This window comes from Coptis chinensis, chromosome 7 (genome assembly GCF_015680905.1).
Source record: "Coptis chinensis isolate HL-2020 chromosome 7, ASM1568090v1, whole genome shotgun sequence".
NCBI classification, from domain to species: Eukaryota; Viridiplantae; Streptophyta; class Magnoliopsida; order Ranunculales; family Ranunculaceae; genus Coptis; species Coptis chinensis.
The window spans coordinates 48904776-48976864 of NC_141462.1; the positions used below are offsets into that span (position 1 = coordinate 48904776).

At 36.5% G+C, this 72089-nt stretch overlaps 2 protein-coding genes and 1 long non-coding RNA gene across 3 annotated transcripts; all 3 read left to right on the forward strand.

Annotated features, from left to right (window-relative positions):
• The first annotated feature begins 26914 nt into the window (after positions 1–26914).
• LOC147487787 (uncharacterized) lies at positions 26915–27844 on the forward strand. The gene has a single exon (XM_086574142.1). It carries the CDS (start codon positions 26915–26917, stop codon positions 27842–27844), a length of 930 nt encoding a protein of 309 aa, XP_086430268.1.
• A 19434-nt stretch (positions 27845–47278) lies between these two features.
• LOC147487788 (uncharacterized) lies at positions 47279–48454 on the forward strand. The gene has a single exon (XM_086574143.1). It carries the CDS (start codon positions 47279–47281, stop codon positions 48452–48454), a length of 1176 nt encoding a protein of 391 aa, XP_086430269.1.
• Positions 48455–52523: 4069 nt separating this feature from the next.
• Positions 52524–53429, forward strand: LOC147487789 (uncharacterized). The gene is made up of 4 exons (XR_015201001.1): positions 52524–52638; positions 52710–52904; positions 53048–53119; positions 53198–53429. It is a non-coding gene; the product is annotated as an uncharacterized LOC147487789 (long non-coding RNA).
• Positions 53430–72089: the final 18660 nt, after the last annotated feature.

The following is a 72089-nucleotide window of genomic DNA, read 5'->3' on the forward strand; positions in this document are numbered from 1 at the left end:
AAAATTTTAAGGCAATTGCCAGAAACAAAATATTTCTAAAACCTAAAACGAAAACAACCCAAATTCATTATTCCAAAACCAACCTAATATCTTTTAAATTGAATTTAGAATAGCAACTTCCTAACTCATTGAAATTTTATCCTACCACAATATTTAATCATAGCCACACCAATAATGGCAACATTTTCAACCAACTCATTGCAAAATTACTTCTAAAATGGTGGATCAGATAAAAGCAATGCTAAAAATAATAATACCACCCCCAAACAATTCGGGAAGGTGGGATTTACGCAAAAATCATTGCATGCTTAGACAAAACCCAAGTTAAATTCAAATAGAAATTCAAATAACAATTAACTTTAGAATTCAAATTTAACAACTTAACATCCAATCTACTAAAAACAATAAAAACAACATCAAAACAACAAATTTATAGAACAGAGTTTAGGATGGAAATACCAACACCCCACCCCCAAACAAATTTTATAGAACAGAGTTGAGAAAATTTGTTTTAAACGTGGGTCTTTTAAAGTCAGATTCCCGAGACTTCATCTCTAACATATGTATATAATGAATATGCAGTTTACCATATATCAACAACCGAAATAGTTGTGTCTCTTACCATAAATAATTAACATGGAATGCACCCCCAAACAGAGTCAAGCACCAAGTTTTTCTACGACTCAACTTAGTGAAATGAAAGCGAAGACTGATAGACCTAAAACGTAATCGAGCATACACCTTCTTCTTCATCTTTGAACAAAAGGGTGTCCAAGTGAATGATCGTGAGAAAATGGATGTTTGTGGAAGATATGTTGGATATGTATAGGTTTTAGAAGGAAAGAATGGAAAGAATGGGAATGTGGGTTTAGCACAAAACTCATTCATGGTGTAGGTAGGAACTGTCTCAATTCTGAAAATGAAGGTGTCAAGTGCCTTTTCCTTGGGAATTATTTCCATATTAGGAGGATTTAGAAAATCATGAAGCACAGGAGAAACAAGAGGGTCAAGTGCAAACTCAAGGTTCCTTTCAAAAGGTGGAAGGTGGGGAAAATTGGTGATGGAAGATGAATGAGTGACAGGATGATGTGAGGTGGATGAATGGGGCTCGGCTAGAGCTCTCATGTCTAGATCATCAGATGCCTTGAGATATGCACGACATTCCTCAATAGGTGGGTCAAAAGAATCACTGGGATAGAGGGTGAAAAATTCATCTTCCGTCATAGTGTCAAGAGATGAATGGATGTTGACATGGAGGGACTCGCGAGGTGGCAAGGAAGAGTTGCAAAAGAGTCAAAGGAAATCTTCCTCGACTTCCAGGGAGTTCTCATCGAAGTTGTAACTTCCAAAGGAAAGGAATTTGTGCATCTGATTATCAGGAAATGTGGTTTTGAAATAATCTTGAGCTAAGCTCTCGATCATGCTAACCTCTCCATCCGAAGTCATATCTGGGAACTATTTTGTCATTTTAAAAACATTTACATTAACAGAAAGATGGCCAAAAGACATGGACATCGAACCATCAAGGCAGTTTATGAGCATGTTGGCAGTAACCAAGAAAAGACGCCCTAAAATGATCGGAACAGAGTCGTTAGCGACTTCTGTATCATGATAACAAAATCAACAAGATAGTAGAAATCCTAAACCTTAACAAGTATGTTTTCAATCACACCCTTAGGATACTTAATAAACGGATCAGCTAATTGCAACGTCATTTTAGTAGGTTGCATCTCCTGTAGACCTATCTGTTTATATAAATAATAAGAGAGTAAGTTAACACTTGCCCCCAAGTATAATAAAGCGGTCGTCGTGTGGGAATCTCCTAAGGTGCATTGTACAGTAGGACGACTAGGGTCCTTGTACTTAACGATTCCATTATGTTCGAATAAGGTTGGAAACTGTTCAGTTAAAAAGGCATCTTTAGGAATATTTGTCTTACGCTTAGTAATGCACAACTCTTTAAGAAACTTAGCATGATGAGGTAACTTTTTAATCGCTTTAAGAAAGGGAAGGTTTATCATTAGATTTTTGAAAACTTCCAAAATCTCATCGAAATTTGTATCCTTGGTTAACATGGCTAATCTCGGGAGAAACGTTGGTTTCTCTCTATATTTAGCATATGGATCAATAGGATGTCTAACTTTGGCTATTTGTTTCTTAGGTTGTGGTTTAACTAGTACCTCTACAGGGGTAGGATATTCAGTTTCTATTTCGGTATCTAGTATAATATCCGATGTAGGGACTACTGGTAGGGTAACTACAGGCATCATTACGACGTTATCAACCACTCTACCAGAACAAAGAGTGGTGATGGCCTTTAGCTCACCTACATTTCCATTTTCATTACTGGTATTACCGTTTACTTCAAAGGTTGTGTTTGTTGTTTTAGGATTAGGTATCGCTTGACCGGGAAACACACCTTTTGGTTGTACTTTCTCTTAGGCTAACTGTTGTAAGGAAAGTTGGATGGACTGTAAAATCTGTTATTGGATTTCCATAAAGGCGTCGAAATGATCCGGTTGTGGAGGAGTGTTTGTTACAGGTTGTGTGACAGGAACTATGTCACGTTGATTATTAACAGGTGGGTTGTTATAATTATGATTAACCGGAACAATATCTCTATTAGCATTATAATTATTATTGTTATAATTATTATAATTCCCTTGTCCTTGTCCTTGTCCTTGTCCTTGTTGTGGTGGAGCTTGGTTGTAATTGTTTGCTAGCCTAACATTTTGATTATTAAACCCTCGAGCTGTAACTTGTTGATTATTTTTCCAACTGAAGTTGGGATGTTGTCTCCAAGGGTGTTAGGAATAGGATAGCTATTAATAGAGCAAACATTATCATGTTGTGATGTTTGTTGTTCATATGCGAGAGGACAATAGGAGTCGGGATGCTTAGGACTCAAACAGAAATTACATGGATTAGAGTTGACATTCATGACGGGGATAGGCTTTTGTTGAACAGAAATAGCTTCTACCTTTCTAGTGAGAGATTTGATTAAAGTTTTAAGCTCAGGATCGGGTTTAATCTCAAACATACCGGCAGCCTTAACTGTTGAAGAAGAACTAGCGGAGCGGGGAATATCGTCACTACCCCCCCCCCCCCTCAGTTATTATTACGCTTTGTTTGATCTTCTAAAAACTTATAAGCCTCTGAGGCTCCTTTACTGAGGAAACTACCCCCATTCATTATATCTAGGACCTCTTTATGGTGGTGTAAAAGTCCCTTGAAAAAGGCACAAACTAACGTGTCTTTCGCAAGGTTATGATGTGCACACTCTATAAGAAGGTCAGTGAAACGATTCCAAGCCTCTGAAAAGGATTCATGAGGATTCTGTCGGAAAAAATGAATCTTGGAAAGTATTTCATCTATCTCCAGTGGTAGGTAAAAATGTTCCATAAATAATTGAACAAGTTTGGCCCATGAGTCCACAGAATTAGGTGCTTGGGCAATTAACCAAGACGCCGCCTTGTCGGCTAGGGTGAAAGGAAACACCCTCAGTTTAATTTGTTCCACACCAACCGTAGGATGATGTAATGGGGTAAGGACTTGTTCAATCCTACGCATATATTGATAAGGTTTTCCATGGTCTAACCCATGAAAAACGGGTAACAAATTAAATATATTTGGGGGGATTCAGAAATCCCCCACTGGGTCTACAAGAATAATGCAAGATTTTGGGCTATCGTTCAAGGCTTTGTAAAAGTCAGAGAGAGGAGACTCTCTTTCTTCAGCCATTATTTTAGGTGTAGTGTGTGGTATACTAGATAGGTGTGTGTGCTAACGTTCACGATAGATTACGTTAGTCGTTTTTTCTCTACCTGACCTTAATCTCATGCAAGGCTAAGTCCGATATTGAAAAAATACGACAACTGTCAAAACAACCCTGATATGCTAGTATAAATCCTCTAACAGGGGATGCGAGGAGTGGAAGAAAGAAGTACCTGAATACCTCCTTGCTTCGCTTATGAATAACGTCTTGTATACACGAGCTCAGTGTATTTAACAAGTTAGAAACACTGAATAACTTGAAGAAATAGAAGTTTGAACTGACATGTGAAAATCAGGCTGCTCCAGAAGAGGGCGTGGGTCGCGCTCAGAAATAGCCTAGATAGGGCTCGGGTCGCGCTCAAGTCCAACTCGAGTTCCAGGTGCTTCAGCGCAGGGGGCGCTCGAAATTTTCCTTGATAGGGCACGGGTCGCGCTCGTGCCATAGACTGGGTTCCAAGCGCTTCATCGCTAGGTGCGCTCCGGAGTAGCCTATATAGGGCACGGGGTGCGCTCAAGTTATTTCTGCAAAATATTTTTTGTTTCTGAACCAAATGATCATAGTTAGAACCAAACAAAGGTGCGTAGGTTTAATGGGACTTTGGGAATACTAACAATACTAATGTAAACAATTCTAAATAGAACTAAGATGGCAACGGCGCCATTTGATAAAAGGTAAAATGATAGTTTTACCTACGCATACAATTACGAAAACGTAAGTAAAACTAAAGCTGGTTTACACTTAATATATCAAAGTTTTCTACACTCTCGATGCTATTGCACTAAGTAGAGTAGAGAATTCATTCCTCCTAGTCCTTTAGAATTAATGTTAACGACGATTATCAGTTTTATCAAAGTTAATGAAATTACGAATTATGTAATTTTGCTAATAATGAGGGAAATAACGTAATCAAAATGTTCTAAATACTAAGATGGCAATTCAAATACTGAGGTTCGAATCTAGATAAAGAATTAGGGAAATTTGATTCCACCTTAACTCGACCTAATTTACTAACGAAGATTTGTCGTAATCCGAATTGAAATGCTTTCACATAACAATTGGATCTTTCTAATCCCTAATTGCTCATGGTAATCTCTACCAACTAACAACTAGCATGTGAAGCAATCAAACCCATTCTCATGGTGAACTAATTACTTTTTAGAATGGAATTGATTACTACGACCCTTTCTATGCTAATCGAAATCAAGTTTCATCAAAGCTTCCTCAAACCCCTCTAATGGAGGTATTAGCCTTGAATCATTATACTATCATTAATATATAAATAATAACAAGACATGATAAAAAAATTATAAATTTAATATATTGATCTAATCAAGGATTCAGAACTGAATTCACAATTAAGTAATGATTAATAACCAACTAACTTTATTGATCTAATGAATAATAATCTAATGATTCGAAATGGATTACAGCTGAAATTAAAACTAATCTAGAACTAAGATGATGATTAACTAATTATCAAATTAAGACAACCTAATTATGAATTCAAGACAACTAAAACTAAATAAGAATTGAATCAATAAACTAAATTGAAATGAAAAACTAATAATTTATTATAAAACTAAATCTGATTCTAAATAATATATATTCTTTGTTCTAACACTAATTTTATTCTAATGGCAACTAATTCTATTGAATGTAAAAAAAACTAGCTCCAAAACTAAGTTATTGGATTCTTGCTAAGTAAAAAACTAGATGCTTAAGAGCTAAGTCTTTGTCTCCCATATGGAGGAGACAAGATCCACAAAATCGTGTATGGGCTGAGGAACTTGTTTTGGGCCGGAAAATCGAGCCCAAAACCTCAGTACTTCAATCCACAAAGGGCTTTTCAGCTAGATTTGACTTCAATAGTCTTTTCATCCACTTCTGATCCTTTTCTTGGGTCAAGGTTAGGACCATTGGAAATCTCTTTCCAAGCCGGTCGTTTTGACATAAGGTAGGCTCAATTCCGAGATCTGAGTCCAAAGATACGGCCTCCGGAAGTTCTGTTGACTATTGCGCGTTGTTTCTGCCCGCGTTAACTTTGACTTTTCAGCTTTGATCGGGCTTTAAAAAGGCTTTTTCTCCTTAAATCGTGCCTTTTTATCATAGAACTTCTTAGCAACCAACCCTTGCTCTTTTATCTCGCAAAAGGGACGCATTTCTGCACATATTCGACTACAATGCATGAAATACACAAGAACACGATAACAGTACTAACTCTTACTTGTTAATCACATAATTGGTCAAAAGCGATATTGTTAAAAGGGGTTAAAACTACAGTTTTAGGCTTTTATCAGGAGTGCATTCTTAAGGTAACCAGACCACTCCACTTGGAGTGTGTGGTTGTAAGTGCTAGAACCTTAGTCCACAGTATATCTCGCATATTCTTTGTAAAACATTTTTTACTCATTGTTTGAGTAAGTGTGATCCTATGGAGCGAGTATACAATTTTCTTTTTCTTTCTTTTACATTTCTTTTCCAAAATAGTTATTTTTCTCCGTTCTCATTATAAAAGATTTTAGATACAGCAATAGTTATGTGATTTTTCAAAAACGGACAATGGATTCCATATAGACCAACCCTTAGAAGTATGCAATCTCCATTCTTCTAAGGGTGGTTTGAGGATCAGCTATGTGTTACTAAGGGTCGCCCATATCACCATGCACTTTTTGTCTCAGCTTAAACCATATAGATACCAATTGTCCCTTGCTCAACAACATATTATCACTTCAACTAAAAGAAGTCTGTGCGTTCAATATACCAAATGCACCATGGAGGCAACACCCTAATTTCACAAATCCAACCACCTCCAGGGTTTTTTAAACCACTAAATACATTCAAACAAGGACAAGGTACCTACAATAATCAAAACAGAGCATTGGTACCACCCCATTTTAACCAGAACTACCAAAATCCACCAAAGAGACCTAATTCCACCATCCACTAGTCTCCAATTAGATAAACCTTCCCATTACATCTTGTACAGTAAATCCCCCAACACACACATAATTGAAGCCACAATCTGACTGGATTGGGTTCAATAAAGAGCCAACACGAAAGTTGCTTGAGATCACCAGTTATGGTTTGTTTTCAAAAATTAGCGTTTAGAATCACGAGTTTTGAGAACGAGTCTCTTTATAACATCTCTACATAGTTTTCAAAACCTGAAGATAAATTAAAATTATACGCCCCTAGAGTAACCAAAATGATATCGGATCAACGTATAATTTTATCTTCTTGTCAAAACCTCTATATGGTTAGAGATACCTTTAGATTGAGAAAAACAAGTTCAAAAAGAAAAAAAAACAAAAGACAAAAAACAAACCACACACACATTTCATATGTGTATGTATAGATAGTTGTTTACGGACTTTACATTTCACTTTTTATTTTTTCACTTGCTATTGTAATCATAATCATGCATGCATGTTAGTTTTATACATTTCATATATGTTTTCAAAAATATGAAAACCCAAAAAGATTTTATAGTAGAATAAAGGGCTTTTTAGACTTTGGTCTTACGCATAGTTGGTTTATTAGACTTTGGTGCAAAAAAGCTTGAATATTAGACTTTAGTCCTAGTTCTATTTGTTCACCGTTAGTCAACGTGGTCAATCTGCGTACATACGACTGAGTTGACTAATGGTGAACAAACAGAACTAGGACTAAAGTCTAATATTTAAGCTTTTATGGACCAGAGTCTGATAAACCAACTATGCGTAGGACCAAAGTCTAAAAACCCCTAGAATAAATATCCCTAGTATAATAAACCATGTATTTTCATCATGAAGAACAGAATACAGGTGTATCGCCATTTTTGCTCATGTTTCTATGGTAATCTCTTTCCTTATCTCTTCATACTTTGAGGATAAGCATAGTTCTATCATAGAGGTTGTATAGTAACATTTTGCAAAAACTAGGCATTTTCTATATAGTATATATAATAGTATACTTCTTCCTTTCTATAAAAAAAAAATCGAAAAAAACCAAAAATATTTTTCCATTTAGTATTAAAAAGTTTTGTTTCCTTTTTCTATGATGAATAAAAAGTTTAGAAGTCTCATTATAGCAATAGAGTAAGGACTTGTTCTTTGTGCTTAGACTAATATACATACAATAGTTTCTACATCTCTTCATGAATGGCATGCATCAACATTTGTTTGTATATAGCAGTGAGTTTTTGAAGCCAAGGTTAAAATAATTAAGTTCCATATCCTATGAGAATCTAGCCAAAAGCCTCATCTGATTGATTATTAAGTGATGACACAAAGGATGTCCAAATAGAAAGACCACAAGTCCACTTGCTTTATCACCACGCCATATCCTATGAGGGAATTTAGGCCCTTTTTGGATCAATATAGCCAAATAAATATTAAAAACACAAAAATATAGTTTTCCTATAGTTATCCCTCTTGAGCCTTCACCCTTTCTAAAAGCCTTTTTATTATTCACCAATAATTACTAACCCATCACAACACATAATAAAAACTTTACCCAGCTGATGAGTTGAGAACTGGATGGATAACAGAAAAAGAGAAGAGAAGACCTTATACAAAAATAGAATAGTTATTTGCTTCAAAAAGAAAAAGGAAAGAAAAGAAAGACCCATCTAAAACCAAAATTCCAAAAATCCAAAGGAGTCAAAAATCGAATCTCCCAAAATTTCAAAATCAAAAGGAGACAATATCAAAAATAAAAATAATCAAAAGCAAAGTTAGAACTCCAAAAATTCAAAATCATATGGAGTCATAAAGCCAAAGGGCTAAAAGAATGTTTCACAATTTGGAAGCAAAAGAACAAAACGAGGTTTTTCTCTGGTTACAAGTATCTTGAAGACCCAGTTTCTCATCTTATCAGATTTTGTTTTTCTTTTCATTTTTCTTTCTAAACCATCACCCTAGTCCTGTAACTCCTAATAAAAGACCTCTAGCTCAATTAGGAATATGATAGTGTGATAGTAAGTGGCAAGTGTGATCAATCAACCCCAGTTCTTTTAGACGTCATTTGAGTATGCGAGGAATATATGTGCCCGCTGCACTTGAGAGAATGAACCTTGAGTTAATCTATCAGAGAGTTGTGATTGCAACACACCCCTGTGAGAACCCACCATAAGGAAGCTCTCCAAAAGCCTAGGAAATAACTCTGCTTTTGCATTTCATTGCTCATGTTTTATACAGTTATCTTTAGATGCTTAAATTACTGTACATATGTTATTCTGAGTTCAAAGGAGCTTGTCCTTATTCACCGCTAATTAGATGTATGAACTTTTGAGAATAAATAAGAAAACAAGACCCTTTTGTACTAAATAGAAGAAGTTTGTGAGAACCTTCACTAGAAAACTCTCATGAGGCTTAAAGCTCGTCCATTAGGGAAGTCCTAGTTGTTAAAGGCCTTGTTGCATATAGTTAATGCAATCGTACTCTGCGAAACGAGATTAGTGTAACGTATAATAAATAACTCATTTGTGATCTTAGTTTTTTCTCTCACCTTTTCTTGAGGACAAGCAAGATGCTATTTGGAGGTGGTGATTAGCTCCCAAATGTGCATTTTATTACCCGTATATTGCTGCATTACAGTCTCTCTTACGCTTAATGAAAAGACAACTCATAGCTTTTACTACATTTTTCAGGTTAAGGAGTATTTCAGACCACTTATCATAAAAGCTGCATCTTAGCACCAAAAGGAGTATTAATCACGCTTATTAGGAAGACCAGTAGCTGCTATAGTGCTGAAAAAGTCAAGTCAACCGGTCAAATGACTCAAATCAGAAAACCAAAGACCAAAGATGGAGGCCCTTATTTCAAATTATGAAGACATATCCCTAAACCTATCTTTGTCAAGAAGGCACCAAAAAGCAAAAGCAAGAGTGAAAAGGGTGAGGTGTCTAGTTTAGAATGGATGAGGGCAAATCTATAAATGACAAAAGTAGGGGTATATAATCAAAAAGCAAAGGAGAGAGAACTCATCCATTGTCTTAGGATCCAAACCATTTGGTTTGTTTATTTTCTTGTCTTGTTTTTCAATTCATATTTTTAATTTCTTGTTGTTTTATTTTATTTTAATCAACTTGTTATTTTATTTCCTTTATTTCAATCAACTTATTACTTGTTCTTTGTTTCAATCTTCATCTTGTTCGCTTGTTTCCAGAAAAGGACGCCCTAAAATGATAGGAATGGACTCACAAGTAACTTCTGTATCCAGAATGACAAAATCGACGGGATAGTAAAAGTCTTGGACTTTTATGAGAACATTTTCCACAATGCCTTTGGGATACTTAATGGAACAATCGGTTAACTACAGAGTCATGTTAGTAGGTTTAAGCTCATGAAGACCTAGCTGTTTGAACAGGTAATATGGAAGTAAGTTCACACTAGCTCCTAAGTCTAGTAGTGCAGTAGCAGTATATTTGTCTCCTAAGAATCTCACTCACGATGAATCTGGGGGAGGGGAGTGAGAAAGGTAGTTTGTCCACCGGAATCTGGTAACTGATTACTCTAAATCCTCGTATCTATATTTTTGTTCTTTTATGGGGGAGCGTGACTACTTTGGGATCTAGTTGATTGATTTTAATTCATTTTTTTGGTCTAAGGCTTCAAGAATCAAGCATCATCCAATTTACCTACATTGGGGAATGACTTTCCAATAGTTGTTATGTGGCTCCGGTTCAGCCTTATGTGTGAATGTAAATTACAATGCGAAAATTAAATTTCAAACAATCACGTAAGCATGCTTGAACACACAAGATATCCTTTTACATGGGCTTCGAGGAGATTTAGAATTTATCTCTCAATCCATCCTTACACGCTGCTTGAGGACAAGGCGACATTGGTAGGTGCGTGATCTGAGAATCAGGCCCAACCGTTTGAGTTTTTCCCAATTTTAAATTATAATAAAAGTCCACTTAAAAAAAGCCCACAAATTGGGTTTTTGATAATTAAACAACTTTGCCTTCAAGGGCCCAAAACATAAAACTAAACTAATACTACTCTAATCTAATAGATTAACTAGTTTTGAATGATTATCTATATTGACTAGAGTTAAATGGACTTAGAGTGTTGATTACCAACAAGTTGATTCAAAGTGTGCGAGCATTGATTCACGACTTGCCTCGCACACTTGAACTTCCCAAGGCAATGAAACCTTTAATCTCTTGGTAAGTTTACAACTTCAACCAAGTTTTAACTCCTGTTCATCTACAAAAATCAATCAAAAACCATTTTTCCTTTTTTTTTTTTTTTTTTTTTTTTATCTCCAACTATTACAAACAAGTTCCACTGATTTATCCTACTTTATTACAAAATTTGAGTCTAGATTTCAAATAAACATCTCAAAACAACTTAAACTGGAAAAACTGGACGCTGGTGTGGTGACGTGGCCTCACGGTCACCCGCATTGTCGCCCATCGGATTCCAGCCAAGTTGTGTCGGTTTTCAGCTACAGCTTTAGCTCCTCTCCAGTATGTTGATCTTGAACCTGGATTTGCATAAAAGTAAGTCAGTAATGAAAAATAACAAAATAAATCAACAAAAATAAAAAACAATAAGTGAAAAGGATGAAAAAGATGATTCCCTTCTTAGATGCTCAACCACTCATCTTTGCTCCTTCAATCCATGATGGCGGCGCCATTTGAAGTTGGAATATTTGTGGTAGTCTTCAAAAGATTGGAAGTGAGGTTCACCGTAGATTGTTTGGAATTAAATGATTGGGAGTTTTATAAGAAAAGAAAGTAGTTTCTTTTTAGGACTAGTTTAGTTTCAAGTTGAATAAAGAACATAAAAAACTTGTTGAATGAAAGATGTAAACATAAACATCGATGTAATGGAAGATTGATTGAAAGAAATAACAACAAAAATGAAGATTGATTGATTGAATAGCGAAGCAAAATAACAAAATTGAAATGAAGAACAATAAAGTAAAAATGACTTGAATGTAAAAATACTAGAAAAATAAGTCCTACATGACACTAGATTAAGTCTAGGTGCATTCTCTCTCCCTAACTTTTGGTTTATATACCCCTACTTTATGTTTTTTGATGATTTGCCCTTCTCCATTACATTTGAGACATCTCAACCTTCACTTTATGCTTTAGTTTTTTGCTTTTGCTTTTTGATTTCTTCTTGATCAAGATAGGTTTTGAAGAATGCCATATTTAGTGCTAAGGACCTCCATCTCTAGTTTTCAGAGTTGAGGGCTTTGACTTTTAACCTTGACTTTTGACTTTGACTTTTTTAGCACTTTTTCATTACAGCTTCTGGTCTTCATAATGAACATGATTAATGCTCCTTTTGGTGCTAAGACACAGCTTTTATGATAAGTGATCTGAATTTCATTGTAATCTGAAAAAGGCAATAAAAGCTATGAGATATCTTTTCATTAAACGTAAATAGGGCTGTAATGTAGTAATATAAGGGTAATAAAACACACATTTAATAGCTGATCACCACCCCCAAATAGCTTCTTGCTTGTCATCAAGCAAGGATGAGAGAAAAAAAACTAAGATCACAAATGAGTGATTTATTATAAGTTACACTAATCTCCTTTCACAGAGTGTGATTATATTGACCATATGCAACAAGGCCTTAGACCACTAGGAATTCCCTAGTGAACGAGCATTAAGCGTCCTGAGAGTTTTCCAGTGAAGGTACTCACAAACTTTTTTTATTTAGTACAAAGGGTATTTTTTCCTTATTTATTCTCAGAAGTCCATTCATCTCATTAGTGGGGAATAAGGACAAGCTCTTTTGAACATAGAATAACATATGTACAGTAATTTAATCATCTAAAGATAAGTGTGTAAAACATGAGCAATGAAATGCAAAAGCAGAGTCATTTCCGAGACTTTTGGAGATCGTCCTTCAAGTGGGTTCTCACAGGGGTGTGTTGTAATCATAACTCTCTGATAGATTCACTCAAGGTTCATTCTTTCAAGTGCAGTGGGCACTTATATTGATCACGCTTGCTACTTACTATCACACCATCCTATTCCTAATTGAGTTAGAGGTCTTTTAATAAGAGTTACAGGGCTAGGGTGATGGTTTAGAAAGAAAATTAAAAGGAAAAACAAAATCTGACAAGTTGAGAACTGGGTCTTCAAGATACTTGTAACCAGAGAAGAACCTCGTTTTGTTATTTTGCTTCCGAATTGTGATACATTCTTTTAGCCATTTGGCTTTGTGACTCCATATGATATTGAATTTTTGGGAGTTCTAACTTTTCTTTTGTTTCTTTTTATCTTTGTTTCTGATATCGTCTCCTTTTAATTTTGAACTTTTAGGAGATTCAATTTTTTACTCCTTTGATTTTTTTGGAGTTTTGGTTTTTGATGGGTCTTTCTTTTCTTCTCTTTATTTTTCTTTTCGAAACAACTAACTGATATGTTTCTGTACAAGGTCTTCTCTTCTATTTTTCTGATATCCATCCAATTCTCAACTCGTCAGCTGGGTAAGCTTTTTATTGTGTATTGTAACGGGTTAGAAATTTTTGGTGAAGAATAAAAAGCCTTTTTTGAAAATGGTGAAGGCTCAAGGGGGTTAACTATAGGAAAAACTATCTTTTTGGGTTTTTAACGTTTGTTTGGCTATATCGATCCAAATAGGGCCTAAATTCTCTCCTAAGATATGGCGTGGTGATTAAGCAAGTGGACGTGTGGTCTTCCTATCTGGACATCCTTTGTGTCATCACTCAATAATTGCTCAGATGAGACTTTTTGGCTAGATTCTCACAGGATATGGAACTTATCTGTTCTAACCTTGGCTTCGGAAACTCACTGCTATATACAAATAAATGCTGATGCATGTCATTCATGAAAAGATGTAGAAAATATTGTATGTATATTAGTCTAAGTACGAAAAATGAATCCTTACTCTATTGCTATAATGAGACTTCTAAACTTTTTATTCATCATAGAAAAGAAAATAAGACTTTTTAATACTAAACGGAAAAATATATTTGGTCTTTTTTGAAAAAAAAATTAGAAAGGAAGAAATATACTATTATATCTACTATGTAGAAAATGCCTAGTTTTTGCAAAATATTATTATACCACCCCCAAATAGAACTATGCTTTGTCCTCAAAGTATGAAAAGATAAGGAAAGAGATTACCATAGAAACATGAGCAAAAATGGCGATACACCTGTATTATGTTCTTCATGATGAATATACGCCACCCCCAAATAAGTTTGGGGCGTGGGTTGTTTGATATAGAACGAGAAATACATGGTTTATTATACTAGGGATATTTATTCTACTATGAAATCTTTTTAAGTTTTTTGTATTTTTGTATTTTTGAAAACATATATGAAATGCATGAAAGAAAAATATAAAATTTTTGCATGATGTATCCGTATTACCTTCTACTCATATACCAAATTCCATAATAAAACAAATAAAACAAGCATATATAATATTAAACATATAATTAAACATCATAATAAAGAAAAATAAACAACAACTAAAGATAATAAACTATCTATACGAACACTAGGGCGCTGCCTAGTCAAAATCCATGCGTGACTCATCACGACGTCGAGAAGATCTTTCTCCTTGATGACGTTAGGTCCTAGCATGTCTATCACTACATGGGAACACGTCTCTAATGCTCTGCAGTGTTCTAGTGACACTATGCTAAAAACATTGTTGCTTCTACTGGAAGGACCGCTGCTCCTCTCTTAGGGTCTACTGTTCCGCTATGATGACTCCTTGTGTTTGCCTGAGCTGGTAGAGGTACGAATGCAGAATCCTCTGTTCTCCATGGAGGAAGTGAATTATGTCCATAGACTAAGTAAATTGTCGACTGGCATCTTCAGCGAAGTAATCCAATTTCTCAGTAGGGAGTGCTTGTTTGGCGGCTCTGGCGATAGGTGGATGCCAAAAAATTTGGACACAATGGGCATAGATAGGACATGTGGTAGCGTTCTTGACCTCCACTATAGTGCCTGTGGCCTTGAACCCCCATTGCTGCATGATCCTGGTGACAAGCACTGGTATAGGAGTTATGGACTTCTTGGGTTTACAGAGTTGCTCCATAAGATATGAAGCATCGCCTTACCAATATCAGAAGGCTTGCCTGAGCCTAGCAGGTTATAGGGTGTCCACTAAAATACTGGCAACTGATTCCTTCACAGCGAACTCTGAAACGCGAAATGAGACTTGGGGTTTTTGTAAGTGTCTCTACCGTCATCACATAGATGGTCTTATTGTCTGCGCAAACGATGCAAAGTATGCTCAAGAAATCAAAATTCATTTTTGTAAGTATGGAGTTTTGAAAACTTTGCTTTGGTCTACAATTTACTATGTCGTGTTCAAGGGAACAATTGGGCGCAAGACTAGGATGGCTCTACTACACGTCTCAGAAGAGTAGGCAGTCACTTCACCAAGTGGTGTGCTACCAAGAATCTCACTCATGATGAATCTAGGGGAGGGGAGTGAGGAAGGTAGTTGGTCCACCGAAATCTGATAACTGATTACTCTAAATCCTCGTGGCTATATTTTTGTCCTTTTCTGGAGGAGCATGACTACTTTGGGCTCTAGTTGATTGATTTTAATTCATTTTTTGGTCTAGGGCTTCAAGAATCAAGCATCATCCAATTTACCTACATTGGGGAATGACTTCCCAATGGTTGTTATGTGGCTCGGGTTCAGCCTTATGCGTGAATGTAAATTGCAGTGCAGAAATTAAATTTCAAACAATCACGTAAGCCTTATGAGGGGTTTGGTCTTTTTGTTTGGTTGTGAGGGCATCTATCTTTCTTGGGAGGGTTTCGATTAAAGTTTTGATTTATGCGTCTGATTTCACCTTTAAAATACCACTAGCCTTAGATTTACTTGGTTAGGCTATTCTAGAATTGTTTATGTCGCCATAATGGGTACTCTTTTCAACTTGGTTTTCAAGAAAGGTTAAGGCTTCGGTTGCACCTTTATCGAAAAAATTACCATTACTCATGATGTCGAGGGTGACTTTGTGCTCTTGGAGAAGACCTTTTGAAGAAACATTGGACAAGAGTGGATTTTTCTAGTTTATGGTGAGGAAATGAATGGATTAGGTCAGAGAATCTATCACATGCTTTAGAAAATGTCTTACTTGGACTCTGTCTGAAGAATAGTATCTTACTTCTAATCCCTTCTATTTTCTTCGGCGGAAAGTACTTCTTCATGAAGGAGAACACAACATTTTCCCATGTATCGAAAGAATCGGGCTTCTGAGAAAGAAGCCAAACGTGACTCTTACTACCTAGAGTGAAAGGAAACACTCGTAGCTTAACCTGATCGTCGATGACGCCCGGATGGTGGAAAGTATTGCATACTTCATGTATCCGGCGTAGATGTTCGTACGGTAACTCGTGTTCTAACCCGTGAAAGATGGGTAGAAGATTAAACACGTTCGGTGGAATGCAAAAAATCGCTCGTGAGCAGTGTGAGTCATATACAAGATGGATGCCCATCTTGCAAAGGTGTGTAAAAGTTGGAGAGAGGCTCTTCATCTTGCACTACTTCGTCAATGATCTTAGTAGATGGAGGCTTAGAAATAGGAGATCGTCTAGGATGATGTGCTCTCCTACGTGAGTAAGTTTTATTCTTGCTAATACTTGTAGTGCCTGAACATAGTATCAAGCACTTTTAGCAAGACCATAAAACTATCCTGACATGTGCAAACGATGCAAAGTATGCTCAAGAAATTGAAATTCATTTTAGCAAGTATGGAGTTTTAAAAACTTTGCTTTGGTTTACAATTTAATATGCCCTGTTCAAGGGAACAATTTGGCCCAAGACTAGGATGGCTCTACTACATGTCTCAAAAAGTACACAGTCACTTCACCAAGTGGTATGCTACCAAGAAACTCACAACAATGAATTTGGGGGAGGAGAGTAAGGAAGGTAGTTGGTCCACCAGAATCTGGTAACTGATTACTCTAAATCTTTTTGGCTATATTTTTGTCCTTTTTCTGGAAGAGCGTGACTACTTTGGTCTCTAGTTGATTGATTTTAACTCATTTTTTTAGTCTAGGGCTTCAAGAATCAAGCATCATCCAATTTACCTACATTGGGGAATGACTTCCCAATGGTTGTTATGTGGCTCGAGTTCAACCTTATGCGTGAATATAAATTGGAGTGTGGAAATTAAATTTCAAAAAATCACGTAAGCATGCTTGAACACACAAGGTATCCTCTTACATGGGCTTCGAGGAGGTTTAGAATTTACCTCTCAAGCCATGCTTACACGCTGCTTGAGGAGAAGGCGACGTTGGTGGGCACGTGATTTGAAAATTAGGCCCAACCGTTCAAGCTTTTTCCCTATTTTAAATTACAATAAAAGTTCACTTAAAAAAGCCCACAAGTTAGGTTTTTGATAATTAAACAATTTTGCCTTCAAGGGCCCAAAACGTAAAACTAAACTAATACTACTCTAATCTAATAGATTAACTAGTTTAGATTGATTATCTTGATTAACTAGAGTTAAATGGACTTAGAGTGTTGATTACCAAGTTGATTCAAAGTGTGCGAGCGATGATTCATGACTTGCCTCGCACACTTAAACTTCCCAAGGCAATGAAAACTCTAATCTATTGGTAAGTTTACAACTTCAACCAAGTTTCAACTCATGTTCATCCACAAAAATCAATCAAAAACCATTTTTCCTATTTTTTTTTTATTTTTCTTTTTATCTCTAACTATTACAAACAAGTTCCATTGATTTATCCTACTTTATTACAAAATTCAGGTCTGGAGTTCAAATAAACATCTTAAAACAACTGGAACTAGAAAAAAAAATGAACGCCGCGTGTCTTTGGCGCATTCCTCATCATCGCCGGGTCAAATTCGCCCAAGTTGTGTCGGTTTTCAGCTACAGCTTCAGTTCCACTCCAGTATGTTGATCTTGAACCTGGATTTGCAGAAAAGTAAGTCAGTAATTAAAAATAATGAAATAAATCAACAAAAATAAAAATAAAAAAAACAATAAGTGAAGAAAGATGTTTCCTTCTTAGATGCTCAACCACTCATCTTTGCTCCATCAATCCATGACGGCGGAGCCATTTGAAGTTGCAATATTTGCGGTAGTCTTCAAAAGATTGGAAGTGAGGTTCACCATAGATTGTTTGGAGTTAAATTATTGGGAGTTTTAGAAGAAATGAAGGTAGTTTCTTTTTAGGACTTGTTTAGTTTGTAGTTGAATGAAGAACATGAAGAACAAAAAAAACTTGTTGAATAAAAGATGTAAACATAAACATTGATGTAATGAAAGATTGATTGAAAGAAATAACAATAAAAAAGAAGATTGATTAATTGAATAACAAAGCAAAATAACAAAATTGAAATGAAGAACAATAAAGTAAAAATAACTTGAATGAAAAAATACTAGAAAAATAAATCCTACATGACACTAGATTAAGTCTAGGTGCATTCTCTCTTCCTAACTTTTGGGTTATATACCCCTACTTTATGCTTTTTACTGATTTGCCCTTCTCTATTACATTTGAGAAACCTTACGCTTCACTTTATGCTTTTGCTTTTTGCTTTTGCTTTTAATTTCTTCTTGATCAAGATAGGTTTTGGAGAATACCATATTTAGTGCTAAGGACCTCCATCTCTGGTCTACTAAGTTGAGGGCTTTAACCTTTGACCATGACCTTTGACTTTGACTTTTTCAGCACTTTTTCATAACATTTTCTGATCTTCATAATAAGCGTGACTAATGCTCCTATTGGTGCTAAGACGCAACTTTTATGATAAGAGGTCTGAATTTCTATGTAACCTGAAAAAGACAATAAAAGTTATGTGTTGTCTTTTCATTAAATGTAAGAAGGGATGTAATGAAGTAATATAAAGGTAATAAAATGCACATTTGGGAGATGATCATATAACAAGGGACAATAAGTATTAGGATGGTCAGGACTTAGATAAAGAATACATGGTGAGATGTTAACGTTCATGACTTGTTTTGGTTTTTGATCATTCACTTGAACTGCGAGGGCATCTACTTTTTTAGTCAGGGATTCTATCAGGTTTTTTAATTCGGGATTAGGTTTTACCTCAAAGACAGATGTAGCTTTTGTAATTGTGTCCTTAGATGATCTAGAAGAATTAGTGTTACCCCAATGGCTACCTCTCGTTGGCTGTTTTCAAGAAAATTGTATGCCTCAGTAGCTCCTTTGTCCATGAAGCAACCGTCGTTCATTATATCAAGGGTTTCTTTTTGATGATCGGAAAGTCTGTTAAAGAATGAATGAACAAGGACAGCGGTATCGAGTTGATGATAGGGACATTCTAAAAGAAGATCGGTAAAACGACTCTATGCTTCCATATAGGATTCATGAGGATGTTGGCAAGAGAATTGGATCTTATGAAGCATTTCTGTAGTTTTCTTCTGTGTAAAATTTGACCATGAAAGATTGCACAAGTTTGTTCCATGTGTCAATTGATTGTGGTTGTTGACCTGTTAGCCAAAGTGAAGCTTTATCTCCTACGGTGAAAGGAAACAATCTTAGCAAAACTTGTTCGTTAGAAAAGGATGGATGTTGAAATGTGGTGGCTACTTGCTAAATCCTACGAAGGTGATTGTACGGTTTCTCATGGTCTAAACCATGATAAACAGGTAACAATCCAAAAATGTTGGGTGGGATTCGAAAATCACCCGCAATTTCCTTGAGTTTGATGCAGAAATAAGGTCTTTCTTGTAAGGCAGTATAGAAGTTCGAAAGGGGTTTCTCAGCTGGTGGAGTTTCGTCAGCTATAACAAATGGTGTTAATGGCGACAAAGAATTTTGATGATTTTTATTAACAAATAAAGAACTTTGTTGAGGCACGAACTTACGTAATTGCCTTTCATATTTTCTCCTATGATAAATATGTTCAAATTCTTTATTATTACCAGACCTTAATCTCATGCAAGCATAAAATTAGATCTGATGCACAAAAGGAACTTATTATTACATGAATTTTATTATTTTCTTAAGCATTAGAAGTGAACAACGTAGGCCTAAGCTTCTGCTAACGTAAGCAAGCAGTGAAGCTAGGAATACGTGTGCATAAACCAACAGCCAAGTCACATGAAAGATATGAGGGAGGTTTTCCGTGCAAGCACAATCCTAATTAAGGAACCTCAATCTTTCAAGTTTCTTAGACACCGTTAGAATATGTTTATGATTTATGAGATTTTTTATTTTATTTTTTTTTAGGTTTATATTTATTTACAATTTATGCTAACAATAAAGGCACAAGACATGAAATTATTGTTTTAATTACTAACTATTTTTTTTTTTTAAAGTTATTTAAAATTTATGCATAGGATAAAGGCACAAAATATTTATTATTATTATTATTATTATTATTATTATTATTAGATTTTTTTTTTTTAAGAAATGTTTAAGTTACTAAATAGGCATATAAAATCTAATCATGCAACATAATCCACTCAGATGTAGCTATAGACGTTAGCATGTGAAGATATTCTACTCATATATATATATATATATATATATATATATACTAATACGCAAAGATGTATCATCTATATATATATTTCTATACGAACAGGCAAATATACCTCAGTAATACGTATATGGATGCTAATAGGCAAATATATATTACGTATATGTATATTTATGCTAACAGGCAAATCGAAACTATTCATACGTATCTAGATATGTTAGCAGGCGAAGATATTCTACATACGTCTATATATATACTGATAGACAAGGACGTAACACATACGTAAAAACAAAACAGGCAACGTATTATATATAGAATAATATACTACTCTAAACTACCCGTGTTTTGCATAATAATTTGATTTCGTCAATACTCAGTGAGATTTTGAATGTCATATAGAGAGCAGCTTCACCCCGAAGGGCTTAGAAACAACTTACCCAACTCAGATTTTAACCCTCGTTGGAATATTCACCTCTTTCATGACAAAATCAAATTATTGAACAAGACAATTCACTCATATGTAAATAGATACTAATCATGCAACAACGTCCACTGATACGTATATATATGCTAAACATGCAAACAAATTCCACTCATACGTATATATACATGAACATGTGTATATACGACATTCATCCATACATCTATCCTAACATGCAATTAATAATCCATATAGAAAAGTGAATTATCCAAATATTATATTAAAAATTAGAACCTGTAAGCGTCCCGCAACTCCGCCTTAGAACCGAAACCGTCGTTTCACCCACGTGAACGTGTCGAACTCGTGAAGGTACTGGAAGAATTCAATACAGCTGCAAAGAACTTAGAACAGCACTAAAGTGCTATAGAACAGGAGGTTCTGTTGTTAAAAATTGATTGGAATCCAGAGCATAAACCCAGCGCACGCGAATGAAACAAAGGCGCGTGAGTCGTATGACTTGCATGGGCGACTTATTAGCTAGTGCATGCGATCCAACAAATCTAAAGTCGTCTGAAATTTCAACATTAATCTTAGATATTGGTGTAGATTCTATTCCAGGTCTGAGTTTGTGGTACATGTGAGCACAAAAAAATTACAAGAGATAGATCAGTAGCGAAAACGTGAAGAAAAAAAAACGAAAACTACAAAAAACAAGACAAATGAAAGGGTAGGAGAGGGGGGGTTCCCATTGGAGCTATTCTGGCTTGTAATGTATGGTCCTTGCGTCTTTAGGATGGCAGCGTCACCATTTGATGTTAGCACTTTGATGGTTTTATATGTATGAAAGTTTCACAACCATTAATGTACCAATATTCAAGATTTCCTTACTCACTTTTTTCATGTGTATGGTTAGAGTAAGGGTTTCGTTCCAACGTTAATACTAGGATGATGTTACAACTGAAATTTTAGCACCTTAGAGAACTATGTGAGTAAGGTGTTGATCTTTTTGTTTTAACTTCCTAAGACAACTTAATATACAAGTTAAGGTAATTGATAAAACTTTATGAGAAAACTAAGAAAGAGAGAAAGATAAAGGATTAATCCTACTTATGCAAAGTCTAACTATGTATTTTTTTAGAAAAATGATCACTACCATCTCTAATCCATTTTGGGTTCATAGACAAACCCGAAAATGGACTCGAGTATCGATCCCTAGCAAGATGTACTCATCTCTAAGTCTATCATATCTTACTAACATGAGGAGTTGAACTGATATTTCATCTCTGAAATACCATCTTAACTCCTAGTTTCTTCCTACATCAACCTATCAAATAGAGGAGTCTGAAATCAACAATGGCTTGCACATGCGACTAGGCCTAGTGTCACCTGGGTCGCGCACGCGAGTTTATCTTGAGCTCCAGGCTTTGAATTTGGCTGAACACTGCCATTTTGGGGTAGGATGTCAATGAGTCCTAAGTTCCTAAGCAGTGATTCTGGAATCTAAGAAGACGTAGCCTGATCCTCACATGAGCATCATTAACCCTCCACCTTGGAGGGTTTTAGCTCATGATCATGGGAGTAAATGATTATGCAAATGGGTTATGCTAAGTTAAGATAAAAATATAAGAAGAAGAATGAAAGACCTGATTTTTACTTGAAGGACAAAAGCTTTTATTTGATGAACAAAGGTTACTCCATTAACATTATTACAAGAAAACTTAAAGCTTAGATAGAAAATGAAACTTGCATGAATGGGAATGAATCCTACCAATTCCAAATTCAATACATATGAGAGCATTCTCTCATTTCCCACATGAACCACCTCCCACCAATTACTCACATTTATTACAATCTTATCTTCAAATCTAATCATGCCAAAATTATCACTATTTTGCCACAAAAAGTCTAGCCAAGGTAATTAATACATACAAGGTGTCAATTTGTGCCAATAATTTGGCACTTTTGTCTTGACTTGCTCTATGATTGATGACTCATCTCTTCTTATGGGCCCACATAGTGGGTCCACGTACTGTGTCCATTGGTGGGTCCACAAGTCGATTTCTACAAAATTTGGTCTGAGGTAGAGCTTGTCATACTGATCGTCTGGGCACCTTACTCGCCGAAATTGGAGTCTAGGTTCAAGAGATATAAGCTTCGGAAGTTTGATGTTTTTATGCACGTAATCCCGTTCTGACTTGATTATGTCATGTTTGAGTCCTGGGCTTTAGTCCAGCTTTGTTGAGCTTCACATGGGCTGAATAGGAAAACTTCAGATATATACACTATTCCCATGCTTTAATACAGGTTTAACCATTATTTTCACGTTAACTGCAAAAACCTACAAAAGTACGAAAATCTAATTATTTCATGCTTATTAAACACATAATTAACCAAATTGCTATGTCTCTAAGGGGTTTAATATTACAGTTTTGGGTGCTTATCACATATCAATATGAAATTCTTCATTCACCTCATTGTTTTGAGCATTCAAAGTAGGGCTAGCCTCTTCCTCATCCCCGCTAAGCTCCTCGTCGCTCAATGTACTATCAGGATCTTCTTCTCGCAAGTAGTTCTGCAAACCACAACATGTAAGGATCACTTTTGTGTGTATGTTGACATTATGGAATTTGGGGTGCCTTAGATATGCAAATCTTTTCTTCAAAATACCAATTTTTCTTTCTACAACACTACGTAAATACGAATGATGGAAATTAAACTGTTCCACTACACCATAATAGAATATTTGCAACATGCACCTTTTTTTATTTGCAACAGTTATTGACTGTTAGCAAGTTACCAACGTTAAATAAGTGTTGGCAATGTTGTAAAGCGTTGCTTTATTTGGGTGAATTTTTCAGAATTAATTGTTAACACTTAAAAAGCGTTGGAGAAGTGTTACAAACTAAAAACTTGAAAATTTCGCGAAAGAGGGAAACAAAAAAAATCACGCTCTATTATTTTGGTCGAAATATAAAACATAACTTTCTTTCTCTCTCACTGCCGCATTTCAAGAACCCTAAAATTGAAATCTTTTTCCTCAAAATCATCATCTCAATCCAATCCAGTTTTATATTATCATCTCGATCTAATTATCATCTAGATCCAATCCTATTTACAGACCAATCTAGAGAAAAGCACGAGGTACGTACATTATTGTAAAATTTTATTTGATGATACCTGATTATCCGCGGAAAAAATGGTTAAAAGGTGATGTTGAAAATTTTATTTAGAAGTGTTATTACACGCTGACCACCGCATCACGCCCCATTATTTTCTCCCCACTTCGAAAATAAAAACCCAGAAGGTCAAATGAACCAACGATAATTTCAATAAAAGAAGAATCTGTATTTCGACACATTTCTAGCTTCTGCAATTGCAGTTGGGAAGAAGTCGAAACACGTGGTCTGATTTGGAAGCACTATTTCTTTTCACACATAGAGAGAGGAGTTGAGCTGGAGTAACATATCATGGAAGAGTAGCGTCAAATTTTCGGCGAAATATCGTCAGATTTCGGAGAAATTGCATAACATATAGAAAGGTTTGATTTTGCATGTATAAATATTGAAACTTTAGTTACTGAAATGTAAATTTGAGTTTGCATGATTTGTTATATTATGTTGGAAATTGTTTTGATTCGTTTTATAAAGTAGTTTGAGGTGTTTGATCAGTTATGGGTTTGTTAATTATTTATGCTTAAGATATTTCAGTCTGAATGAATTTTTTGAAACTCTTATTAGAAGTCAGTTTGAGTTTGATGGTGTTTTTACTAACTCTAAACTTTCTAATTTTGAATTTTATGTTTGCATGTTGATTAGTACTTTAAATTTGAGGTGTTTGTGAAATTCTTGAGTTGAAATTAGCATCCTTAAAAGTGGAAAATACTGCATGTGAGAAATGGTTATGTTTTTTTTTTTAAGAATTTGGACATTTGTGTCAGTGATGTCGAATGGTGTCTCTTGATCGCGTCACGACAAAGAGTTGTTAATATTGTTGTTATACCGTTACTTAGTAGAGAGTTTGGTTGTCTGTTTCGAAGTTTGTGACCATTTTGAGAACAGGAAGTTTTTTGACACATTAAAAGGTGACGTTGGAGAACTTTTCAGACATAACCCTCGAGAAAGCACTGTTTAGGGAATTTCGAAACATACAAAGAGTTTAGGTGAGGTCAGAGTTCTTGTAAGAAATTCAGCTTTTAATAATTTAGATTACAACCTTATTCATGGTGTTCCTGTGTTAGACATAAATGATTATAATTTATAACCAAATCCTAAATCTAACGAACTATAACTATCAGTTTGTACATTCGATTATAACCTTATTCATGGACTTCTGCCAACAATTCTTTCTCTGTTACTTTCATCCCCATATCTTCAACCAATCCAACTTCTTTTTCTGCTGCAATATCCTTCTTTGGCATTCCAGTATGGAAAGCTAGTGGGGACTTCGGCATTGTCGATTCTTCAGCTCATTTTGAACTCCAACTTAGTGGGACCTTCGTTTAACTAACGATTCAAGTAGCCTCGTTTGGGAATCTAGAACGTCAAATAAAGGCATTTCTAATGGAACACTTGATGGCTCAGGTAACTTGTCTTTGAGAAATGAGTCAGTCACCATTTGGTCTAGTTTTGATAATCCAACTGATACCATTTTACCCGGACAGAATTTCACTACTTCGAAAAGTTTGCAATCCGGGTGGTGGTTTTGGTTCGGTTTAGAAATTGGTCGACAAAAAAAATGTATTGTTGTGATGATTAGTTTTGAGGACTTGTTTTCTTGGTTAATGAACACTTGGTGTTGGTGTTCATTAGTTCATATTCTAATTTTAAATGATATTTAGATGTTATTTAGATTTTTATGAGTACCCATATGTTTAAAAGTGTGAACTGACTTTGATTAGGTGGAAAACTTGTTTAGCAGACGACTAAGAAGAGGGCTAGTGGACCTAAGTGCCCTGTTACTGGAAAGAGAATCCAAGGGGTATGTTTTGTTGTTTAAAAGTTATTATGTCTTTGATTTATAAAGAATATATATGCATATGGGTTATTGTTTGATTTGATCAACTTTTCATTGAAATTGATAAGATATATTGCATTTCATAAAGCTTGATTAGGATGGCTAAGTTAAATAGTACTGACTGCATTATGCCGTGTTTGCTTTGTTTAGAATTTACATACTGGGAAATGTGTATATGGTTTGTGTAGAGAGTATATATTTTCATTGAAAGCTATTTGATGCATCAAGGTCTCTTTTTTCAATAAAAGTGTCATGTAGTCATGTAGGGGAAGAAAATTTATTTTTAGATTATCTACATAACAAGTGAGAAACAGGTGAAGTAATTGTATATGTAGCATTGTTGTTAGAAAATGAAGCATGCTAGATTTTTGTGTAAATAGGTTTGTTGCGGGGTTCCATAATGAAATCTCCTTGCTTAAACGATGGTGTAAACAAATTATGCCATCACAAGAGGCCACCATATCTAGAGTAGCAATATCGCCATTGTCATCCTCACAATGGTCGATGTACTTGTCACTACTATCACAATAGCATGGTAAATCTAAATTTACGGACTCCTCAAGTTTTTCATCGGTACATAATTTGACGTCGATTGAGTATTGATAGCTGCTGTTGCTTGAAGTTTTCTTATGTTCAGTGGTGAAACAGTGATGAAGTATATATGGTTGCTTAGATAAAGATATGTCGATTGAGAGTTTGACAGCGGATGCCTGCCTAAGGTGGTAGTATAGCCCAATGTTACGGCAAATTAAATCAATTTTTCTTTGTTAGTATTCTTTGTAAATGGTGTGCTACTGGTAAGCTTTCGTATAATTTGCTAAGGTGAAGTAAAGTATTCTCATGCATGGTAAACTAAAAGATCTGTATTCTACATGTTTAATATTACTACTTGAATTCACTTTGTGCTACTTGCTTTAATTAAAGGAGAACTAGGATTGTGGATCAATGTATACTTGTTCTATGTATCCCTAGGAGTTAATTGGTAGTGCACACACCAATTAAGTAGTTAGTTAATTCTATTTATAGCTATTCCTTTAATATCATAGACTTAGCTAGAATTTCGAGAATACTAGTGTTGCTTGCTACCTAGGCCAGCTGCGCTGGACCGACTTAGAGCTTACTTTTGATGTAGTTGGAGTCAAGTTTAGGATTCAATGACTTACACAAAAGCCTTAGTGCTCTGTGTCTATATTCAAGGTTTGATTGTGTATTAAGTTGTATCAAATTGATAGATTACACAATGTGCTTGTTCAACCCCCCACATGTCTAATTTTGCAGAATGTCTCGGCCAATTCAGAAAGAGTGGATGAATGAATTGGACAGATTTGGAGATGTGTACAAACAAGGGGTGCCTGATTTCATTCAATTTGCGACTGTGAACAACCGCGGCTCGACCACGTGTCATTGTCCTTGTAGAGAATGTCGAAATGGAAAAGGCTTTGTGTTTGGTACAATCTTTAGACATTTGATTAGGTACAGGATGGATAAGAATTATCGTGTATGGGTTTTACATTGTGAGAACCCATGTACGGATCCGGTGGTGGAGCCAGTGATTGAAGAAGAAAACACCGAGGCTGAAAGGCTTGGGATGGGAAATTTTGTTGATGCTTCTTATGGAGTGCATGAAGTAGTTGAAGGTGATTTGAATGAGGATGAAGAAAATCATATGGGGGATTTTGAACCACCACATGTTCTTGAACCTGATTTGGGGAAGAGGTACAACGAATACAAGAAAATGGAAGAACAAAAGCTATACCCTTCATGTGAGGCTCTCGTTACTACACTTTTGGCAATTGTTGACCTTAATAACTTGAAGAAGAAATATGGTTGGTCGGGAATTAGTGTGTCTACACTTTTGTCCCTTTTGAGGATATGGTTCCCAGAAGGAATCACTTTGCCATCAAAGTACCCTGTAATGAAAGTAATGCTGAAAGATCTAGGAATGAAAGCCACAAGTATCGATGCATGTGAGAACAATTATATGTTATACTGGAAAGATGATGCTAATTTAACAAAATGTCGTCAGTGTAAAGCACCCAGATACAAAGTGAAAGAAGGAAAGATGGGTAAGAAAGAAACAAAAGAACCGAAGAAAGTTTTGAGACATTTTCCCTTGATTCCAAGGCTCAAGAGGTTGTACACTATCCCATGGATAGCGAATGAAATGACATGGCACAACCGAGCTACACCTTCTTGGGATCATATATGACATCCCATCGACTCAATCCAGTGGAAAACATGTAAAAAGAGTTGGCCTGATTTTGCTCAGGAAGGGCGTAATGTTTGGCTTGGAATTGCAACTGATGGTTTCAATCCCTGTGGAATACAATCCACTAGCTACAGTTGTTGGCCTGTTTACTTGGTACCTTATAATCTCCCCCCTTCTTTATGTATGAAACCAGAGTTCCAAATGATGTGTTTGCTGATACCTGGGCGGAAGGCACCGGGTCAAGATATCGACGTTTTTCTTCAGCCATTGTATGAGGAGTTGGAACAATTGTGGTAGGAAGGGGTGCTAGCTTATGACATGCATAAAAAACAGCATTTTACCTTGAGAGCTATGCTACTGTGGGGTATTCATGATTTTCCTGCTTTGGGAAACTTAGCGGGCTGCATAACACATGGTTACAAAGCATGTCCGATTTGTTCAAATAACACTCAATCGATATATCTTGAGCATGCAAAGAAGATTGTTTATACAAACTATCGCCCCTTTCTTCCGTTGGGTCACCCATTTCAGTCAGGCAAATACTTGGGACTTAAGACTAAAAGTTGAACATTGCTCCACTAAGGTTAAGTGGAGAAAAAGTTATGCAGCAGGTGAGTCATATGAAGTATAAGCCGGGTAAAATCCCAACAGGTAGCAAAAGAAGCACATCTGATGTGAATTTGGATGATAGTGTAGATGATGAAGATGTTCAAGTTACAGAGGCTTGGTATAAAAGGTCTATTTTTTGGGATATGCCCTATTGGCCCACTCATAAATCCCGACATATTGTTGATGTGATGCATACTGAGAAAAATGTTACAGAACATCTACTAAATTACATCCTAGACAAGAAAGACAAGTCAAAGGATACAGTAGGTGCGCGAAAAGATATGAGAAAGATGCAAATTCATAGTGGTCAATGGATGCAATCAGACCCAGTCACGGGGAAACCAATAAAACCGAAGGCTCCATTTGTCTTCACTAAAGACGAGAAGTTAAACTTCTACAAAATTTTGAAGGACTTGAAGCTTCCTTCTGGTTTCTCATCAAATCTGAGCAACATTGTCACTTTAAATCCACCTAGTTTGCTCGTAATGAAATCACATGACTATCATGTCATTATGTGTTATTTGCTACCTGTATTGCTTCAACATGTTTTTCCTAAACATCGTGACCTGCGAAGAGTTATTCATCAGATAAGCTTATTCTTCAACTTGTTGTGCTCTAAAGTCTTAGTCCGGCAACATATCCAAAAAGCCAAGTACATGGTTGCATAAGCATTGTGCGTGCTTGAAAAATATTTTCCACCATCGTTTTTTGATATCAGCATCCACCTCATGGTGCATTTGGTTGATGAAGCACTACTTTGTGGAACTGTGCATCAAAGGTGGATGTTTCCATTTGAACGGTATGTAAATTACTTTTACCTTAATATCTTCTCTAGCTTTTTCTATAATTGGATTTTAAAAATTGAAAGTGTATACTTAAATTTCTTATTCTAATAGGGCGATGAAAGAGTGTAAAAATATTCCCAAAGAATAAACGATATGTTGAAGGGGTCCATTCTTGAGTTGTATATTGTTTTCGAAATCGATTTAGGTATGCTATGGAGTATATGCCCAATTCGCGGGATGGAAATCATAAATCGAAATGTGTGGCCTTTCTGGATGAAGATGGTGAGTATAGTGATGAAAGGCCTTTGCTCGATGGTAAGACTGTGACCCTAAGTGTTAAACAATGGATTCAAATACGTAGATGGGTCCTGTTTCGACTAGACGTCGAAAAGCTTGATGATTACTACAGGTGTGTTTTTTTTGACACATTTGGTTTCTAAACCCACTCTAGTACTCCACATGAAAATACTCATGCATAATTGCATGAACGATTTGTAGTGAATACCGCTCCTTACAATCTCATGGTAGAGGAAAAGTGGTTGCAAAGTCAGAAGTACATATACAAACAGATTTCATTGTCTGGTTATATAACAAGGTATTGTTTAATTCATCTATTAGTTAAATAGGAAATCTGAAGTTAGTAATATTAGCTTTCTAACTATTGTCTTTTTACAGTTATTGGCTGCAAACGACACCAAGAGTGACTTATGGCGATTAGTTGAAGGACCATTGCACCAAGCTAAAACGTATAGAAAGTACCGCATCAATGGTTTTGTCTTTTCTACTAGGTCGCATGATGAAACAGTTGCCACACAAGATAGTGGTGTTTGTATGGGGGCAATCACTTCGTTTACGTCAAGTAGGAAAGACAAATATCCAGTAGATTCATCGACGAAGTGGTATGGGGTTATTGAACAAATATTAGAGCTGGACTATACAGACTTTCAACAAGTAGTCTTTTATTGTAACTGGGTGAGGGTGGAGGACAAGACCAATGGCTGCAAGCTCTGTCCAGACTCTAATTTGGTGTTGGTCAATCTTAATAAGATGAAAAGTGTTGATCAGTATTTTGATGAGCTGGTCATTCTCGCTTCCAAAGCTAGTCAAGTGTTTTACTCGAAGGACTTGAAAAATCCTAATTGGTCGGTAGTCATCCATTCACCGAGGCGATTGACGTGTGGAGTTGACTCACTAGATGTACCAACTGTTTTCCAATCTACCCTTGAGGACCAACCTAATTTGAAGCCTTTGATGAACTGTTTAACCTGATTGTAATTGTTGTAGTTTCCAAACTATGATACAATTTTTTGCTTTAAAGTTTCCAGTTTTAATGTGTATGCTATTGTGTATATTATTATTATTATTCATTTTGTTTGTTATGTATCTCTCTGGGGTTTATTAAATTGGTGGTATGTATGATAAGGTAATGAAATACTTTTGTTTGGATTGAATTGTGTATATACTTTTATCTATTCTTCTTTCTCACCTTTCATGATTATATCTTTCAATGCCAGACTACTAATAGACTATTTTGCAATATATGTTAGGATTTCATTTGAAATGGTATCAGGTCAACCACAGCCTAGTGCATCTCAACCTTCTGGTTCTGCCTCACATGCATCACAGCCTTCTACTTCAGTTTCACATGCATCTCAGCCTTCAAACGATGTGCAAGAATCAGAAAATGTTAGGAAGTTACCTGATAACCGTAAAAATAGTAGAATCCTAAATATTAATGTTAACAACACTAATACGTAATCCTACCGTTCTTACGTTTAAATCAATTCTTCTTACTCTCAAAACATAATCATGCAATATAATGAGTAAGGATTCATTCTACTCTTAACTGTCTAGACTTAAATTGAATTCAACTAATCAAACCAAAAGGAACAATGGTGAGAGTAATGATTTGATGTGAAATTTCTATACTAACATTCCTAACACAAGAACAATAATAAGAACATGTCATTATGGAATAAGTAATTAACTTTATAAATCTAATAGAACAATAAGAACAAGATATGATTGAATGAATAACAACTACTTATTAATCTAATGAACAATAAAAACAATGATTCAATACTCAAGAAATAAACTAATTAATTAATGTAAAACTAAATAATGCAAAACAAGATCTGGATCTAAGGTTTAATGGCTACTTTTCTTATCCTAACCTAATTTATTTTCTAACCTAACTATCTACCATTAACAAAGAGCTAAGTTTTTGTTTTTATATGTTCAGATCCAAAAATCGTGCATGGGCTTGGAGCCATGTTTTGGGCCGGAAAATCGGCCCAAAACCTAATTTCTTTAGTCCAAAATGGGCTCTTCAGCTGCAGTTGGCTTCGACAGACTTTTTATCCATTTCTGCTCATCTGATTGGGCCAAGGCTTAGACTATTGGAAAGCTCTTTTCGAGCCGGTCATTTTGACATAAGGTAGACCCAATTCCGAGGTCTGAGTCCAAAGATACGGCCTTCAGAAGTTCTGTTGACTTTGTGTGTTGTTTCTGCCCGCGTTGACTTTGACTTTTCAGCTTTGACCGGGCTTTAGAATGGCTTTGTCTTCTTGAATCTTGGCCTTTAATCACAAAACTCCTTAGCAACCAACCATTGCTCCTTTATCTCATCAAAGTGGCACATTTTTGCACATAATTGACTTTGAAGCCTGAAATGCATAAAAACACGTAATCAGTATTAACTCTTAATTATTACTCACATAATTGGTCTAAAAGTATGATGGTTAAGGGGTTAAAACTACAGTTTTGGGCTCTTATCAAACCACCCCCAAACAGCATTTTGCTTGTCCTCAAGCAAATATGAGAAATTAGAATAATTGACCAAAAATGGAGTTCTATCTACTCTGCGTTTATTTGAGTCGCGATTGCATTGACCATATGCAACAAGGCCTTAAACCACTAAGAATTCCCTAGTGGACGAGTTATAGCCTCGTGAGAGTTTTCCAGTGAAGGTACTCACAAACTTCATCTATACTACAACGACTAAGAAATAAAACTATTGTTTCCTTATTTATGTCTCAATTATCTATACATCTCACTAGCAATGAACACAGAATAATCATGTCGAAACCTAAGCTAATATATGCATAATAATCAATCGTCTACGAATAAACATATATAAAATGAGTAATGCTATGAAATGCAGTAACAGGTCCATTTCTGAAACTTTGGAATAGCGTCCTTAAGTAGGTTCTCACATAAAAGTCAAGACAAAAATCACTCTGATTTTTCCACTCAAGTTTTGCTACTCCAGTTAATGCGGTGGGCATACTTTACCTTACAATCTCAATGACACACAAGGAAGCCGAAGTTGATCAAACACATCTGCCACTTACTATCCCACTAACCTATTCCTAATTGAGTTAGAGGTCTTTATTAGGTGTTGCGGGGATTAGGAGATGGTTTAAGAATGAAGAAAATGGATATTCAAAAAGGACAAGTCTGAGATAATAGAGTCTTCATATTATGTAACTAGAAAACCTTGTTATTTACTTTTGCTTCTACACTTTGTTTCCATCCTTAGCCATATTTTTTTTTCTTTTTTTTTTGGCTTTTGACTCCTTTTATTCTATTTTTTTGGAGTTTTTATTTTATTTTTATTTTTATTTTTCTTTTTTTGGATGGAAACTTCTTTTCTTTATTTTCTGAAGCAATTAACTAACTTTTGTTTACACAGGTTTTTCTCTTCTTCTTTCTTCCTCATTCTATTCTCAGACTTATCTAAATTGGGTAGGTTGAATTTTTTATTTTGTTTTGTTTTGTAACAGGGTAAAGGATTTGTGGTTTATGAAAGGCTAATGAAAGGCTCAGTGGGGCAACTAGCGGAAAATATACTTAGGTCAGAATTTCTAGCTATATCGATCCAAAAAGGGCCTAAATTCTCTCTTAGGACATGGTATAGTGGTCAAGCAAGTGGACGTGTGATTTCTCTATTCGGAATATACTTCTCCCTTGTGTCATTTCTCAAATGTTTCACTCATATAAGGCTTTAGGCTATATTCTCACAGGATTTGTAGAATAAGTACTCTAGCCTAGATTTCAGAAATTTACTACCAAACAATCATAGATACTCATGTAATATATTTATAGATAGATGCAAAGATTATTACCTACATATTAACCTAAGTTTCTAAAAACTATTCTAATGCAAAAGCTACGTGAGACTTCTAGATTATTAAGAGCATAGAGAAAGAAACAATACCAATATTCCTAAGTGTATAACATAAACTTTTTATTTTTATTTTTATTTTTATTTTTATTTTTATTATTTTTAAGACAAATAATACGTAATATACAACCTAATATGTGCTTAACATTTACATCGTGTTTCTATACCACCCCCAAACAATTTGAGAGAAGGGGGTTCATGAAACAATTCAATAGCACAATTAAATTATGTAACTAACTAATTTTTATAATTTTTAACATTTTATAAATAAAAGTGCGTAATTTACATCCTAAAAGTGTCTAATTTTTGCAAATGTTCCTATCCCACCCCCAAACAATCGAACGCTTTGTCCTCAAAGTGTAAAGAGATAAGGAAAGAATTTACCATAGAAACGTGGCAAAAATTGGCAATACTTGTAACAGAAATATTGTAAAGATGATATGATAATATGAAGCACAATTAAACTGGTACGTACTAACTAACACAAACTCTACTGGAATAAACATGACAGGCTTAGGGTGGCAACATGATTTGAAATGAATACCAAAATACGCCACCCCCAAACAAAATTGGAAAACTCTTTTTAAGTTTGAAAATTTTGTTTGGCCTATACTCCAGAAAGTTGGTATTGTACGAAAACTTGGGTCTTTTAAAGTCAGATTCTCGAGACTTTATCTAATATATATGTATTAAAATGCAGTTTACCATATATCAACAATCGAAAAAGTTGTAGGTCTTTTCACAAATAATTAACATGGAATGCACCATCAAATAGAATTAAGCACCAAGATTTCCTATGACGTAGCTTAGTGGAATGAGAGCAAAGCCTTATAGATCTAAAACCTAATCGAGCATACACTTTCTTCTTTGTCCTCCTACGAAGGGGATGCCAAGTAAATGAACGTGAGAAAATTGATGGTTGTGGAAGATACATAGGATATGGATAATTTTGAGAAGGAAAAAATGGAAAAAATGAAAAAGTGTCAGGTGGCTTGTCCTTGGGTGTTACTTCTTCACCAGTTGGTTTAGATAGTTATGAAGCATAGGAGAAACGCCAAGGTCAAGTACAAACTCAATGGTTCTTTGAAAAGGTAGAGGGCGAGGAACATTCGTGATGGAAGGTGAATGAGTGACATGAGGATGTGAGGTGGGTGAATGGTGTTCAACTAGTGTTCTTAGGTCTATATCATCAGAGGCCTTGAGATATGCAAGACATTCCTCAATAGGTGGGTAAGAAGAATCAACTGGGATAGAGGGCTTAAAAATTCTTCTTCCGTCATGGCGTCAAGAGATGAATGGATGTCAATAGGAGAGAACTTCATGAGGCAAAAGAAAGGGTTGCAAAAGAGTCGAAGGAAATCCTCCTTGATGTTATCTACGTCTAGGGAGTAGAAATTGTGATCCTTGTCTTCTTCCATAAGAGGGGTATCTACTAGTGTGGGGACTAAAGTGTCAGCCGCACTAATGTGAGGTACAAAACTCTCAATGGACTTCACTTCCCCTTCTACAAGCAAACCTAGTTGTCCCTGTTTTTGTCTAAACATATTAACTTCTACAGAAAGATTTCCAAAAGAAAGAGTCATTGAGCCATCCCGACAATTGATTTGGGCATTGGCAATTGCCAAGAAAGGACGCCCTAAGATGATGGGAATCGAATCATGAGCAACTTCTGTATCAAGAATAACAAAGTCGGCTGGATAGTAAAAATCCTGAACTTTAACGAGAATATTTTCAACTACACCCTTGGGATACTTAATAGAACGATCGGCTAACTGCAAAGTCATTTTAGTTGGTTGAAGTTTTGTTAGACCTAATTGTTTATATAAATAAAAAGGGAGTGAGTTAACACTCGCCCCCAGGTCTAATAAAGCAGTTGTTATGAAGGTATCACCTAAGGTGCATTGTACAGTAGTACGACCAGGGTCCTTGTACTTAACAATTCCGTTATGTTCAGATAAAGAGGGATATTGTTAAGTTAAGAATGCTTCGTGGGGTATGTTGGTTTTCCTCTTCTTGGTGCACAACTCTTTTAGAAACTTAAGCGTGTCAGGGTAGACTTTTATAGCTTCTAGAAAAGGTAGGTTTATAGTCAAATTTTTAAACACTTCCCTAATCTCATCAAAATTCTCGTCATTTTTAAACACAACTAGTCTTTGGGGATATGGTGCTTTATCGCTATTTTTAGTAGAAGGGATAAAAGTATTATTAGTCTTTGCTTTATCTCTATCCGTTTTCCATCTAGGTATCCATATTGGAACCTCTACAGGTGCAGGGTCTTCACTTTCTATTATTGGGTCTTGTAATGTTTTCCTTTTTGGTTGTGGTTTAACTGGTACTTCTACAGGGTCTTGGTTTTCTTATTATAGTATTTGGTATGATATCATTTTTAGTTTCTTGGGTAATCTTTAGGCATAGTCACTTGGTTATCAACTACTCGCCCTTAACGAAGGGTAGTAGTGATCTTTGTAGTCCCCTTTGGTTTATATTACCATTACAATAAATATTGTTTATTTCAAAGGCAGTGTTTGTTGACTTAGGATTAGGCAATTGCTTGACTTGGAAACACGCCGCCGGTTTGTTTTATTTTGGTTAGAAGACATGTCAATAACCTTTTGACACAAAGACTGCATCATTTGCATCGTTTGTTTCATCATATTAGAGTTTTGATCATGCTGATCTTTCATCAAGTTGGAGTTTTGTTGCATAATTTGATTTTGTTTCTCCAACAAGGTCACTACTACTTTGTCTGTAGATGGTTGTATTGGAATTAAAGCTTGTTGAACGTTCATGTCTTGATGTTGATAGTTCTGGGTTATGGGTACTAAACCTTTATTCTGGTCACCTAAGTTCCCTTGTCCTTAATGTTGAGTTAACTGGTTGAAGTGTGATGTTTGTGGTGGTGTTTGTGCATAGACAAGAGGACAATAGAAGTCAGAATGCTCAAGACTACAACAGACATTACAACGAGTAGAGTTAATGTTCATGACTAGAGTGGGTTGTTGTTGAATAGAGATGGCATCTACCTTTTTAGTGAGGGCATCGATAAGAGTTTTAAGCTCGGGATCATATTTAACCTCAAGAGAAGAAGGAGAGGAGCCGGGAGGAATCGTTACCTCCCAATTGTTGTTCTTCTTAGATTGATCTTCTAAGAATTTATAAGCCTCCAAGGCTCCTTTACTAAGAAAACTACCCCCGTCATGATATCTAGAACCTCCTTATGATAATGTGAAAGCCCGCTTGAAGAAAGCACGAACAAAGCGTGTCTTTCGCAAGATTATGATCTTGGGCATTCAATGAGAAGATCGATGAAACGATTCCGGCCTCTAAAAAGGATTCATGAGGATTACGGCTAAAGAAATGAATCTTGTGAAGCATTTCATCCGTCTTCAAGATGGTGGGTAAAACTGTTCCATGAACAATTGAACAAGTTGAGCCCATGAGTCCACGTAGCTTGGCGTTTGGGCGCTTAACCAAGACGCCACCTTATCGGCTAAGGTGAAAGGGAATACCCTCAGTTTAATTTGTTCCGCACCAACCGTGGGATGGTGGAATGTTGTTAGGACTTGTTCAATCCTACGATATCTTTGATAAGGTTTTTCATGGTCTAAACCATGAAAAACGGGTAACAAATTAAAAATATTTGGGGGGATTCAGAAATCCTCCACTGGGTCTGCTAGAACGATGCAAGATTTGGGGCTATCGCTCAAGGCTTTATAGAAGTTAGAGAGAGGAGTCTCTCTTTCTTCAGCCATTAAATCAGGTGGTGTGTGTGAAATTCTTAGATACGCGTGTGGTATTTATGTCTACGAAAAACAAGCCTGATTATACTAGAATTAAAACTCCTCTGACAAAAGAAATGAGGAGTGGAAGAAGGGAATACCTGATTGCGTCCTTGCTTTGCTTATAAATAGCGTCTTGTTCATGCGTGTTCAGTGTATATAACAAGTTAGAACACTGAAAAACTTGAAAATTGAAAATTTGAATCAAACCTGCGGAAATATGACAAAATCAATGAGAAAAGTCGCTCAGTGCAAATTCGAGTTCCAGTGTTTTGAGCGCGGGTCGCACTTGGTATAGGCACAGGTCGCGCTCAACTTCCAATGTTTTGAGCGTAAGTGTGCTTGCTTAGGGCGCAGGTCGCGCTCAGGGTTTTCGAATGTCCAGTGTTTGAGCGCGGGTCGCGCTCAATTTGGGCAAGGGTCGTGCTTCAGGGTTTTCCAGTTTTAGGCCTTTTATCGTACTCCAAAAAACTTGAAATTTTTACAGTAATTTGCTAAGATGTCTATCAAGTAGCCTGTAAAATTTCAGATCAATCGAAGCTATGAAAGTCCCTCTACTGACCTGCAAAGTTTGCAAAATAGTTTTTGGACACAATACAAACAACCGAATGGTTAACCCATCAAACCAAAGCCAAAATTTTCCAAATTTTTATTGGAGACTCCTGACAGATCCTACTTGTTCTTGTAAACACTTTAGAGCAATTGGAGTTCTACAACCTCTCCTTATCGGCTGGTGTTCCAGATATTAAGTGTTTGCAATACTGCAGAAACACACTGAAAACACTCTACTATTTAGGAGGTCAAAACAAATCAAAAACTCGTCAAATTTTTACTACAAACTCCAGACTTAAGATAGATACTCCTGTAAAACTTATAGAATTTTTAGAACTCCCTAAGTAACCTTACTCGTCTGTTTTTCAAGAACATATGGTGTGAAAACTAAAATGCAGCACTATAAATATCGTATTTTTTTCACAAGGTAAACCAACTTTGAAAAATCTGAAAATATTCCAGTAAATCAACAACACATTAAATATTATGTCTGAAAATTTTCAGAAGTTTTGAAAATTTAGAAATACCTTCACCGCAGTGTTTTTCTCTGTGAATCCGCAGCCCCTATGCCTAAAACAATGAACAGTTCCGAAAATTCAAAGAAATAAGAATGAAAAATTAAAAGGGCGGGTGGGTAAATAATGGGGGATTGCCCTTTGGATTCAAGCAATTAAATTCTTGTCTTGAACGAGATTAAGATGGCAGCGGCGCCATTTGATAACCATAGAAATATAGTATAATCCTAAATATTAATGTTAACAACACTAATACGTAATCCTACCGTTCTTACGTTTAAATCAATTATTCTTACTCTCAAAACATAATCATGCAATATAATGAGTAAGGATTCGTTCCACTCTTAACTGTCTAGACTTAAATTGAATTCAACTAATCAAACCAAAAGGAACAATGGTGAGAGTAATGATTTGATGTGAAATTTCTATACTACCATTCCTAACACAAGAATAATAATAATAACATGTCATTATGGAATAAGTAATTAACTTTATAAATCTAATAGAACAATAAGAACAAGATATGATTGAATGAATAACAACTACTTATTAATCTAATGAACAATAAAAACAATGATTCAATACTCAAGAAATAAACTAATTAATTAACGTAAAACTAAATAATGTAAAACTAGATCTGGATCTAAGGTTTAATGGCTACTTTTCTAATCCTAATCTAATTTATTTTCTAACCTAACTATCTACCATTAACAAAGAGCTAAGCTTTTGTTTTTATATGTTCAGATCCAAAAATCGTGCATGGGCTTGGAGCCATGTTTTGGGCCGGAAAATCGGGCCCAAAACCCAATTTCTTTAGTCCAAAATGGGCTCTTCAGCTGCAGTTGGCTTCGACAGACTTTTCGTCCACTTCTGCTCCTCTGATTGGGCCAAGGCTTGGACCATTGGAAAGCTCTTTCCGAGTCGGTCGTTTTGACATAAGGTAAACCCAATTCCGAGGTCTGAGTCCAAAGATACAGCCTTCGGAAGTTCTGCTGACTTTGTGTGTTGTTTCTGCCCGCGTTGACTTTGACTTTTCAGCTTTGACCGGGCTTTAGAAAGGCTTTGTCTTCTTGAATCTTGGCCTTTAATCACAGAACTCCTTAGCAACCAACCATTGCTCCTTTATCTCATCAAAGTGGCACATTTCTGCACATAATTAACTTTGAAGCCTAAAATACATAAAAACACGTAATCAGTATTAACTCTTAATTATTACTCACATAATTGGTCTAAAAGTATGATGGTTAAGAACTACATTTTTTGGCTCTTATCATTACCTGTATTGATTGATATTGATGATGTTGTCGTTGGTGATAATGCCTCCAGATGGAATACTCGTGCTGGTAGTCTCATTCGAGCTCATATCCCAGTTAGTTACACTGATTGGAGGCTTATACATCCTGAATTCAAGGATAAGGTTTGGAATGCCTTAATGGTAAGGTTTACCTCTGATTTTTTTGTAATGCATACTAGACATTTTGAGTTCTAGCTTCATTCACATTACTATATAACTTGTGTTTTACAGCGTGAATTTGAAGTTACAAATGTCGACCAAGCACTAGCTCGTTCACATGCAGAAAAAAACTTTTCTACTAAGTTTAGATATGGAAAATGGGTCTTGAGAAAAGATATATTGGGTAAGTTTGAGACCTTGGAAGAACAAATCACCGCATGCCCAGCTGGCATTGATCCAAATCATTGGGAACAGTTTGTAATATATGAGAACACTTCTGAAGTGATGGCAAGAAATGCGAAGAATGGTGAGAATATAAAACTGAATGATTCTCGACACACACTTGGGCGGGATACGTATGCCAACATGTTGCATAAAGTGGTAGGTGTCTTTCCATAAAATTTTAAATTTTGATCACGATATGCTAACAATTGTTTACCAATGTACATGTAGAATAAGCAAAATCCTGACAAGATACACGGACGGGTAGACAGCTGGAAAGCAGGACATGAACGTCGTAATGGAACTGTTTTGGAGAGCGCTCGATCCCGTTATGTGAGTTTGCATTTCACTTGAGTTCCAACTATAATTTTGTTAAGTCTTTGGCAAAGTATTTCCCTTTGTAAATGATGCGCGAACTAGTGTGCAGGCTGTTAGTTCATTACTTTGTTATTATAGACAATTTTTTCTCGAATGATTTACCTTAAGTTTGTACTAACTTGTTAGTTTTGAACTAATTTCCATGGAAAACACTATAGGAATTGGTGGAGGCTGCTCAAAAGAAAAGAAAAAATGCAACTTCAAGTGGAAAGGGCAGTGCAACTCATCTTGATTTTGATAATGACGAATTGACCGAAGTCTTAGGAGCGGACAAAAGGAGTAGGACTCGTGGAATCAGCTCTAACCTCTCTACGAAGTAATTAAAACGAACAAGTATTGCGAAGGTGATGTTAGCACAAGCAAAGTCTTCATCAAATTTTGAATTTAAGGGTAAAATGAGTGAGATGAAGTCCTCCATAGCTAGAGTTGAGGGTGTGTTGATGGTGAGTTTGCCTTAAATATAAAATTTATTGCTTTCATCATATATATAAATCTTAGTTTTGTCATTCATTTTGTCAGGATATGCTTAAGCTTGTAACCAACAATGGAATGTCGAATAGTCAACCGCCACGTGGGGATACAACACCCGGAACCGATGTTGGTTCCAACTCAGTTCACTGTCCGTCTCAACAGAATTTAATGAATATGTTTGAATCTGTGAACCCTCCTGCGAACCCTCCTGTGAACCCTCCTGCTGAAATATTGAGTCCACCTCTTAAGGTTACCCTATTAGGTAGATATGGTGTTCCGCTTGCTAGGGGATATGATATGACAATCACCACTAATATTTGCCATGGCAGAACCGTCCTTAGAGGGGAGAAAAAGACTTATATTGAGGAAGTATTGGTTCCCAATGCTCCTATTTATGATGGACCTCAATTTGGTTGCTTGGACCTTAGTGATTTTGTTGAAGGGGGGCCTTTGATTTGGCTTGAATCAAGGTTGCAGTATGAGTAATCTATTGTGTGGGATATGCAAACTTCATCTATTTTGGTTTTTTGAGTATGTTTTTTGTAAGTAATAGTAAAAGCCTTTTGCAAGATGTAAGAATGACATAACGAACTTGTGCACTATAGCTTGTTATGATGGTTATGATGGTATGATGGCTAGATGGTTTATAAGAATGTTTATTGTCTAAATATTATATTATGAAAGTTTTTTTTGTTTTTTGCAGGTTGAAGAGATAACAACCCTATTTTTAACCTCGTCAGTGCAAAGTAATGAAAGTCTGTGCGCTGCCGGTCCCAAGCTCGGATAAAGGAGGAGGGAGAATGGTGGAACCTTGGAATGAGTGTTGCTGTCATGGTAAGAATAGTATCTTTTTATCTGTTACTTAGTTGAAATGTCTAGACGCCTTCTGATTCTCTATTTTCTTTTACAACTTCAGGCACCTCATCTATTGCCAAGTCAGATAATCTTTGTCATGTTGATGTAGGAACCGTTATTTCAGAACGAATATTTCTACAAACTGCGAGAACCCACGCGCAGCGGAATCAATGGGGTTCTCACGATTTTGAATAGAGAACATACCTTTTGAGAATCAGCTTAAATGTAATCTCTGAGAATCAAAGCTTTATCAAATCTGAAATCAACCCCTTGATCTTCTGTTGTATTCATTTAGAACAGATTGGAAGTTGTGTGGGCAACGATCTACCAATCCCTTTCTTTCTCACAAAGCTAGATCCAATTTTGGATCTATCTTTCCTTGCCTCTTTTTCTAATCCAGTGAATAGTGAACTTTGGCCAGAGAGAGAGTATTCTATTTATAGGCTACAACAGGGACCATTAGGAAAAATTAGGGTTGGGCCTCCTGACGGGCTTGGGTTTCCCATGTTCGCCCAGAACACACGGCCTAAGTCCGTCAACAAATGGCTTATTCTACTAAAGGCCATTGTTGCACTACTATCCTAATCCCAAATTACGTGTCAGCGTTTATGGGCTCCATATTATATGCTCGTTAATCTCCCCATGTTTAAGATATCGAATGTCCGTTAATTAAGTCAAATTATTAACAACTACATTAATCAACTTCTTATGTCCTTGAGTAGTACCACTCAACCTCATTGTCATGTCGGAATAAATCCACCTGCAGGGTTTACATGACAATCTTTTTGAGCTCTTCAAGGGGACATCATCAACCCGACTTCTTGCGGGATTCCTTCTATAATCAACAGTACACCTTACATACAATGTCATTACCCAATCCATCGAGTTTGTTGATTCACAAGTGAATCATTTGTTATCTTATATAGTCAGTATAAGGAGAAACAACCTCACTTGGTCCTGTTCAATACACACAAATTATACTAGTCACTACAAGAAAAATGACTTTTGGCCACAGGTACAGATTAGCTTTAGCCACGGTCATAGGCTGTTGCATAATAACCACGGGCTTTAGCCGTGGCTAAAACTTTTGACAGGTGTGGCCAAATTTCTTTGCGGTTTGAGTTTAGTTGGTTTTTTTGCCGGGTCATGTTTCTATCTCTATTAACCATTGATAGACCTGTATTTTTCTCATCCATTTATATAATGAAAATTAGATGGAGCGCGAAATGAACAAGCCCAAAAATTCTACCGAATTTTACCCGCACAAATACTCTCTCATTTATCGAAAAGGTTTTTTTTTCGATTATACAAAACAAGTACGCTTGTCTCGGTTTTCTTCCCCTCTCCTCTCTCACAGCAGTGACACAGACACACCACCCCTCTCTCTCAGGTAACCCTTTCTCTATTTTTTTTTTCTTCTTCTACTAATCTCGCTTTGAACATCTCTAAATCGTTATATTTTCGAGAAAAACTTCATCTTTAATCACTAGGTAATTGTTCTTCATCTTTCTTCTCATATCTCTATATCCCCTCTCACAATTCTTGCTTTTTAAGAGTTAGTGTTTACCAATTTTGATGAAAAGGTAGTGTTTGTAAGGTTTGTTTTGTTAAAATTTAGTTTAAATGAAATAATATCACTCATGGTTTATAGTATTTGTTATGAACAAGTCCGGATTATTGGTTTTTTCATTTACATCAAGGTGAGTTTTTCTCCCATCTCTGGTTTGGTGTTAACTTGAAATGGGTTTTTTCTAGAAAAGTTGAAATTTGTTTTGTTTTACTTCTCTTGGTTATAGATATTGTTAGTATTGATTTTATCACCAAATGGGGTTGTGTTATTGTTATACTAGATAATGCCCCGTGCCTTAAGGCACTCATCAGCACGGTTTCTAAACAAAGTTGCGTAGAGGTTGTGTTATTGTTTTATAGTTTCTGAACTATAAAACAGGAGTAGCTTTTGCAGTCTTTTTTTTGTTTATCTTATTCTAGTTCATTGCTCTAATGCTTTATAGAGTACTCTACTATTTTATAGTACACTACAGTTGATTAGAGGAATTGTACTAAGTTGTAAAGACACGATATATATACTACACCAAATTCATCAAAAAACAACAGCCACAACCGGTATAAACAATGGTTATTAACCTTCATAAAATAAGCCATCATAGTTTAACCCAGTGTCCGTCGTAGTGTGAATGTGAATATTATCAAAAAAAAAGTGTGAATGTGAAAATTTGAGATTCTGAGGCTCATTCCCTCTCTACTTAGTGAAAATTTAAGTCATCCCACTAGATTTAAGAGGACCAACCCAAAATTTCGGTTTATACCTGCTTATTCCGAAAGGAAAACCCTATCGAAAATTTTCATTACCTTCATGCTCAAAATAGAAAGAGAGAGAGAGGGAGAAAACTAGATCAAGGGTAAATCGTTATATTCAAAGATTAAATCATTGAGTTGTTTTTAGTAAAGATTGGTATTTAATTTTAATAATAGGTGCTGAAAATGTCTTGAACACAAGATCAATCTAGACTCACAATTTTCGGTTTCGACTCTCGATTATTCGAAGCTGCTCATTTGGTCGACTTCTCCTCCTACTCATTTGGTTGTTTTCTTTCTCTTTCTCGTTCAGGTAATATCTTATTCCCCTTCAATTTCGTTTCGGATCAATTATTCACTATTTTTTTTTTCTCTTCACTTCGATTTTGGTTATGGTTTTGGTGGATTTATTTTCAGGAAGTGGTGTATGCCATTGCTAGTTCAACTCAAAAAAATTGAGTTTTTCTTAAAAATAGAAAATTTCAATCTTCAATTCATTAAAAAAATTGGGGTTGCTCAGTTCTTAGGTGTATGTTATATTCATTATGTGATTGAACTTATTAGTATGTATGTTTTCGTTATGTTGTTGATTATTAGTTATTAATCAGTAAGTTAAAAGAAGTTCTTTCATTTTTACCTTAAGCCTATGGCTATATAACCTGGTGGTTCCATGTATCGAGCATCATCGTGAACTTGTGCAAAATAAGTAATTGGTTGTGTTTCTAGCAATGGATAGCTTGTTGTCGCTTTATCTTTTACTTAAGTCTACATTAGGCCAAAGTCTTTTGAAGGTGGCTATGTGGTGGTGGAATGAACTTATTTAATGGCCAGTAGATTATTGTTTGAGCTATAGTTATATGAGGTATATCATCTTGTTATGAAAATTTGCTTAACGCAAATAGCATATTGTTGTTTATGTCTAGTTTTTAGTTGTCAAATCTTCAAGCTCTTGTGACCTTAATTTGTGCCTTAAAAGCATGTAGTGTATCCTACACTTTATTTCCAAAAGGATGGAATATAGCTTCCCAAAGCATTGTTATTCAAGTTGATAGATTCAGATATCTAAAATGTTTGTTCTTCCACAACATAATCTCATTGATTAGGATACTTATATATCACAACTAAAATGTGTATGTTTTTGATAATTGTGGTGATGGTAATAACTGAGGGATTTGTGAATTGTGATTAGTGAGCATAGATTTATCTACCTCTGTACATCATCTATAGAAAATGTCTGACCACACTAGCATCAGGAGTGCACACTGGAAAGTACACCAAAGGAACAATACCACCTGATGGTTGTTTTGCTTTAGAGCATTACAAGGTAAGGTTTTCTGGGCTTCTGGCGTAGGCAATTTAGGAGTCCACTAGTGCTTTTTTAATTTTTTTTTAAGGGTGTACTCTACTGCTTTATAATAAAAGTACTCTTTAGCTTTATAGTTCATCTTATTCTAGTTCAGTAATCTAGTGCTTTATTCTAAACTTCCATGGATTTACAGAATGATTACAAAGTTGTAAAGACACAAAATAATTTTTAACTAATGGGAGTTCTATAGGTAACAGTTTGGACTTGTCGCTTAAAGTGCTAGCTTTGACAGGAAAAGTATCCTACACTTTAATTGGAAGTCAATCTGCACATACTTGTCATCAATTGCTATCCTTGAAAAATGAGGATGCCTTTTAGCAATAGAAGTTTAAGGTGTTGAATTGTCTCTTTGTCAGATTTTAAACATGCCCAGTGGCTAGCACTTTATTTCCACTTTGTTTCCCTAGGGCACTCATGCTTTGGCAGGCACTAGAGCAGCACCCCACCAGAGCTACCTAAGCTCCAAGAAGAAAATGGGCCTATAAACTCCATTGTATTATCTTTTATTGCGTAATGCACTAATACCTTAACTTTGAAAAAATTCCGCAAACTGGAATGACCACGCATCAGTAACAATTTGGGTTTTAGGTTCAAGTCACCACAGTTTCATATAGACACTATTATCAACAGTTTTTTATTTTGATTTTAAGCTTCTGCAACTTAAAATAATAAAACAAACAAAATGGACAATGGCATGGTTCGAACCATTGACCAACTTGACGGATACAGAAACATGCAAACAGGCCGGCCTCATTACACTTCATGAAATTTGACGGTGCACATTAAATTAGTATCTACAAACAAACATCTCGGGAAATTAAAAAACTTATTGGCCATCCGATGGGTGTTAAAATTAATCTAGGCCATTGTTTGTATTTGCCTTTTTGTTATTTTGTCTTCTAGTGCCCAAAAAACCCTAGCTTATTATATAGATGTTAGTCCTGATTCTAAGTTAAAATGGGTTTGTGTTGGTCGTTTGAGTTTTTTAGGTATAACTAAGTTTAATAAAATCATATTTGTTTGGTATATGACTTATTGGATGATAGATATTTGCTACTTGTTGACGTGATGTACTTACATTATGTTCTCTATTTATTATATCTGTCTGCCTAAGGTGTAGTTCAGAATGTTAATTACAGTAAGTTGTAGTGTTGATTAGCTAAGTGTTGGGCATTTTTATGGAATTCAAATCAATGTTTGGTAAGGTCCAATATACCCATTTGTTATTCATTTTAGAAGAAAGAATTTAATATATTTAATATTTTATTATATTGTAAGTGAGAGTGTCTCACATACAAATTCATTATGATTCTAAGCACCTCTAAGAATCCATTTGTCGATACCAAGATTAGTAACTTGGATGCTACTGTTGTTATTGATACTTCTTCTAAACCAAAGCCTAGTGTTCACGATAGTCTCAAGAAGTAATCGTTTTAATATCAAGTATGTTGTTGAAGTGTGTGGTAATTGGTAGAAGTGAGTAGGAGAACCCTTACTTGCTTCTTTTTATTTTTATGCTCCTACTCTATATTATACTGAATGCAAGTTAAGATATTGCTATTGGGTTAACTCATATACGCTGCTAATGTGGGCGGTATAATTATATTTCTTCTAGATAATATCCTACTTGGTTGCATATGATATCATCTTTGTTGTTACTATTCTTTATCTAGTTTCAATTTATTTTTTTAAGTGAGAATGTAGTTTGTTTTTTTTCTTATGCATGCCTTAATCAATCCATTTTTTGTGTGCTTTCAATTTATTTGAATTTATGGGTGCAACTAGGTTAGATTGATTGTTGGATGTAGTACTTGTGCTATTTTAGTCTCTCCCCAGTGTGGAGTTCATTATTTACTTATGTGGTGGTCTATTATGTGTATGGTTTACCTGCCATTTTATTTTTAGCTCTAATTATTTTTGATTTATTTGTATTGCAAGAACTACAATATGGAGGGGTTTGGGGTGATAGATAAAAGTTGGATTGATCTACCAAAAGAGGACGATAGTTTTATTCATAGTGTTAATCAATTTGTACAATTTGCAAGGGATAACTGTCACCACAAGGATGTGATCCCATGTCCATGCGATAACTGTAGAAATAGGGGTCGAGCATTAACCTATGAGGTGGTCACATTGCATTGTTACCAAAAGGGCTTCTACAAGCAGTATACATTTTGGAGAATGCATGGAGAAACAAGTCAGCCACCGAGTGTGGCATTTGAAAGGGGTGGAAGGTCAAATTCCACTAATTTTGAGGTGGGAGGGGACTTCCCCTTTTTTGAGGAGAATGTTGCATTCAGTACCGTCGTAGAAGAACTTGACGGTGATAACTTGGATGCTGTTATTGAACAATGTTCAACAGATGGTGCTCGAGGAATAGTTGAGGAAGAGCCTGACACAATTGAGTCCGATAATTTTCATGATGCTTTGAATCCTTTATATCCTGATTGTGAGGACTTTACAGTTTTGAAATTTGTCGTCAAGTTGTTTCGGTTAAAGGTTACACATGGGTGGACAGACAAGAGTTTTACGGGACTCCTCAAATTACTTCGTGTGGCTTTTCCACGTGACAACAAAACTCCGGAGAATACTTATAGGGCAGAAAAATTAATTAAAGAGTTGGGCCTTAAATATGAGAAAATTGATGCTTGCCCGAATGATTGCATGCTATTTTGGAAAGATGATGATTGGAGGGATACTTGTACTACATGTGGAGCGTCGAGGTACAAATATGCTGATATCGAACAAAGGAAGAAACATATTAGGATTCCAGCAAAGATACTCCGATACTTTCCAATTACGGAGAGGCTAAAGAGGTTGTATAGTGTACCATGGGTAGCAAAGGAGATGTGTTGGCACTCGGAAAACCGATTGAAAGGTGGAGAGATGGGGCATCCAGTTGACTCATGTAATTGGAAATTAATTGATCGGAAGTATAAAGACTTTTCAACTGAAGCTCGTAATGTTCGATTAGGACTAGCGACAGATGGTTTCAATCCTTTTGGAACTTGTGGCACATTATACAGCTCTTGGCCTGTAATGTGTGTTGCCTATAACCTTCCTCCGTGGCTTTGCATGAAACCCAAATTTACCATGCTCTCTTTACTCATCGAAGGGCCATGACAACCAGGAAAGGATATCGACATATATTTACAGCCTCTTGTTCGTGAATTGCAATCTTTGTGGAATACCGGGGTGACTGTGAAGGACGCAAATAGAGGCAATATGTTCAATATGTGCGCAGTTTTGTTATGGACTATCCATGACTTTCCTGCGTTAGGTAACATCTCTGGTTGTAGAACCCATGGCAAATATGTTTGTCCCATTTGTGCTCCAAATACATCCTCATTGAGACTCCAACATAGCCAGAAATTTGCTTACATGGATAGTAGACGATTCTTGCCCTCGTCGGATGCTAGTAGGATGGACACTAGACCAAGCACCTTTAACAAGACTGAAGAGCTTAGAGAACAGCCTTTGAGATTGACTGGACTGCAAGTTGAACAAATGACACAGAATCTGAAAGTGCAATGGGGTCAGGGCAAAGAGAAGGAAAAGGGGAATGGAAAAAGGAAAAAAAAAAAAGGGAAGGGCAGTAGAAAACAAAAAGAGGACAACTGGGATGGGACACGTTTTTTCAAACAGTCGATATTATTTAGGCTTCCATATTGGGCGAGCTTCTTATCCGTCACAACTTGGGCGTTATGCACATTGAAAAAAAATTTGTGAACTCCCGATTGCTATGATGTTGAACACAAAAGGAAAAACAAAAGATAACGCCAATGCACGCAAAGATTTGCAACTTCTTGGGATTAAAAGGAAGTATTGGTTGAGTGATCAAAATGGTAAGAAGGTTATGAAGCCTGGGGTGTTTTGGCTTCGAGCGGAGGAGAAAAAGTTATTCCTTACAAGCTTAAGAGATCTCAAAATACATGTTGGGTTTAGTGGTAACTGGAAGAATATTGTCCAAGGCGGTGCGAAGGATTTGAGTGGAATGAAGTCTCATGATTATCACATCTTGATGCAACATTTGCTTCCAATGTTGATCCAACATGCATATCGAGATAGGAAGGAAGTCCGACATGTGATCTTGAGTATTTGCACATTTTTTCGTGCGTTATGTTCGAGGAGACTTGATGTTGACACTTTACATGCACTTGAGAGGGGTATGGTCAGGACTTTATGTGAGCTTGAAAAAATTTGTCCTCCATCGGTATTTGTAATAATGATGCATCTACATATTCACTTAGCGTATGAGGCTCGTATGTGTGGACCAGTATTCTATTGTTGGATGTATTTGTTTGAGAGGTAATTCTAACTAATAAGATTGTTTACTTATCTTCATGGTTGTTTTGTGTTAAGTTATTATGTTATAAAATTCTTAATTTTGTGAAGGATGATGAAGGTCTACAAGGATTATATTACAAACAAGGCACGTCCTGAAGGTTGTATCGTGGAGCGATACTTGAAAGAGGAAACCATGAACTATTGCACTGGTTACAAAGGAGGGAATAGTCTTCTCCAGAAGCTTGAGCGAAAGTCTAGTGGTGAAGAAGTAATACCATCAGATGTGTTTGATAGTGAATTTGATGGGGCTGATGAAGTTGGCCCAGTTGGTTTGGGTCATACTTATCATTTGGTAGGTGTTGAATATGAGCAAGCACGCAATTGGGTACTGAAAAGCCATCCAAGATATGATTGGTGGTACACATATGTATTTCTAAATTTTAAAAGTTGAAATTATAACTTCTATATACTTAAACAGGCTATTGCTTTAACTAATACATATATTTATAAACGTAATATCTTATTTAGGGAGTACACTGCAGATTTGGAAGCTCATAGGCAATGTGCAGGGAGGAAGGCAGGACAATATAGGGTGTCCATGGACGACGAGTTCATTCCTTGGTTGAGAAGATAGCCTGAGTTTGAAGACATAGAGGAAGATTCTTTCAAAAATATAGTGGTGGGACCAGTGAGCTGTGCCATGGCGTATAAGAAGTATTGTGTCAATGGTTTCCTCTTTATTACAAAAGACTATCAGGAGAATAAGAGGAACCAAAATAGTGGTATTTGCACAGAGTGTCCAACTACATTCCGGGCTAGCGCGAAGGATAAGAACCCAGTAGAAGATGTTGCAGAATATTACGGTGTTTATATGAATATCATTCAATTGAAGTGTCGAGATGGGTACCAGCCTGTTTTGTTCAAGTGTGAATGGGTTAAACTTAGACATGGTGTGAAGCTAGATGTGGAAGCGAACCTTAAATTAGTAAATTTGTCAAATCAAATTAGTTCGGATAATATGAGTGACGAACCATTCATTCTTGCAGATAAAGCTTCTCAGGTTTTCTACTCTAAAGATCCAAAAGATCTCGACTGGCATGTGGTTTTGGAAGTCCCAAGAAAGGTGTATTGTGATCAAGATGAAACATGTCTTCTATCTGATGACCCAATTGAAGTTGATCCTTCTTATGCGGAGCCTAGTAGCCTTGAACCATCCACAGATGATCTGATTTTTAACGATCCAGACGATATGTTTGTGGATGTTGAAGACACTAGGAGGAAGAAAAGACAGAAAAGGAATTAGTTCACTTTAACTAAATGTTTATCTACATTAACTATGTTTGAATTTTAAATCTATGTTTAAAATTTGAATACCTGTGTTTGAATTCTAAATACTTGTGTTTGATTTTTTAGGTTACATAATTATAAATGGATATCATGTTTTCTGATTTGTTTTGATCGATTAAATGTTATGCAATATCTGTGTTTTGATACATCATGTTTTAGATACTTGAAAAATTCATGTTTTGAATATTAAGAGTTTCTGGGACTTGTTACAATATGTACAGCAGCCTTCATGGGAACTCCATCTCAAAACAACTTGAACTTGTCCGAAAGTGACTCAGAGGACGACATAGAGCAGACTAATTATGGTAAGAATTTTGAATTTTGTCTAGTTATGTGTTTTTACCGGTTACCCCCACCACCCCGCTCCAAATTATCCTAGCCTTTGCATTGCATCATTTATTGCTGCAGGAGATAAAGCTTCGGGATAACCACCTGAATCAACGGCTTACGGGACTATGCTAAAACATAATGCCCATACTACTTAGGTCGCTACTTATGCCCGTCGCATTACTACCCGGTGGTTATACCTATAGCGACTAACCGCCTTTCCACGATAGATAACCGATCCACGTTAGAGCGGCGCATCAAACAGACCCTTATTTCTAGTCATAGTCCCCCAACAGTGAGTTGTTGTTGATCCAGTAGTACCAGTAGCACGATGAGCAATTCCAAGAGCTGCAGTCGGCTCATCATAAGAAGATGAAGCAGCAGTTTGAGATCCCTTCTATCTTTATTTGCTTTTCTCCATAGTCTTTCATTTCCTCTTACCCGACTATGAACCAGGCTTTGCTGCACCAGTCAGCCCTTTCACTAGCACCACAAATGGCAAGGGAAGTTTCTTCGATTTATTAGCCATTTATCAAAAGTGAGAAGGTGAAATGTCTTCCACGAATAAAAAGAAGTCGCTTCGGGTGATATAGATAGATAGAAGTAGATCAACAGATCCAGCCAGATTAGTTATAGGTCTCATTATCGTTTAGACATTCAGAAAGGCTATATGGCTTCACACTCATTCAGTTATTGCTTTTTGAAGGATTTCTTGTTTACTGTATATGAATGCATGTGGAATTAGATTATTGTACTGGTTCTTAGATTGTAATTCATTTTTTCTTTGATCTTTTAATATTTTCTTTAGTTATTACAGGAATTGCATCTGAACTTTAATGTATACTAATTGACAAGTTTACTATGTACTTACAGATAGGACTCCATCTACTCCAGAATCATCCAATGTTCCTAAAGAGACTAGAGGTAAGGCAAAAGGAATGTCGGATACGCCAAATACGAAGAAAAAAGTTTGGTTAACATTGGACCATCTTGAATAACCATGTCACCCTTTAGCAGAGGTAAGTAGGTTTTCCTCCGAATGTGGTGTACTTGTGCGGTGGCGTCCGGATATGCTATGATACTTTTCCAACCGCTTTGAAACATAATTAGTAGACGTCTTTGAAACATTGGAAACCAGCTTCGGGTTTGTGGGACGTCCTAGCATCAATACGATATACACTAAAAAAGTCATGGGTGAGGCATGGAGGCGTCATAAGAGCACCTTGTATAAAAACTTTGTCAAGGGCAAATCTCCTGCTGTTGTTAAACAAGGTCCAGCTCCAGAAGGTGTCAATCTTGAAGATTGGCGGGTTTTTGTTGATATCTGCAACACTGAAAAATTCCAGGTTATCTAGTCATTTGTTTATTAGTTGTGAATCTTACATGTATATTCTCTTATATATTGTTTTGTATATAGGCTGCTAGTGAAAGGAACACTATAAACCGGTCAAAACAAACAACTCCTGCTTGCGTTGGGAGGACACCCACCCAAATTATTCGACAATAGATTGCTAAGGAACAGAACAAGCCAGTCCATATGGTTGCTAGGCCTGAATCTTATATCCGGATACACAAGAGGAAAGCTCCATGCACAAAACCAGTTGAGTGGGAGGTAAGTGTCATTTTCCTAGTGGGAGGGATTGTTGGTAGTAAGTTATTTAAGTTGTATCAAGGTCTAATTGCAGTCTTGAGCTTTAGTGTAATACTTTACTTGGTAAGATTGTATTATGGTTTCACTCCTGCTGTGTTGAATAGGAGAGGATTAATGAGGACATGTCTGCAAATTCAGGGTCTCCAATGACAATCACCGACGATGCCGTGACAAGGGTATGCAAATTAGGATGTCAGTAGTGCATTAAATGTTTGTGCTATATTGTACGTAAAATGAAATGTGTTTGGATATAGGTGGTTGGCAAAGATAGCAGGGGCCGCTGTCGGGCTATGGGTCCAGGGGTCAACAAAACAGCAATGAAGAGGATGGAGCCTGTTTTGGATCAAAACTATCACTAGGCAGAAGAAAACTCCAAGCTATGGAAGGAGACTCAAACAAACCAAATGAATTTTGCTATGCAATTAGAAGAGATTAGGTCAACAATGTTGAGGCAACAAGAACCATCCACGACCAACTCTTTTGGAACTTCCAGTAGTATACCTCGCTCTAGTCATGAAACCTCAGTATGCGATTGTCTCTTTTAATGCTTTACTTAAGCCTTTGTAAGTTGTTTCATTTTTTTATATCCAACACCTTTGTTTTTCAGCCGGAAACCTCAAAGATTGGCAAAGAAGTTAACTTACTTGGTGGTTGGCCCCTTGACATTGTGGCAACTGGATGTGTTAAAGAAGTTGACCCCACCTACAAGTTCCATGAAAGGTGCTTGGGAGAGAGATCTTACTTAGTTTACGTTGATGAAGTACATTCACAAGATGCTGCTCTACCATGCCCTCATGATGCATGGTGTAAGAATCTAGGAGAGAGTTGCCCAGGAAATGTTATATGGCCCAAATCATGTGTTGAGTTTCTGTCATCTACATCGCGGTCTTGAATAAGTTTACTATCTTTTTTTTTTGTTTATGATACATGCCTATGGGCATGTTTGACTATGTTATCTCTTTTGCTATTTTGAAACGCGTTTCTATGTTTATGTCCAAGCTACTACCAAACTGGTATCAATTTTTTTATTCAATGTAATACTTGTCTTATTTTGCTAATATCAATGTATTGAATGTTTGCTTTCTCTATTTTTGCTAACCCATTTTTAACTCCGCCAATGCAAGTAAACTTTACGTTTGCATTTGCTTTGCCGGTCCCAAGCCCGAAAAAGGAGGAGGGAGAAGTGGTGTATAATATGTTTCTCTTTGTATTTAATTACATTTTATTTTTCTCGGGCTGCGGGGAAGAGCTACCAAGAGGTACAAGGGCAACCAATATCATTGTTATCCCTTCGCTAATGGCAGGTCCATCTATCACTCCTAATGTCCCCAGTAGCATCTGCCTAGCCATGTCATTGATCACAGGTTTGCATTCCAATCCCAGTAGACTTCTGTGCTCATATATGATTTCCTTTTTGCAGTTTAACTTTATCAAATGCACAAATATGAATATCTAACAAATGATATACTTGGGAATCTTCTTATTATTATTGTATATGGTTACTTGATGTTTCTTGCTGCTAGTTATCTATCAACTAGAAGTGAACTTTTTCTTGAGATTCTTGGTCCTGATATTGTTGGTGGTCTTTTTCTTCCTATGCTTGGTGCTTTTCCTGATGCTCTGCTTAATCTTGGTCAGTGTCTCACTTTTCATTTTGATCTGCTCATTTTTTTAAATTGTAAACTTTACGTTTGCTATTTCATGATTTTTTGCATTACCATCTGATACAAGATATACACACTCAGGTTCCATCTACAACCACCTCACTTGGGACTAGAACTATTTTGAAGACACCACCCAAGAAGATTACCATTGGCCAAAAGAAGTCATTTGATGCGCTTTGGACTACATCAACCCAACCAAGGTACTCATTGCATTCTCTTTTAATATGTATTTTTAATTTCACTGTCTTGGACAATTTATATATCCTTTTTACCAGTTAAAATAAACTACTTGTTTCTTCACTTTTTAAATTTGTAGAGAGTTGATACTGAGAGGTCAAGACATCGAACTATTATCACCTCAGATGTTAGATGTCAAATTTTAGTCATGAATCAGAAGGCCAAGGAGGATTGGGAGAAAAAACAGACTGAGGAAACTGAAAAGATCTAGAAAGTTAATGAAGTAGGTATCTGGTTCAGACAAATTTGGGTTATGAAGTTCCTTTATGTTTCTAATTTCGTTTATGGAAGTTCCTTTATGACGTCATTCTTTCTTTCAGTAAATCTTTTGGCTACCTTAGTCTGATGCAGTTGATGAATGATTGTATCTACAGAAACTCATTGCTTATGATCATTTAGAAGGTGATCCTGAACTAGATGGTGCTAAAAATGTTTCACTATTTACGGACATTCTGAACATGGTTTGTGGTTGTGTTGATAATTCTTCGTCAGATAGGTACATTCAAGATTTCCTAGTAACTTTCACAACATTTCTAGCTTGTACATGCTTCTTGTGGATCACCCAAATAAACAAAAAGAAAATATGAAAATAAGGCTTAATAGTTCTCTTGGTGATGGATACACGTTCTTGCGGAGGGGATTTTCCTTGTCGTCCTACGGACCTTGAAATGATCCTTCTTTTTCCTCGCAAACCCCACCGCCAAGTAACTCTTCCTAGAAAAAGTCTTTCCATTCTTTCATATTTGAATTATCGGGATTCTGGGGTAAAAAACTAACCGACCGATTTCAATTCAATTACACGGGAGCCTTTACTAGGAGTAATCGAGTATGCTATAATATTGCCCTTAACAATATCCACTATGTCTTTTACATGGTTTATTTTCTTCAGACTGAAAAGATAGAAATTCTTACTTGTATTTGGGGATTAAATATGTAGCAAAAGTCCTATAAATCAGGGCAACATCGAAGGCCATGTCTTGAAATGATCAACATTGTGTTCAGCGAATGGAATTGGATCAGGTATGAAATCTATATTTCTCCATTTAAGGTAGATTCTGGAATAAGTCAAACCTTGTGTTTGACATACCTAGCTCCACAAAATATGTTATATCTTGCAAATTAAGCTTGATCATCTTGCCAATTCAATTCAAATCAGGTATACAACAGTGTAATTTTGTCCTACTTTTCTGGTGTTTTTTTCATCAAAGGTTCCTTAACTTTTCCCGTTAGTGTGGTTGCCTAAGTAACAATTTTAAAGTGGTCATGCATGGAGTTTGTAAATTCGGTTGCCAGCATATCTGCAAATAGCAAGTTTTATTTCTTTAGCACTCTGTCAGGTGGCATGTGTGATTCTTTTCTCTTGTGTCTTTTTTTCAATTCGAAATTAAAGCACTTGAGTGCTGTAATTTGCGGGTGAAGAGAACACTGCATGTCTAGTTATGTTCATAGTGGACTGTGTATTTGGTCATTCTGGAAGCTCCCCATCATATGTTCACATAAAAGTTTGCAATTAGCCGGATCATCTCCGCATGTGGGAAAAAGCACCGCCTTCTGAGAGAAGGGGTATGTATCACTTGATAACTTTTTTCTAGTAAATAATGAATAAGGGTAGTTTGTAATTCTATTTATGGCATTAGGTCAACTCATGGTAACAGTTAGTATGTAATCAATAACAATACGAATATACACTCTACTTGGAGCTGACAGTATATAGAGTATGTGCCCATATAGAGCCTTACTCTATTGGGTTGAATTCAGCCAAATTAATGTGGTTGATAGCAATTTGATGGAGCTGGATACAAGTATGGACGAGTATTATCGGAATGTAGGCAAGATAACTTATCAAATTCAATCAATTTACTTCCAGAATATCTCCTTGTCTTACAGAGTAATCAGGATTCTCCTCCACCATCGTAGACATCGATACGTAGGCTGAAGCCGCGGTGGTGGCTCAAACTCAAACGATGATGAAATTTCATTTGGGCGACCATAATGGGAAAGGAATCATTTTGGGGATGCACTTTTCATTAACCGGGATAAATATACCACTATTGCTTCACGTTGAAGAACTTGAAATCACGGTGGTGGTGCTGATATTAAGGTGCTTCCATATTCTCTTTAGTTTTAGATTGTCCAAAGTTATTTTTTCCAAGCTTATTTATGCAGTTTTTATGGTTATTGGATGATGGTAAAAGTTACATTACACTCCGTGTACCATTCAGGGATTAGAAGTCGTTCTTGACAAAGTTGTGCATCTTGAGGATGGAAAAAGATAACACGGTATGCAAGAGGTGCTATTGCCTAAGTTTGTTACGGTCTATTACTTTACTTTTCATGGGTGGCCTCTCCTTATTGAGGTGTTTCTAAAAAACAAGTCTTTTTACTTTTCGAGAGGAATTGACCTGGATAGCATGAGTATTGGGTAGCGTGATGCTTTACTACTATTTCGCACCCTTTGCAAGGTTAGCTTTCACGATCATCTGTTCTCCTCTGTACTACCCCGGGTGTATTTTTAAATTTCTTACTACTTCAGCTCATCATTTTCATTATTCTATGCTCATTATTTTGGTTTTTCTATGGCATTCGAAGCCTTCAGTGTGGAATAACAACTACTCTAAAATTCACAGATGGGCATAAAGGAAGAGAATGATGAAGTTACGACCAAGACTAGACTTTTATCTCTTGAGCTTTTACAGGTTAGTCCTATGGCCTTCTATGGCCTTCACTATTATCCTGTGCATATCATTGCCTCTTTGGTTGATTTTTTATGTGGGAAGCTTCGATTCCTCTTCTAACAGGAGGGTGAATTTTCTTAAGAAAGTTTTTCACCATTGCGTTGTGCTTTAGACCTTATTCAGGAGAAAGGATGTGAAAAAAAATACTATGTTTGTTTATGCCACTCATTTGTTGGCCAAACAATTATCACATGATCATTTTGCAAAGAACAAAAAATCAAGTGTCTTCTATTGTTTGATGTCGTGAGTGAAGTTGCTTTTTCTTTGTGGTATGTATCATTAAAAGAATGCATTGAAAGCAGCAGAGTTTCAAAGACCAAGGATATAAGCTTTATAGATTTTGCTTTAGGATCTGCACAAGGCCTAGGATCTTCTAGCGCATGGCCTACGGATTTAGCTACCACACCGGTTCTCTTTCTTGTGGAAGTGTTTGGTTCTTTATGAATGCATGATAAGGTTGGTATATGATTAAAATATATTTTTTTTTGCAGAGTTTATTGGAAGGGGTTAGTCATTCTTTTACGATGAATTTTCATTTCATTGACTCAGTAAAAGCGTATCTTTCTTATGCCTTGTTACGTTCATCTGTTTCTCAATCCTCAGTTATATTCCAGGTAACCTCCATGTTTCAGTTTTGCCTTCTTTCTATTTTCTATGCTTGATGCTTTGTGATTTATTCCAATGGTACTAATTAGATTTTTCACAAGATGCAACCTGGAATCTTCATCGTATTTTCCGCTTTCGTTTTAGGGAAAGCCTTAAAGTATGCATTGTTTCGCTGTTTCACTATTTACGATATAAAAAATATTCAATTAACTTGTACATTTTGTTCCAATCTAAATTCTTAGTGTTTTGAAACATTCAGGGTGAAATTGGTGTTTTCTTCCCCTTGATAGTGCTTCGATCCTTGGATAGCTCCGATGGTCCTCTGAACCAAAGAGCGAGTGTTCTTCGGTAAATTTCTTTCTTGAGCACATATTGTGAATTTATTCGTGCTTCTGCATTTGGTTTGAGTGTCCAGTTCTGACGACAAACAATGTTGTTCGCTTTTGGGTGGCTACATGTTTTTGGTAGCCTTCGCCTTTGTACTTTCCTTTCTCTTGTTTTCTCGATATAATCGGATTTGGCGGGGCGCTTGAGAGGTATGCAAGGACCCCCAAATGCTTGTAGACATATTTGTAAACTATGACCGTGATCTTGAGGCAGCAAATTTGTTTGAGCGCATGGTATATAACCTAAAATGTCACTCCACTAGCTGTTATTTGTATCGTATTACGATCTTATGTACCTCTAACTAGTGCATATTTGTTTTGGTTCTACCCTCGAGGTTACTGCTCTATCAAAGATAAGCGCAAGGAACTTTTAATGCAGATCCACACTCAGACTTTCCATGCATCCCAAACAGCGTCAATTAAAGGTTCGTCTCTTCAGGTAAATTGAAGTATTTTTCAGTTGTTCACAAAACATGGGTGATAGTTGACGTCCACAAATTTTTCATTACCATTTACCTCTTTTATTTATATGTGTTCTTTCTAGTGCCTTGTTAGCGTATTAAAATCACTGGTTTACTGGGAAACGTCACATAGAGAACATGGAAAGCAAAATAGTAGCACTCAGTTCACTGAAGAAGATGTGTTTGCCAAAGATTATATGGAGTTGAGAAGTTACAATAGGGCACCCTTCACTGGTTTTCACTTAGGCGTTTGCTCAGCACAGATATGTTTGACCTCAAGTTCATCCAATATAAGCACTTGATGCCCTTTTACCATTTTTTGTCCAATGCACTTGGAATTACATAAGTTAGTTTTGCATCGGGGACTTCACTCTTAATTCACGTGACATCCTAATATTTATGTTATGGCATGAAGCTGCCTTAGTACACTAATGAGATATACATCGTCAAGATTTTCTTTTGATCTCATTGTTACTTTGTTTGTCTCTCTTACTAGGTTCTTGCTGGTAGCTACTTTTCAGTGGTAGGAGCTCTTGTGGGTCTACTGAAACCTGGTACGATGAGCATGTTTGGGACACTTCTTGTCATATGGGGCCTTGTCAAGGAAGGGCTTCTTGGGAAACCAGTGAATACAGATCCTGCAAAAGCATGTTGATTGCGCTAGTATGTGCTTTCACTTGTATAAAGTATGATGTTAATAAAATTGTTAAAAGTAGTCCGGCTCGACCCTTGGCGAAACCCCTGCAAAGATTCTTGTGGGTTTAATTGAAATGATAGAATTTTGTATGACCTGCAGGTGTGATGCGAATTGTATGAATTTAGTATGGCGCCATAATCAATTTTTTTTATCCAATTCAATACATTTGCCACGGCCATAAACTGTGGCTAAACATTATATACAGTCCAATAAAAGAGATTTGCCACGACCATAAACTGTGGCTAAACATTAGATACAGTCCAATAAAAGGCATTTGCCACTGCCTAGACCTGTGGCTAAATTATAGATCCATTCCACAAAAGGCAGGGGCACGGGGTCGTGTGAGCATTAGCCACGGTTTAGTGTTGTGGCAAGCGGGATGGCCCATGTAACGGTTTATAACCGTGGCATAAAATGAAGCTTTACCCACGGTCTTTAGCCGTGGCCAAAGATTAGCCACAGGCGCATTGGCAATGGTCGTGCAACGGCTTATAACCGTGGCAAAAGGTCATTAGCCACGGTCAATGACCATGGCAAATGCTCAGTATTCTTGTAGTGAGTGTAATCTTATAGTCGAGATAGACTAATACCAGATTATACTAAAACCGTACCAATGGTTTGTCCAAATCCATCTAGGTTGTGAACGATTATTTATACTTTATAAGGTACTGATGATATGATCTTCTGTGTGTTCACACCATATCATCTACAACATAAAGTATTAGACACATACATATAACTAATAACATATATAATATGCATAACATTTGCCCATATGATTCTCATTCAAAATATAAAGAATTAGAGTTAATACAAAAGTAATGCTTTTAGTATATAACCCTATCAGTTGATATGGAAGCTGATGATAAAGAGATTCCAGAAGAGGAAGCAGCTTGTAAGATCTGCTTCATTTCATTGTGTGAAGGAGGAAATACATTTAAGATGGAGTGCAGTTGCAAGGGTGATCTCAGCGCATTTATGAAGTGTGTGTATTGAAGTGGTTCAGCATCAAAGGAAACAAGAAGTGTGATGTCTGCTGGCAAGAGGTTCTTAATTTACCAGTCACTTTGCTGCGGGTGCACAGTTCTACCCAAAGATAATATAGACGGGAGCAGAATAGGCGAAACCCAACTCCACAACCATTGAGGTAAGAGAAAAAGAATGTTGTACATATAGATTTGAGGATTTGTCTGATTCAATTTGTCTGATTTGAGGATTTGTCTAGGATTCAATTTTTTTGCATGCCCAGTTTGTTATGAGCCACTTTTAAGAAAAGGTCCTCCCAGTTTAAATGTGTAAGTTAATCTAACTTCTGAAAATCAATATTTTAATCATATCTGTTGGGTATTAATCGTCTAAATTTTGTCACAAGTCTAATGGGCCCAATGGGCTACAATTGTACAAATGAGTAAGGAATGGAATGAATTTGATACCTAGAATCCTTCGCTTGATTCATTATTGATTGTTGTGTTTTTGTAAAATTAGGAGACCTCTGCTGGTGACAGTGGATCTACAATAATAATAAATAAATCTCCTTTATTATTATTATCATTATTATCAGGTACATATCTCTCTCTCTCTCACACACCACAAGCTCAACCCTCTTTCTTTTTCAATTTAAGGTATACATAATTTAGGGCTCATGTTGAATTCCTGTGGATCTATAATGATTGATTTTTTTTTTTTTTATAATAATTGTTGATTTTGTTTGCAGGTTGATAAATGAAATGATGATAGTTTACCTATGAAATGAACGATAAAACTCAAAACGTAAGTAAAACTAAAACTGCTTTGTTACTAGATTTATCAAAGATATTTTTCTACTCTCAATCAAATTAAAATATAGTGAAGTAGGAAGTTCGTTCCACTCCTAGTTCTTTAGTATGCGATGGTTTCGTGTCAAGTAATCAATCATAAGTCTAGTGAGAGATTTACGAGGGGAATTATATACTACGAGGTGAATTCAATTAACAAGTTACGAATAACGAAATGAGAGAATGCTAAGGGTTTGAATCTAGATAAAGAATTAAAGGGAATTGAATCCACCTTAACTCGACTTAATCCTACTAACAAAGACTCATCGTGATCCAAATTGAATGCTTCACATATCAAAATAGTAATTCTAATCCCTAATTATACATGGCATTTCTACCAATTCCTAACTAGCATGTGAGCGATTAAACCCATTCTCATGGTGAATTAATCGTTTCTAGAGTGGAATAATTATCACGACAATTTCTAAGTTTAACAAAGATCAAGCTTCATCAAGGCTTCTTCAACCCCTCTAATGGAGGTTTAGCCTTGATTCACACAACTATTATTTCCCATTGAATTAAAACTAGACATCATATAAAAATTCTATCTTTATGCATTTTGTCTAAACAATAATTGAAATCTTAGGTAATAACTAGGAAATGAATAACAAGTAATAAAGGAATTTAGATCTAAATAATTGTAAATGACAAAAAATCGAAATGAACAAGAATCTACTATTTTATTTATCTAATGATGAAGAACGATGATTTAAGAGTTTAATCTAAAACAAGAATTGAATTGAAACTAACTGATAAGAGCCCAAAACTGTAGTTTTAACCCCTTAACCATCATACTTTTAGACCAATTATGTGAGTAATAATTAAGAGTTAATCGACATTCGTGTTTTATGCATTTCAGGCTTCAAAGTCCATTATGTGCAGAAATGTGCCACTTTAGCGAGATAAAGGAGCAAAGGTCGGTTGCTAAGGAGTTCTGTGATTAAATGCCAAGATTCAAGAAGACAAAGCCTTTCTAAAGCCCGGTCAAAGCTGAAAATCAAAGTCAACGCGAGCAGAAACAGCACTCAAAGTCAGCAGAACTTCCACAGGCTGTATCTTTGGACTCAGATCTCGGAATTGGGCTTACCTTTTGTCAAAACGACCGGCTCGGAAAGAGCTTTAAAATGGTCTAAGTCTTGACCCAATCAGAGGAGCAAAAGTGGACGAAAAGTCTGTTAAAGCCAACTGCAGCTGAAGAGGCCTTTTTGGACTGAAAGAATTGGGTTTTGGGCCTGATTCTCTGGCCCAAAACATGAATCCAAGCCCATGCACGATTTTTGGATCTGAAAACATATAAAAACAAAAGCTTAGCTCTTTGTTAATGGTAGCTAGTTAGACCTAAAACAATAGATAATTCTAGATCTAGTTTTCATTAACTAAATTAAGTTTAGTTTAAATTCAATTCTTGTTTTAGATTAAACTCTTAGAATCATTGTTCTTAATTAGTTTGATTAATAAAATAGCTATTTGTCAATTTCGATTTTTGTCATTTCAAATTATAGATCTAGTTTTAATTCTTGTTGATTATCATTTCTGAGTTGTTAAATTAGATTGAAGTATTGTTAGTTAAATTAGTCAAGTTAGAATTTTGATATGATGTTTAGTTATAATAATATGGGAAATGATGGGTTGATGATAAGAGCCCAAAACTGTAGTTTTAACCCCTTAGCAGTCATACTTTTAGACCAATTATGTGAGTAATAAGTAAGAGTTAAGACTGACTACGTGTTTTTATGTATTTCAGGCTTCAAAGTCAATTATGTGCAGGAATGTGCCACTTTGATGAGATAAATGAGCAATGGTTGGTTACTAAGGAGTTCGGTGATTAAAGGCCAAGATTCAAGAAGACAAAGCCTTTGTAAAGCCTGGTCAAAAGATGAAAAGTCAAAGTCCACGCAACAGAAAACAAGATGCACAAAGTCAACAGAACTTCCGAAGACCATATCTTTATACTCAGACCTCGGAATTGGGCCTACCTTATGTCAAAACGACCGGCTCGGAAAGAGCTTTCCAATGGTCCAAGCCTTGACCCAATCAGAGGAGCAGAAGTGGACGAAAAGTCTGTTGAAGCGAACTGCAGCTGAAGAGGCCTTTTTGGACTGAAAGAATTGGGTTTTGGGCCTGATTCTCTGGCCCAAAACATGGCTCCAAGCCCATGCACGATTTTTTGATCTGGATGTATACAAAACAAAAGCTTCACTCTTTGTTAATGGTAGCTAGTTAGACCTAAATTAATATATAGAATTCTAGATCTAGTTTTATTAATTAATTAAGTGTTAGTTCCATTTCAATTCCTGTTTTAGATTAAATTCTTGAATCATTGTTCTTGATTGATTAGATAAATAAAATAGTTAGTTTGTCAATTTCGAATTTGGTTATTTCCATTCTAGATCTAATTTCAATTCTTGTTCTTATTTCATTCCAGCCATTAAATTAGATTCATTATTGTTTAATTAAGTAAATCTCAATTTCTTACATTATGTTTAGTTTAAATTCAATGGGAAATGTTAGTTTGATGAATCAAGGCTAAAACCTCCATTAGAGGGGTTGATGAAGCCTTGATGAAAACTTAGTGGTTAGTATAGAATTGGTTGTAGAATCTATTCCACTCTAGAAGGTCGTGTTTAAGCCATGAGAATGGGTGGGCGACCTCACATGCTAGTTAGTATCCGGTAGGAATGCCATGAACACTAGGGATTAGAACTTCGAAATTCTCGCCGTAGAACGTGAGAATTGAGATACAACATTCTACGCTAGGTCGTTAAGTTGGATTCGAGGTGGATTCAATTCCCTCTAATTTATTTATCTAGATTCAAACAATCGTATTTCCGTGAGCTTTTCAGATTAACTTTATTTTATATTTTATCTTGTTATTTATTATATCTCGTTATTTAAATTAACGCGTCTTGTTAGCATAACATTTCGTAAAGCTCTCATTGACTTAAGACTGATTTCTTAGACTTAGAAAACAATCCATGCTAGGGAACTAGGAGTGGAGCGAACTTCTTACTCCACTTAGTGCAATTATTGTTGAGTAGAAGCTTTGATAATTGAGACTCGTAAAAGTCCAGTTTTAGTTTACTTACGGATTGAATTCATCGTTGAATTTCGTAGGTAAACTATTCATTTTACTTTTATCAAATGGCTACTTGCCATCTTAGTTGCACTTTAGCATTGTTTTCCTTGTAGAAGTAGTCATTTTAAGTCCCATTAAACCCACCCACCCTTGTTTGTTTCATACCGTGGTTGCCCATTTCAGCGTTGACAAATTCGAAAATAATACGGGCCAGCTTCAAGGAGAGCGACGACCAGCTAAAGTTCTTGGAATTTTGTCTACCACCCGATGGCGCCAGCGCCATACCAAAAGCGACCGCGACTCAAACACTGTAATTGAATTTACACTGAGCGACCGCCCCATTTGGGCGCGACCACTAAAAACACTGTAATTTGACAATTACTTTCGGGCGACAGCGATCACGCCTCTATCGCGCTGAAGTCATACGTGTTAAATTTTTTCGGATTTCGGCGGTTTTGATTCAAACTTTGATCTTTCATATTTTTCAGTGTTCTAATCTCTTATATACACTGAACAAAGCATACCTAAGGCGCTATTCATAAAAGCGAAAGCAAGGGCGCTTATCGGTATTCCTTTCTTCCATACCTCGCGTTTCCGGTTAGAGGTTTTCTACTAGTATATCGAAATTGTTTGGAGTGTTGCATGTTTAGTTAAGCTCAACTTAGTCTTGCATGAGATTAAGGTGCGGTCGAACAAAAACAACAAACGTAATTACACGACAACAAACAAGTCTATCTAGTATACCACACACTACACCTCTAGCTACTATTTCACACACACCACCCCGACATAATGGGGAAGAAAGAGACTCCTCTCTCCGACTTCTACAAAGCCTTGAGCGATAGCCCTAAATCGTGCATCGTTCTAGCGGACCCGATTGGGGATTTTGAATCCCCAAACATATTTAATTTGTTACCCGTTTTTCATGGGTTAGACCATGAAAAACCTTATCGGCTACATCGTAGGATTGAACAAGTCCTTACAACATTCCATCATCCTACGGTAGGTGCGGAACAAATTAAACTAAGGGTATTCCCTTTCACATTAGCCCGATAAAGGCGTCTTGGTTAACTGCCCAAAGCGCTAATTCTCAGTGAACTTCGTGGGCTAAACTTGTTCATTTGTTTATGGAACATTTTTACCCACCCCTAAAGACGGATGAGATGCTTTCAAAGATTCATTTTTTTCCGGCGAATCCTCATGAATCATTTTAAAGAGGCATGGAATCGTTTCACCGATCTCCTTATAGAGTGTCCACATCATAATTTAGCGAAAGACCGTTAGTTAGTGCCTTTTTTCAAAGGTCTTCTACACCACCATAAAGAAGTCCTTGACATAATGAATGGGGGTAGTTTCCTAAGTAAAGGAGCCTCGGAGGCTTACAAATTTTAGAAGACCAAACTAAACGGAATAATAATTGGGGGTAGTGATGATATCCCCTTCGACTAGTTCTTCTTCAACATCAAGGCAAGGCACGGTATGTTTGAGAAGAAAACCGATCGAGAACTTAAAAATTTAATCGAATCTCTAACTAAAAGTAGAGGCTATTTACGCTCAACAAAAGCCTATCCCCGTCATGAATGTAAACTCCAACCCATGTAATTTCTGTTTGAGTCCGAGCACCACGGCGATTATTGTCCTCTAGCTTATGAACAACAACCACCACGAACAAGATAATGTTTACTCTATTAATAACTATCCTATTCCTAACCCCCTGGAGACAACATCCCAACTTCATTTGGAGAAATAATCAACAAGTAACACCTCCGGGTACAAATAATCAAAAGCGTTAGGCAAGCAAACAATTATAACCAAGCTCCACCTAGGCAAGGACAAGGACAAGGACAAGGTCAAGGGAATTATAATAATTATAACAACCAAAGCGCAACCACGACAAGGTCAAGCACAAGGTCGAATAATTATAATAATTATAATACCAATAGAGGTATCGTTCGGTTAATAATAATAACTATCACAACCCACCCATAAATAATCAACGAGATAGTTCGGTCGCACCACCCGTGACCACTACACCTACATAACCGGATCGTATCGGCGCTTTATACAAGTTACCCAACAACTTTTCCGGACAATGACTCAATCAAACCAACAGATTTTACAATCCATAAATCGGGGCATACAACGGTTAGCCCAAAAAAGCCAACCAAAAAAGCGTGTTTCGGGACAAGCGATACCAAACCCTAAAACAAAAACCACACCTTTGAGGTAAACGGTAATTCTAGTGCGGAAACTACAATCGTAGGTGACCTAAATGCCATCACCACTCTCCGTTACGGAAGAGTGGTTGATAACAAAGTAAATAAGCCTATAGTTACCCCATCGATTACTCCTACACCGGATATCGAACTAGATACCGCAATAGAAACCGAGGAGCCTACCACGGTAGAGGTACCCGGTTAAATCACAACCAAAGAAACCGAAAAGCCAAGGTTACCGCGACAAAGTAGAGCCATATCACGAAATATAGAAGCGAAACCACCGTTCCCTCAAAATTAGCCATGCTAACCGGGGGATACAAACTTTGAGGAAATTAGGAACGTTTTCAAGAATCTAACGATAAACCTTCCTTTTCTCGAAGCTATTAAAAGCTACCTAACCACGCTAAAGTTTCTTAAAGAGTTGTGCACTACTAGGCGTAAAGACAAACATACCTAAAGAGCGCCTTTTAACTGAGCAGTTCCAACTTTATCCGAAAATAATGGAATTGTTAAGTACAAGGACCACAGTTAGATCCCTCTTTGTAAAATGCACCTTAGGAGATTCCCACCCACGACGCCTTATTAGACACGGGCGAGTGTTAACTTACTCCCGTATTACTTGTATAAACAAATAGGTCTACGAGAATGCAACCTACAAAAAATAACGTTGCAATTAGCGGACGGTCAATTAAGTATCCTAAAGGTGTAGTGGAAAACGTGCTTGTTAAGGTTCGGGATTTCTATTATCCTGCTGATTTTGTTATCCTCGATCAGAAGCTAAGCTAATGACTCTGTACCGATCATCTTAGGAAGCCCCTTCTTGGCAACTGCCAATGCGCTTATAAATTGTCGCGATGGAAAGATGTCCTTATCTTTTGGCCATCTTTCCGTCGAGGTAAATGTTTTTAAAATGATGAAACAGTTACGAGATTCGTCTGTAGATGGGGAGGTTAGCATGATCGAGAGTTTAGCTCAAGATTATTTTTTAACAACACGTTTCCTGAAAACAATATGTACAAATTCCTTTCTTTTGGAACTTCAGATTTTGTAAATGACTCCTACTTAGAGGAAGTCAACACCATCCTGGAGTCCACACCAATTGTAGACCCGTCGGTTGCTCCATATATTGATTACGAAGACTTGCTACCTAAGCAAGTCTTCATTCTATGAATAAGGACACTTATGAAACATCAATGGACATTCCGTCCACCGGTCTTAAACCTCTTCCCGGGTTAAAATATATTCAACTTGATCCGGATGGTAGTCACCCGATAATTATATCTTCTCTGTTAACTAAGGATGAAGAGACATGTTTAATAAGGGTGATTAGGGAACATCGGTCTGCGATTGGTTGGTCCCTAGCCGACATTAAGGAATTGACCTAATGTTTGCACTCATCATCGTATCCATTTGGAGGATAGCGAAGACTTCTCGCGAACCTCGGCGTCGCTTGAACCACGCCATGAAAGAGGTGGTTAGGGAAGAAGTCTTGCGTTTACTTTCGATCTTGCGGTATTATATACCCAATCTCGATAGCGAATGGGTAAGTCCCATTCATGTAGTTCCTAAGAAATCGGGAGTTACCATGGTGCGTAGCGGGAAGGGTGACTATGTTGTCACTCGAGGTCCTATGAAATGGAGAATCGTATTGATTCTGAGGGCGTTTAAATGCTATGACACGAAAGGATCACTTTCCGCACCATTTATAGATCGGATGCTAGAGCGTCTAGGCTGGTCATGCCTTTTATTGTTTTACGGATGGCTACTCGGCTATTTTCAGATTATTATTGATATTGATGACCAAGAAAAGACAACCTTCACATGTCCGCCGGAACATATGCCTATAATCGAATGCCTTTTGGCCTTTGTAATGCCCCAGTACCTTCCGGTGATGTATGCTTCATATATTTAGTGACATGGTAGAAGCTTTATGGAAGTGTTCATGGATGATTTTTCTATCTATGGAGACTCCTTTACAAAATGCTTGTCTAACTTTCTCTAAAGGTCTTGACGGTGTGAAGAAAAGAGCCTCGTTTTAAATTGGGAAAAGTGTCATTTCATGGTCAAAAGGGCATAGTACTAGGTCATATTGTATCTAGTGATGGCATCGAAGTAGATAAAGCCAAACTAGATAAGATAGCGACCTACCTAAACCCACGGACTGTCCAGGTGAGATTAGAGCCTTTCTAGGCCATGCGAGGGGTTTTATAGGCGTTTCATTAAAGATTTTTTCGAAAATAGCTAGGCCTTTAACTAACCTTGCTTTTGAAGGATGCAATCTTTGATTTTAATTTTAACGTAAACAGGCTTTTGAAACCTTAAAAGCATGCTAACCACTGCACCTATTATCTGACCTCTGATTGGTCTAAACCTTTCGAACTCATGTGTGATGCTAGTGACTATGCGGTTGGTCTTTGTCTTGGGACAAAAACTAGATAATAAGTCCACTTGTTATTTATTATGCTAGTAAAACATTAAAAGCGACGCTCAACGGAATTATACAACTACTGAAAAAGAATTCTTAGCTGTCATTTATGCTTTAGATAAGTTTAGATCCTTATTTGGTTGGTTCTAAAACTTTAGTTTACCGCGGACCATCACAGCCATTAGGTACCTTCTTGCAAAGAAGGATGCTAAGCGAGAGATTAATCCGATGGATTCTTCTCCTGCAAGAGTTCACATTAGAAATAAAGGACAAAAGAGGGGTCGAAAACGTGGTTGCCGACCACTTATCTAGACTTACAAATGGCGATAGTAGTGATTACGAGTCCATACTGGGACTCTTTTCACGATGAGCATCTTTATGCTATTTTTTCATCACCATGGTATCTTTGACATTGTAAATTATTTAGCGGTGATGTTATGCCTTATAATTGGTCAAGAAATGAGCGTAAAGAAGTTCTTGGCGAGTCAAGTTATACTCTTTTGGGATGAGCCCTACCTTTTTAAGTATTGTCGCGGATCAGTTATTCATCGTTGCATTCCCGGTGGGAATATAATGAAGTTCTATCGTTCTGCCATGACAAAGAGTGTGGTGGCCACTTTAGTGGAATGAAAACAGCCGCTAAAGTTCTTCAATGTGGATTTTATTGGCCTACCCTTTTTAAGGATGCCCAAGTGCATTGCAAGGCGTGTATTAGTTTACCAACAACTTGGGCGAATCCGGCGTAATATGATGCCATTAAATCCAATCTTGATAGTAGAAATTTTTTGATGTTTGGGGTATTGATTTCATGGGCCCTTTCCCTGTTTCCCCGGTTATATTTATATTCTAGTTGCCGTGGACTCGTGTCTAAATGGATAGAGGCCCTAGCTTGCGTAGCAATGACCATAAGACCGTTGTATTTTTTATTAAAGAATATATTTTTTAATGGGTTTGGCATTCCTAAAGCCATCATTAGTGATGGTGGAACACATTTTGCAACGAGTTGTTGCATCCCTAGTGAAAAAGTATGGAGTTACACACAAAGTAGCAACTCCTTATCATCCACAAACTAAGCGGACAAGTAGAAGTTTCTAATAGGGAAATCAAAAGATTTTAGAAACAACGATAAACCCACGATAGGAAAGGCTGGTCGAAGCGTCTATCGGATGCCTTATGGGCATATAGAACTGCTTTCAAAACTCCTATAGGTATGTCTCCCTTTAGACTTGTATTTGGGAAACCATGTCATTTGCCCGATTGAATTAGAGCACCGTGCTCTATGGGCTATAAAAGCCTTAACTTCAATATTGATGAGGCGGGTGTCAAACGCAAGTTACAATTAAAATGAGCTTGAAGAAATCCGTGGCGATTCTTACGATCTCGCGAAGGATTATAAAGCTAACATGAAGCGTGTTCATGATAAACATATCTTCGCCAAAGAGTTTGTGGTCGGACAAAAGGTTTTGCTTTACAACTCCGTCTACATATTTTCCGGGGAAACTAAAAACCCGTTGGTGCGGTCCTTTTAAGTTCTTGAAGTCACCCTTCTTACGGGGCAATTACCTTGGTAAATCCCAAGGACAACAGTACCTTTCAAGTTAACGGTCAACGATTAAAACATTTTCACGAACTTCTATCCCCCTCGATATAGAGAAGTCCTTTTACGGGACCATATATGAGGAATGACCCTTGTCATTGGTGTACTTCCTTTCACTTCCATTTAATGGTAAGTGCACCATTAAGGTAACGGGCCCTCCCCATGGAGTGTGTGGCTGTAAGTACGGATCCTAAGTCCACGATTCACATAGTTCCGTTTTCCACTCTTGCATGTTTTCTCCGGATTTTTGAGTCATGTTTCTCTATGGTGTGAATTATGTCTTTATTTGCTTATAAAAAAAAAATATATATATATATATATATATATATATATAATAATAATAATAATTTTTTCATTTTTAGATATAGATATATATCTAAACCCGAGAAGAACTAGCAATCCAACAAGTCTTGGGAATCGACTTTAAATCGACCCATGTTAAAACAAATTTTGTGTTTAAAAATTTTTTTGGGGTGGAAATCAGTCTTTCCATCGGATTGCTCGAACTTTCTATTTGTGTTGCTTAGGTCCATTAGAATAGTTCATTGGGGTTGGCGTCATCTAATTTAGTGTTCATTAGTTAAGCATAACTTACGTCATGCACACACTTCGAGGCATTTTCCACTATCTTATATGTCACCCAAGGTCGGAATAGAGTAGTTTATGGATCATTGGATTGGAAATTCTCTCCTGATCATTTCCATATCTCATTCATAAAAAAATCGGACCGATAACGGCGGGAAATTTAGTTTGAAGTTCTTGCTTTAAAATCGATGAAAGTCGAAAAATCGAATTGGGCTTTGGGCCAACTTGCGCTCACCTACAGCGCGCCTGCGCCCATCCTCCAAAACAGAATCGCGACTTCATCTTCTCAAACCGCCTTTCACTAATTCAAATTAAACCCTAGCAACCAAAAAAAAAAAATAAATAAAGAAATAAAAATAAAAATAGAATACATCAAAATAGAAAGACCACCCACGCCCTTTTGTGAAACACCAACACAATCTCTCAACCGTTTCCACCAAGAAAACACCCACCAATTCAAGTCTTCAAACCTGCCACCGTAACCACCACCGCCACCACCATTGTTTCTCGTTGTTTTTATCAAACTTCGCCTCCCCACCATCTACAAAACCATTAGTTATCTAAGAAACTTCAATGGCTTCTGACGAAGAATGTTGCTTAACCGCACGCGCGTTTGAGGCCGACCATTTCGCACCATTTTCTGG

Coding starts and splice junctions, on each gene's coding strand:
- LOC147487787 (XM_086574142.1), top strand. CDS start 26,915: ATGTCTCGGCCAATTCAGAAAGAGTGGATGAATGAATTGGACAGATTT.
- LOC147487788 (XM_086574143.1), top strand. CDS start 47,279: ATGGAGGGGTTTGGGGTGATAGATAAAAGTTGGATTGATCTACCAAAA.